At 36.9% G+C, this 72,089-nt stretch overlaps 2 protein-coding genes and 1 pseudogene across 2 annotated transcripts; all 3 read right to left on the bottom strand.

Annotated features, from left to right (window-relative positions):
* Positions 1–31,962: 31,962 nt before the first annotated feature.
* LOC141416355 (protein max pseudogene) lies at positions 31,963–32,561 on the bottom strand (annotated as a pseudogene).
* Positions 32,562–38,776: 6,215 nt separating this feature from the next.
* LOC141416139 (olfactory receptor 7A17-like) lies at positions 38,777–39,730 on the bottom strand. Its single transcript, XM_074053259.1, has one exon. It carries the CDS (start codon positions 39,728–39,730, stop codon positions 38,777–38,779), a length of 954 nt encoding a protein of 317 aa, XP_073909360.1.
* Positions 39,731–69,140: 29,410 nt separating this feature from the next.
* Positions 69,141–70,067, bottom strand: LOC141416354 (olfactory receptor 7A10-like). Its single transcript, XM_074053416.1, has one exon. It carries the CDS (start codon positions 70,065–70,067, stop codon positions 69,141–69,143), a length of 927 nt encoding a protein of 308 aa, XP_073909517.1.
* Between the last annotated feature and the right edge of the window lie 2,022 nt (positions 70,068–72,089).

The following is a 72,089-nucleotide window of genomic DNA, read 5'->3' as shown; positions in this document are numbered from 1 at the left end:
ATGTTTCACAATGTTAACAATAGCAAACTTATATTCTTATGTACTCTTCTGTGAATATTGAGTGTGTTGTCATTCTTTGGTGTTGAGTATTTCAGTATTGTACCTTAATGTATACTAGTACCTGATAATTATGGGCACTCCTATCCTTAAAATACAGAAGTTTCTAGGCTAATTCATACATACTAACACATACACAAATTCAGATGAGTTTAAAATTTGATTTGTTTCTTTATTAAAAATTAAATATGTTGATATTTAGTTTGATTTTGGGGTGAAAACCTAAACTTGTGATGAGTTTTCTACACACAAGATATGTAACCCAGTTTTTATGTAACTTTTTGCAATTTTATTTCATCCTAAATTCACAATTTTTCCTTTTCAAAACAAGTCCAAATGTGAAACAACACAAGCATGTGACACTATATGAAACTCAGGTGGTGCTAACTACAGTGGATACAGAGATCACAAAGATTGCAGTTCAAAGCCAGTGGGGGAAAATAGTAAGGCCCTATCACAAAAATACCTAATTACAACAGAAATGAGAGTACTAGAGTGGGGCCAAGTCTCACATTCAAATACAGAGACCCTTCTTGGATCTGTCCTAGGGCTTGACTGTTTGAATGACCCACAGTACAGACTCCAACAGAATCTCTGTTCCTTTACTACCTAATGGCAACAAAATTATACAAACCCAGAATCTCAGATCATACATTTATTTTCACTTTACACTACTCAGACGGAATCTGCATGTTGCTACTGGTCTTACTTACCTGTGACAAGTACCCCATGTACCAGTCAGCTGCACAGCCTTTCTAGAAATTATCCAAGACTTACATATCAACAGTATTATCCCAGAGTTTTTTCACAATGATTGAAGTTTACAACAAAAAGGATATGAAAATATTTCACAAATTTATTCACAGCTGTGGCCTTATGCATGTGCATAGCTCAAGGGAGAAGCAATCTTCCAATAGGAAATAGGCTTTCAATGCTAGAGAAATCCCATGTTATTGAACTCTATTGTCATCTAGTTGCAGCAGAGAAAATGTAAGTGCTTCCTAAATGCTCTATGAGCTTCTGAAGGCTGTCGTTTAATACTATACATTGATTTTCCTCATTATTCCAGAGCTGACCTGTATGCCCTGTCTTTAGTATTAGGGTGCCCAGCGTCCTCCCTATAATCTCTGTGAGTCTGACCATTCACACAGGTGGACAGCGGCTGTGACAAAGCCACCTGAACGTCCTCAACAGAGGAGACAGCTTCAGAAAATTCCCAGGGGATTGCTGACAGGGAGCTTCAGTTGAAGACCCGCCCAACATCATTCAAGCCCGCCCCTTTCCCACTGTGTCTGTGCCTGATTGGGCCGTCGTCATGCCGAGCCAACGATTGGACACGCCTTCCGGCCCGGATTGACATTAGATCGCACCAATCCATAGCTGCAGAGCTAAGAAAGGTTAAAATGACAAGTTCTATACTGCAGCTTGGGGAGAGAGAACCGAGTTCATCATAGAATAGTTGTCCTAACCCTGTAAGGAAGATGATAGCGGATTATGAATTATATCAAGAAGCTAGCACATGTTATGAGCTGAAATGTCCCCCACCCTCACCCTGATAAATGCACGTCAATTTTTTAGCGAACTGTTAACAGCTAAGTGAAACGTGTAGAAGGAGCAATTTCTGGGAGGGCAGTACAGCTGATTGGTACATGGGGTACATGGGCGAGGTTAGTAAAACACGTAAGTAGGAGTGGTAACAACATGCACATTCCTTCTGAATATTGTAAAAGTCAAATCTGAGATTCTGGATTTATGAAAGTTTGCCAGTGGGTAGTAAAGGGAGGCAGATAATGTTGGAGACTGTACTGTGGGTCATTCAGTTGGTCAAGCCCAGGGACAGATCTCAGAGGACTCCCCATATTTGAATGTGGCTCTGGGTCCCACTTTGGTATTTCTGTTTGGGTTAGGTATTTTCAAGATAGGTTCTTACTATAGGCACCCCCTGGCTTCAAACTGTAATCCTCCTGATCTCCACCTCCAGTGTAGCAAAGATTACAGGTGTGAGCCACCAGCTCCTGGCCCCTTCAAATACTCAATTACCCAGATAGGAGCCAAGGTCAATATGGTGAGCAGGCCTCTGAAAGGAGGAGCAACGTCAGTACTGTGATGTTTACTGTTTTATGAAAACAGCTTAAAGACAAGCACTAACGCCAGGATTGTGGCATGACCCACAATCCAGAGGGGTGGTCCTATTCTGTTATTGTTCTTATCAATAATTCATTTCTTCATCTCAGTGACTGTGGACAAAGACGTGAATGTAGAGAGAAAGATCCTGATGACCAATTCATGGAAAAAAGTTTGCATATCAGAATCATGGGAACTTCTCATGAAATGAATAAGATATCCTCTGCTGTTTCACTCCTCCTGCTCTGTACATTATTCACGGTATTTTAGGAGTCAGTTACCTTTAAGTGTGTGACGTTGAACCTCACCCAGGAGAAGTTTTAGTTGGCACGTTCATGGCTATTTCTTAAATACTAATAGATTCAATACTTTAAATAAATGCCCCCCACCCTTTGCCCTTGGAATGGAGATTTCAGTAGCCTTTCAGATCATCATACTGGTTTGACAGCTTTCTGTCCTGCCAATCTCAGACAACATACCTCAGGACCTCAATATTCAACCAACAAACAAATCTACAACAAAAGACCTATGGGTTCCATGTCTTGTGGGAACATTTCAGGAGTGCCATGAAGTCATGTTAATATGCCCCAGATAGAACTCCACTGAAAAATCACTGGATGTCCCTGTGGAGAGCTGGGGGTCTGACTTAAGTGGTGGAGTACTTGCCTAGCAAGTGTGAGCTGAAGTTCCATCCAAAGATATAAAAAACTGTGCAGCACCCATGTTTATTGCAGCACTATTAAGAATAGTCAAGCTATGGGAATAGCCAAGATGCCCCACTACCTAGCAATGGGATAACAAAATGTGGTATTAATACACAATGCAATTTCATTCAGCCATAAAGAAGAATGAAATTTTGTCATGAACAAATAAATAGATGGAGCTGGAGAACATCATCTTAAGTGAAGTTAGCTAGGCTCAGAAGGCCAAAAATTACATGTTCTAGCCTATGTGGATTATAAACTTGAAACAAATGCAGTAGTATTATTGGATTTGGGTTATACACTAAGGGGAGAAAGCGTATGGTAGTAATAGAGAAAGAGAAAGAAACCTATAACTTGAATGTGGTTGATGTGATCACTGTAGAGGAGGGAATATAGTACAGTAATCTAAAACTGGCAGAGGCCACTGTGGGATGGGGACTAGGAAGTTTTGAAGAGGTCTGGTAGAGATGAGCCAATATTCTAGGAATGTCTCTGTATAGCTATCTTTATCCAAAACTAACAAAAATAATCTGTCTTTCTTATTATTTCTTCTGTTTTCTCTTCAGGAAAATTGGATCCAAGACAGCAGACCATATTCTGCCCAGCGGTGGGCGAGAGGGAGTGGAGGTGGCCCAAAGAACATATACACATGTGAGTAAATGTAAATATCATAAACAATTAAAACACTGTGTAGAAATGAGTGTGAATGAGAACAACAAACTCAAGTCTTTGACCAAAGTTGATATGGTGCCAGGGGCCTACCATCAGCATACTCAGGAAGCTGAGGTATGAGGATTCCTAGTTTCAGGTAACTTAGCTACACGGTGTGTTTTCTGATACTTGGGCTGCATAGCAAGATCCTACCTGTTCAGGAGATAGGATTCAGGAAGATCAACAATGAAGGGCAACCCAGGAAATAGTTAAAGAAACCTCATCTTGACCCAACTCAAAACAGGGCTGGCTGTGTGCCTCAAGAGGTAGAGCACCCCTAGCAATCATGAGGACATGAGTTCAAACCCCAGTACCACACAAAAATTTTTTCAAAAAGATTTAATCAAGAGAATGTGGCACAAGTTCTAGAGCCCAGTCTTACTCTAGATCTTATATATCCAGGAAAATAAATAGTATTAGCAACACCTAACTGTCACATAGTATCACGTGCATATGTTGTTTCACATGTGGACATGTTTTGAAAAGGAAAAATTGTAAATTTAGGATTAAATAAAACTATACAAAAGCACATAAAATTGGTTTAATACCTCAGGTGTATACATTAAGGTCATTATAAGTTTTAGTTTTTTCCCCAAACAAAACTAAATGTCAACATACATAATTTTTAATAAAGAAACTAAAAGCAAATTCTAAACTTATCTGAATGTGTGTGTATATGTGTGTGTATGAAATTGGCCTACAAACTTCTCAATTTTAAAAATAGGAGTAACCTGCATTACCTGATACCAATGTACATTATTAAGTAATAATACTGAAATAACAAACACCAAGGAATCACAATATAAACAATATTCACAGAAGAACATATGTGAATATAAGTTTTTTATTGTTATCCATAGGAATTAAATGTGTTCTGACAATTCTCAGACATAATCCAGTTATCAATTTTGAACAAACAAAATATCTTTTTTAGAAAAAAAATAAAAACAGAGAACAGAAAGGCAAAACAGGTCAGGTCCTCTCTGTGGGGTTATTAGCAGTGGGAGGGGGAGAGGATATAAGAAATAGTGTAGAAGAATGAGTATGGTGGAAATATTCTATGCACATGTATGTACATATAAAAATGAGACATGTTGAAACTATTTTGGGAATGGGGGAAGGGTGGATAAAGGAGAATGATGTCCAGTCAGGTGTGCTGCTTATAAAGAGGCATGAAAGCTGCATCGAGAAAAAGCATGAGACCATAGCCATGAGGTTGACACTGTGACTGCGCTGTAATCTGTCCTCTGTGATGTGCACAGAGTCATAGTGAGGAGCTGTGGATGCCCTAAAAGTGGGAAATGGTGCAGGGGAGGAGAATTTGGACCTGTGCTCAGGCTCAGCTGGATCCCTCATGGAGTACCATGCTGCTGCTGTTGGATCCGCCATCCCCCTTAGTGGGGCTGGGTCTGCGACCTGGACCAGTGTTCTGTTCAACCCTGTGCAGAGACTCAAGCCCTAGCCAGGAGCTGCCTGCCACACTGTGTATCCCAGACTGTGAGGTGACAGTTTGAGGGTGGGGAGACCCCAAGTCCTGTGTGATGCAGAGTAGGAGCTGTGCTGTGTGGAGTAACCAGCCCCACCTTTGTCTTCCCTGGAACTGATTGTCTTCTGAAGATATCCACCACCCTGCTAGCCATTCTAGCTCTTCCTAGGCTGGTAATAAGTAATAAATTTTCATGATCCTTCTCCGTTTTCCCAAATTCAACATTCAAGTTTACTATTCACAGAATTATCATCTATATGGCCTTCATTCCATATATCACATGCATGCTGTATTTTGATGGGTTTTATGCACAGGAGTGGGGATGGAGCTCAGGGCATCACCCATGACAGAGAAGGGCAGTACTACTGTGCTACATGGTCCCTAGCCTCCCAACTCTGGAACACAGTACTTTAATGTAAGCTCCCCCTTGTAATGGATGGCCTTTTGGAAAAACTGGATCTCATTACATTAAGCCAAGTTAGCCTGGTTCAGATGGACAAAGATTGAGTGTTTCCTCTCATATGTTGCATCATAGTTTTATTCTATGTTACTATTTGAAAATGGGGCAAAAATTCTCACTGTCATGTCTTTCTACTGCATATAGTTACAATTATCTCAAAATAAAGATTTTCAATACAATTGTAAAAGAAAAAGTAAGTTTATCTAAGCAAGCTGTGTTTAAACAGTTCAAATTTCATCTTGTTTCCTTTTTCTTCAGCTCACCATTCCTTTTCATTTTATCTCACTTAATTGCCTGATGCCATTAAATTTTTTGTTGGTCATTTTTCATCACTGTGACAAATATGTGAGAGAAACAGTGTCAAGACTTACGGTTTTAGCTGATTTAGAAGAAGGTTGGATGGCTCCATTGTGTCTGGGCAGGGATGAGGTGGAACAGCACAGAGGATATGGTGAGGCAAAGTTGCTCAGCTCAGAACATCAGGAAAAGAAGAAAGAACAAGGTACACGTGAAAAAATGCATCTTTCTTGGGCACACTACCAGTGACATTGTATCACCAACTAGGCTTCCACCTTATAGTTTTTTCTATCTTCCAATAATGTCATCATATTAGAAATCTCCTGAGGGAAAATGCATTGATTAACTCAGAACCCTCAGGATCCAGTAAATTTCTCAAAGTCCACAAGATGACAACTAAATGCACAATACCTGACCCTGTGGGAGAATTTTCATACTGAAAACACAATAATATATCATGGCAAATATTATCATAACATACTTGGTTTTGTTAAAATCAGGTAAATAAAAATGATTGCTGTCTTGCTGATTATAGACTTTTTTGTATCATTCAGGACATGTTGTAACAAAGTAGGTATAGAGCAGCCTGTGAGGAAGTTTGCTTTCAGATCAATGTAAAAAGAGTTAAATACTGCAACAAACAGGATGGAGAGAACAAACACTGCCATCCAAACTTCCATCCTTATGAACCTGTCTGCTGTGGAGAGACTGAAGGATGCATGAGTACAGATGGAAATTTTACTAGATGTGTGATTTGTCACAGGTGAACATCTTACGCTCTTCCATATTCCTCAAACTGACCTCCTCCATGTTTTGTGATGTACTTGAAGTCCCAAAGCTCACCTGTTTTGGATATTCTCTGATATTCTTACTAGGTACATCGTGGTGTGACTATGGCTATCGTCCTAGTTAGTCACTAGGATTTTCTCTCTGGTATTTTCTTGGATTCTCAGATTCTTCACCCCATCCTGCAAATTTTATTTCGAGGCTTATACAAAGCCATTTTTAAGTGTAGATCTCCACTCTTGTCAGTCTCCTTGTTTGGCAGCACTAGGTTTGTTAAACAGCTATGCATTACTAAAACAAAATATGTCATATCATCAAAATATACATAGAGGAGATTTATTTTGGCTCATAGTATTTGTGATTACAGCCCATGATCACCTGGCTTCATGGCTTCGGGGTGAGGTAGCATATCATGAAGGACAGAGATGATGCACTAGAGAGAAGCTGTTAGTTCCTGGCCAGGAAGTGGAAAAGCATAAGGAAAATGCTTTGTGTCCTATGTCACCTTCAAGGGTATGTCCCAGTGACCAAGATCTTCCACAAGTCTCTACCTCTTGTAAGTTCTACCATGTCCTAGTACTGCCAAACTGGTTTCAAAGCCTTTAACAGCTGGGCCTGTGGGGGACATTTAAGATCCATACTGTAACAGTAACCTGGGTGTCATCCTCAGATCTGTAGCCATTCTGTCCTCTAGGACAAGCTGAAGGTCTCAAAGCTGTACATAATAGTCACCCCTGTGCTGAATCCCTTCATGTGTAATATGAAGAGCTGGGAAAGAAAGAGGCCCTGAGGAGACTCCTCAGCAAGTCAGTGCCTCTCAGTGATGTGACCATGGCAGGACAACTATGAGTAGAAATGTGCATGAAACCAAGCAGCAGATAGCCTGGCTGACTGTTTTAGATGCTTTCACTACTTCTGTTTACATATATGTTAAAGCAAGTCATAATTTGGCTTTTATTTAGCATTTTTCTTGCCCTAGCTATTCTTCCTAAAACTATGTATTGGATTGCACTTTTAATTTTTAGCCAGCTACTGTAAATTTGTAGACTACAATCCAAAATTTTTTCAGCTATCTACAACAGTGATTGGTTTTAAGATTTTCAAATAAATTACATCATACATATTTAACATATTTTTCAGAACTGATCCTAGTGGGCCTTCTTTGGAAATATTGCCTTGTTTAATTAACTCATATAGATGTGTTCTGGGATTACATAAATGATAAGTGAAAGCATTTCCATTTTTATTTGTTTCTCTATCTTTTGATCCAACCAATTGATTTTTTGACTCGTACATCATATAGGTCCCTAGAAATTCAGAGCTATATTTCATCCATGTGCACAATTCAGAATTGTATCATATCTGTGTCTGCAACTATAATCCCATTCTTATTCCAATATACAGATTCAAGTTCAGTTCACATCCATGAATGGGTGGATAAAGAAAATGGGGAATATATACCCATTGGAATATTATTAATTCATAAATAGCAATAATATCTTGTTATTGGATGCAAAATACATGTAACTGTATTTTTTGTGAAATGAGGTAGACATAGGAAAAATAGTACATGTCCTGCCTCCTATGTAGAAGTTAAAATAAGAATCTTGGAATGCCATTACCTGAATTTGGAAAAGATGGAAGGGAGGAGTAACAGAGTAATATTGACTAATGGATACCAAAATATAGAATAAAGGAAATGTTGTGGTGTTTCACAGGATAGTGGGGAACCAGCATTTCACATGATTTTATTATATATTTTATGAAGATGTAGAAGTGGGGAGCTCATCAAAATGCATTATATGTGCTCACCATCTCTAGCAATAAAGGAAATGCAAATTAAAACCACGCTAAGATTCCACCTCACCCCTGTTAGAATAGCCATCATCAGCAACACCACCAACAACAGGTGTTGGCGAGGATGCGGGGAAAAAGGAACCCTCTTACACTGTTGGTGGGAATGTAGACTAGTACAACCACTCTGGAAAAAAATCTGGAGGCTACTTAAAAAGCTGGACATCGATCTACCATTTGATCCAGCAATACCACTCTTGGGGATATACCCAAAAGACTGTTACTCCAGAGGCACCTGCACATCCATGTTTATTGCGGCACTATTCACAATAGCCAAGTTATGGAAACAGCCAAGATGCCCCAGCACTGACGAATGGATTAAGAAAATGTGCTATCTATACACAATGGAATTTTATGCAGCCATGAAGAAGAACGAAATGTTATCATTCGCTGGTAAATGGATGGAATTGAAGAACATCATTCTGAGTGAGGTTAGCCTGGCTCAACAAACCAAAAATCGTATGTTCTCCCTCATATGGGGACATTAGATCAAGGGCAAACACAACAAGGGGATTGGACTATGAGCACATGATGAAAGCGAGAGCACACAAGGGAGGGGTGAGGATAGGTAAGACACCTAAAAAACTAGCTAGCATTTGTTGCCCTTAACGCAGAGAAACCAAAGCAGATACCTTAAAGCTACTGAGGCCAATAGGAAAAGGGGAACAGGTACTAGAGAAAAGGTGAGATCAAAAAGAATTAACCTAGAAGGTAACACCCACGCACAGGAAATCAATGTGAGTCAATGCCCTGTATAGCTATCCTTATCTCAACCAGCAAATCCCCTTGTTCCTTCCTATTATTGCTTATACTCTCTCTACAACAAAATTAGAAATAAGGTCAAAATAGTTTCTGCTGGGTATTGAGGGTGGGGAGAGGGAGGGGGCGGAGTGGGTGGTAAGGGAGGGGGTGGGGGCAGTGGGGAGAAATGAACCAATCCTTATATGCACATATGAATAATAAAAGAAAAATGAAAAAAATGCATTATATGCAGTTACAGAAATATAGAAATTAAGCTGATTTGTACAATTAATATGTGCTATGAAAATATGAAATAACAAAAAAGAAAACCTGACAGATTTGAAAATAAATAACAAGGCTACATATTTAGGTGGACCTTGCCATTCAATTATTTTTTTTCACTCCAGTGGAAGTTCACATGATCAACTTTCTACAGGAAAATAACTCAGACAAACCCACAAAAATGCTCTAGGAGCCCAAAGAAGAAGATTTTTATTTTCATTTTTCTACATAGGTGAAGACTTGGTGGTCATGCAACACCTCTGACACTGAAAAGGATACTTGTACATGTCCTCGTCTTATCTTTGTACGTGATTTCATGCTCTTTCTTCTCTGAATCTGGTATTTTCCCAGGCCATCTGCTTCTCTTCAATCCTCATAATCAGAACATTCAAGATGGACAAACTCACCTTAATAATGAGAAATAAAATGAAAAAATCGTGTGTGTGGCTAAATCTGGCCTATGACCTATATTTTGTAAATAGTTTTATTGGTACACTGTCATGCAGATTCACCGTGTGTCTGTTGTCTCAGCTGATTTCAAGATACAAAGGAGCCTTTGGTGTCCATGAAGTTTCTAGAAATTATCCCCCATGTTTATTGAGAGAGGCCTGTCCCACCATCTGAGTCTCTTCTGTAAGATTATTCTGCTGCTGAAGAGGTATTTGGATGCTCCATGTCTTGAGGTGGAGTTAGGGTTTTAATTTGCTTTGACAAAAAATATATTGGGATTGGTAGTGTCCCTGAAGTGGCCTCTTGGGAAATTTCTTCCACTGTATGTTGGAATCCTGCCACAACCACATGACAAATCCAAGATAGACAGATGGAACTGCAGAAAATATGTGAAGAGCAGTGGAGAAACCACTGTTCCCTCAAAAGCCTCCCTAGAAGAGCCAACATCAGCTGAGTCCCCAATACTATAGGAAGCTTTGCCAATATCAGCAAAACCCATTGGGCTGACCATCAGCTGACTGCAGATGCAGAACTGGACCAGCTGAGCTCAAAGGTACATCCCATATATACTGACATTGATAATAAAGGCACTGAATTAAATGACTTTCTTTTAAGGTATTTGCTCTGCACCAATAACTAAACCTCACATCAATGAAATGTAATAAACCTGAGTGCAATTATGATAATACAGTACTTCTTACTTTTGCCATTTGCTTTTATATTTAAAGATAACAAGCACCATGACTCTTTTATTAAAGCTTATTTAATATGACTCTACTTAAAAGAATACCTGGAGATAAAATTTCATAAAAGAACATGGATGTTTATGCGAGAAAACTCATGACCCCGAATTGCAAGACTGAGAAGGATCTCAAGTTCCTTGAATGTCATGTCTTGATTATGAAAATTAAATGTATTGCTGAGCCTAAATGTGGTACATAATGGAGACTTTGATATTGTTTTCTTGCCACCCTTCCAGCTTTCATGGCAGCATTCATAAAAAAGATAATATTTTATTTAGAAACATGGAAGATTTCATACTTCCATTACATACAGTACTTTGAGCCATTGTGGCAGCCCCTCTAAAGTTATAGAGTATTTTCTGTGGGCTTGAGGTATGTAAATGGACTTCTAACTTATGTAGCTGTTTGCACTGCTTAGGAAAAGAATTAATGATGGCTAAAATATAAAGTTTCTGTGATATAATCAAGGAGTAAGTGTAAAATTATAGCAGGTGGTTATCAAACTATCAGAGATAGAAAACACTTTTGTATTGGTCTTAAAGAAATCATACATCCTTCAGGAGAAAGAGTGATTTGAATATGGCCGAATGTATACATTTATTCAAACATCCCATAACTATGTTTAGTTTTTATGTATTGGTGAAAAGAAAGAATATTATATAAAATATCATATGGTAGTAGTTGTGTAGATAAGATGTGCAGTTAAAAAGGAAATTAATGTAGGTGATATTCTTATGGGTTTCTCACAAGACATTTAAACAATAGGAAATTTGAACTGCGACTTCAGGAAAATGAGATTGGGTCCACAAGTATAACTGAAGAAGTTTGTGTATGGTAGGAAGAATTCACAATGAAAAGGCCTGTAGGTAGGTCATGTTTCACACATCAAAACTGAGAACAAAGCAATGGTAGTGACCAGAACGAGCCAGAGGGAAGTGAAGGAGAGTACTTTCCTGAGAATGTGGAGGAAGGTCTCCCTGCTGCTGGAGAAATTTAAATATTTTCAGGGTGCAGATAATCCTCCATTCCTGTGCTGTCCCTGGACTTTTTTTTAAAGCAGACTCATAAAGTATAATTGATATATGAATAACTGCACACACATAATGTTTAAAATCATTGATGTTTAGACACATGCAAGCCCCAGTGACACGATCACCACAATCAGTTTTATAAACACACCCAGCAGCTCATGTTCCTTTCTCGATATTGTGTTGTATTGTTTTTGTCTGGAATATTAACTCAACATGAGATTTATCCTCACAGTAAATTTTGAAGTGCACAATATTATATTGTTAGTGTTATCATTAGTCTTATGCTGAATAGCGTGTGTTTAGAAATTAATCAGTTTAAGCAACAGTAAGTTTGAACTCATGAATAAACCACATTGCATTTTGCCCTCCTCCACTCCACTGTCTCCAGTATTGCATCCCATGCATCTGTGAGTCTGCTTACCTTAGAAATCTCATGCATTCGATTTCAAAAGCATCGTATAGACCAGACCGATCCTTATTTATGTTATTTTTTGTTGTGCATTCAGACATCTGTATAATAAGAGTCACAATTTGGACTACTAGAGTCAAAAACTCTTGTAGAAAATAAAATTACAGATCATCATCCTTGATGGTTTGTATTGAAAATACTCAACAAAATACTAGCAAAATGAGTTAAACAGCATCTTGAAGAGATTATTCCACGTTAGGAATATGTGATTCCAGGAAATCTGACTCCAATAACAAAATCCCGTGCCTGTCATTGTAGTCTATGCTCTTTCTTAATATGATTCACCCTGTGGTGGCTATTCAATATGTGCATTTATTTCATTCTTCTCTACCATTGCCATCTTTTTTCAGTACCTACCAAATCTCAGTCTCTCCTGGATGGGGTTTTTGAGAAGTTCACTATGTGGAAGTTTGGATTCCCTCCTGGATGGTGGATGATGGAGACTGAAGGTCTGCCTTACAGGACAGTGGGAGAGATGAAGCATCGGTCCCTTAACTAGGCTTTGGACTTATGCTTAACCATCTTATGCTGTCCAACATAAGATAGTACCCTCTGAGGGACACCATCAGGAGGTATGTTTATTATAGCTCTCTATCAGCTATCTAACATTTCCTCTTGTTAATCCAACCTGTGAACATTTGATTTACTTATGAGATATTGGCCTGAGGAAATAGGAAAATTTTTCTGATCCTACCATGTTCCTAAGAAACAAGGTTAAAAATTAGGTGAATTCGGTATTTATTGTCTCTTGACCTCCTGACATCTAACATCCTCAGAGCTTCTGCACAATCCTTCCTTCCAATTCTCACCAAATTCCAAAGCACCTAACTTTTCTACATTCCTTGGAATTACAAAGCACCTACTTACAGAATGACCACAGCTCATTCTGTGAGCTGTGAAATAGGAATGTTTCAGGAAATTCTTATTCCCTCCTTTTCAAGGAAGAAAGCTGAGTTTATTTGTTATAAAACCATGGGACATTGTCACAGACTTTGGCTTTTTGATGCTTTTTATAAACCAAATGGAAGATTTGTAATTGGAATACAATTCAGTAATTGTCATTCATGTTCACATATATTGAATATTTGAGAAATACAAGTGACAAATTTAAATACTGTTATTCATCCTGGACTCAAATTTGAATCTGAGAAGTGTTGTCTGTTTTAATTTTTACATACATCCATTATATGCTATGAATCATATTAGTTATTCATTTTCAACTTCAAGAAGAGAGTGGGGTGAAGAGAAAGAGACATGTAGTTGGAATGTAAAGCAGGGAGAGAACTTGTTCAAGGTACAATGTCCACATGTATGAATTTAACACAATGAAATACATTTGTATGATTAATGTCTGGTAATTCCACAATAAAATAAAAATAAAAATAATTCATGCTTCTTTTTTAATTGTTTTTGTTTTGTAGAAAAACTGAAATGAGGCTGAGATGTTCAGTGATCTGCACATAGTTATTAAAGAGTTAGGATGAGTTTTTATGACCTCCTTCAGCATGTCCCCACTTCTCATTCGCAGAACAGAAATCGGTCTGGGAGAGGCTCAGTGATCCACCATTTATGAACAAAAAAGGAGAAGCTTTGTTCGGATCTACACTAGGATGTCCCCAGTTCTCATGCTCTAGGTCCGTGGTCTTCCACCAAGGGAACCAGGCACCCAGAAGAAACTTGACAATGTCTGCAGAGAACATGGTGGTACAAGTGGAGAGATGGTGGTGTTCTTAGTGGGCTGAAGCCAGCAATGCTCAATTTTGTAAGATGTACAGAGCTATTCTCCACAAATGTCACCATCGTGGACATTGAGAAGCACTACCAGACATAAGAACTTCTATTCAGTGTGAATTGGGTCACTTAGGGATCTTGGTCAAATATAGATTGTGATTTGCCATGTTTAGATGGCTCAGACACTATGCATTTGTCTCTGCTTCCCAAATGTTATTGAGGCTGTCGTTAGCAGTTAGGGACCCACTCTTTTTACTTTAATTGACAGATAAAATTCCATTTATTACTGATGTGCAGAATAATGTTATGAAGAATTTACTTTGTAGAATGAAAAAATTACCTGATTAACAGATTCATTAGCTTATGTGATTACATTTTGGGAGGAAAACCATATCAACTCATTATTTTACAGAATACAATTTGTTAGTAACTATACTCACTAGATTATACAGTAGATCTCTTGAAATTATGTAAAATTCCATTTAACTTTAATAACATTCTTTGATCATCTACCATTCCCTGGCCATGAGCATCTGAGTACCTGGTAACCATTCTTCTAACCTTATTGCTATGAAAGTAACTGTTTTATACTCCACATATAAGTGAGATCATGTGATATTTGTCTTTCTCTGTCTCCCTTATTCACTTTACACAATGACCTCCAGTGACATACACGCTAGACCTAATGAAAAAAATGCCTCAGTTTTATTGACAAATTTTATTTCTTTGTATGTATATCCACATTTTCCATCCATGATTCATGAGTGGATTCCACATGATTTCATAGCATGTCTGTTTTTAATAATGTGCAATGAACATGCAGGTGTGTCTTTGAGATATAAATTTCATGCACTTTGGATATATTCCAGAGGTTGGATTGTGAGGTCACATTATAGTTCTATGACTGAGTCCCAAGGCCATGGTCCACGATTAGGGTCAAGTGTAGGCTTTTTGAGGTTTTCCCATCTACATTTCTTCCACACAAATGAGTTTTTTTTCTTTTATTCGTATGTGCATACAATGTTTGTGTGATTTCTCCCCCGTTCCCCCCATCCCCTTCTTCACTGCCCACCATTCCCTCCCTCTCTCCCCACAACCCCCTCACAACAAGGCAGAATCAATTTTGCCCTTATCTCTAATTTTGAAGAGAGAGTATAAGCAATAATAGGAAGGACCAAGGGATTTTGCTAGTTGAGATAAGGATAGCTGTGATTCAGACATCTCAAGTTTACTTTTTCTTCTTTGGGTAACAGATAATATACTGCTAAAACAAGGTTAACAATTCAGCAGTAAATAAAGTATTCAAATGAGTAAACAAAAATTAGCACACTCCAACTAATGATGTATGGGAGCAAAACTCTAGTTTGTAGGGATATGATTTGGGATTCAACATGGGTTAAAAAGCGTAAGGTTTGGAAATGTAGTGTTATGGTGGTTAGCTACAGGGAAAAGAGAGCTGTGGGACCCGTGGTAGGTAAAGGAGATAGTACTATCAGAAAGCTCTATATATTTATAACAAGGAAATAGAGAATGGTTTGGAATTAAGTATAGAACAGAAAAGAAAAGAACAAATTACAAGAATAGAAACCAAAGCAAAAAAGAGAAGAAAAACTACATAAAAGAAAAAGGAAGAAACAGGTAAGTGAAAACAAATTGAAGAAGGGAAGAAGAATACAAGGAAACAACCCAACCCAAGTCCTCCCCCACCAAAAAAAAGAAACAACCCACCATCTCCCTCACTAAATTTGCCTCTGGTGGCAGACTCCTATATGGACACTGTGGCTTGGGATTTCCAGAAGTCTCTGGGGTATGGTTGCTGACGTTTCCTAAATTGCTCATCTCAAATCCTCACCTACTACAAAGAGATCAGATATCTCAGTACTCTGCTAGCAAAGTCTAGGTCCTTTGTTTTTAATTTTCAACAAGCATTTAGGCAAGGTGGATAATTCTCTGGCCAACTCCACTTATTGTCTCAGTTTGCTGCAAGTCAAAACCTCTCTGTGGCTACGTCTCAAGACGTACGGAAGATTAATTGCTCGTTGTGTTCAGGAACCCCCTAGGATCTTGACACCACCTGAACATCCTATCTCCAGATGGTACCTTGCCACAGCTCTCTGAGGTGTGGGGAATGACGGTTTGTCTTGTCTAAAACTGGCTTTTCACACAGGGAAAATACTGTCCTGTTGTCTATGCACTGGAGTTAGGGGTTGGGAGATGTGCAGTTAATGTCCCAAATCTAGATCTGCCAGTCTGGCACAGTTACTGCCTTGCACACATTGAGGTGGAGGCTCCAGCTTCCTCTCCACCAAGGGGACCTGGGGTTAGAGTCTGATCTGCATCTGCAACTTGTTTCTTGATTCAGTCTGTCATCTTTTTGATTTGCTGAATTTTTGTGCTCTTCTGTGGACTTCCCTTTTTTGGCATTTCCATAAGTAGTCTCTTGTTTGTTACCCAAACTCCAATTCTATGGGTAGGATGGAGACAGCTTCTGATCTGCAGTATGACCTCATGATGTTTTTTAATTTATTTCTGGAATTCATTCTTTTTATATACTGGATCTGATTTGGACAAAATATTTGAGGGAAATTTTGAGCAAACTATGTCCAAGATAGCATAAAATTATGTTGGAGAAAGAGAAAAGGAATTGTAAGGAAAAGGAAAGCAAAACTGTCAAAATCTGAATTCTGTAAAAAAACCTTGCTCTAATAGATTTAATTAATACTTTTATAATGTTTAAATTTATATGTTTAGTTTGAAAAAGGTTGGGCTAATACTCAGGAGTAAGAAATAATAAAGAATGATCTATGTGCCCTTTCTTCATCTTTCACAATAAAACACTGAGAAAAAACAACCCAGCAAGTTCTCATTCAGGATGATAACCACTTGTAAGAAGGAAATTAATTCAGAAGAACAATGAGACACCTGCCCAACCATGCCTATTATGGCAATTTTCTTGATTGCTGAGGTCTGTAATCCAGCTTAATGCCCATCACAGGAAGAATGGAAAAGAAAACATGGTGCATGTATGCAACGAAATATTACTGAATTATGAAGAAAAATGGAAGTCTATCATTTGTGTCAACCTGCAAGGTACAGAGGACATATTGTTATTTAAATAAGCCAGATTCAGAAAGACAAGGACCATGTGTTATTTATCATAACTTCATTTTATATGACTGTATTCAGCTGATGCACCTATACTGTATGAAAGTGATTAGTAGAAGTTGTGAGAAGTGGATGAGTAGAGGCTAAATGTGGAGAGCCCAGATTTCATCAGTGCAATGTGTGTGCATGGGGAAAATACACAAATTAATGTGTAAAATGAGAATATATTCATCAAAAATAAAATCATTTATAGAACTGACCACATGTCAAGGTTTACTAAGGTTAATATTTTATATCCATTTCAACCTGCCTCCTACCAGAGTGACTTAAACATAAGAGCCAGAAATGTATTCATCATACATATTTATTATCTCAGAACTACCATATGATCTTGTTGTACCACTCTTTGGCACATGATTAAAGGAATGCAAGTCAGCACAAAATAGCAATGAGTTACACCCATGTTTATTACAGCTCTTCTCAAAATAGTCATGTTATGGAATCACCAAGGATACTGGTGGTATCCACCAAGGATGACTCAATAAACAAAATGTGATAAACACACAAATGCACATAGACAAGCAAACACAGACACACATACATAGACAAACACACACACACACACACACACACACACGGGGTGGTCACATGAAACTGTAGATCATCATGTTAAGTAAAGTAAGACAGGATCAGAAAGGCAAGCATTGCATATTTTCTCTGGTATTCAAGAGCTACATCTAACGAAAAAATTGACATGAAAATAACAATGGGAGTTTTGGAAGGGGAAGCCACTGGAAAGTGAGAGTTGTAAAAAATAATCAAAGTACATTGTAAGTATTCAAGAAAAGGTCACATTGAAACCCAATAAAAAATGCAAGAGAAATAAAAAAGAGGGCATAGGAGCATGAAGATAAGACAGAAATGGAGGGAATGGCCAGGATCAATGGATATCATATGCATGCATGGGAATATCTTGATGAAACCTTCATCATTGTTCAATTCATGTGAGCTAGCATAAATGTGGAAAGTATTATCTCAAGTATTAAAATATCTGCCTGGAAAAGAACGTGGAACAGGTACCTCAAGGGAGCTATTTCTCTCATGACTATGTTAGTGTCTGTATAAACTGAGCCAAACTAGAACAGTACTCCTAATATGAAATTATAACCCAAGCACCTGCCATAATACATCCTAATATGCTGATATGCACATATTGGGAAGGACAGGTAAGGCAGTGATATTACAGGAATGATACACCAATAAGTGGAAATGGTGGCCTCAGAAGTTTCCACTATAAAATTAGATACAGAACCTTAGAGACCAAATGAAGATTTCCCCATAATTATATAATTTATGATTTTTAAAGTAACATAAAAATATTTAGTGACATCTACATAATTGAGATGAATTTGTTGCTACAATTAAGTTCTCATGACTTGACAAAATCATTTTAAGATGGAGAGTGGGAAAAAAATGAGACTATTGGAGGGGATGAGCCAAACTAGACAGAATATATGTTTATGTGGAAATGTAACAACAGCACCCCAATAACCCATAGTAATAAAAATGATTTTTTAAATGTAAGAATACACTTTTTAAAATTCATTTATTCACATGTGCTTACATTGTTTGGGTCATTTCTCTCCCCTGATCTCCACCCCCACCCTCTCCCCTCCTCCCCTCTAGCTTCCAGAACTAAACTCTCCCAAAATCAATGAACCAATAAAGAAATGGTCACCTGAACTAAGGAGAACTTTCTCAAAAGAAGAAATTCAAATGGCCAAAAAAAAAAAAACACATGAAAAAATGCTCCCCATCTCTAGCCATAAAAGAAAGAAGATGCTCTCCTTAGGAACTGTGGAGGAAGGCACTATCTAAAGTTTTTACTTCATTCTGTGTAAACATAAAGTGACTCAGGTATGCTTCTCACACTGGACACAGCTCTGGGTAACTAATAAAATTAAGTGAAACCACTATTACGATATTTTCCCAGCTTCCATCTTGAGTTCTCACCATGCCCTGAGCTCAGGCAACACATGTATTATCACACTCATTTCTCACACCCCATCCTGCCGGTTATTTATACCCACTGTCCAGAAAGGAAATCTCTACACATGTGCTGAAGGTGATATTCGTGGAAATGTGCCTACAAATAATTTAGGTGATCTTTAGATGAATTTAAAATCATCAGAAGATGATTGATTTTGTTGAAACATAAAAAGTCACAAAAGTCAAAACTTTAGTAATCAGTACAAACAGATACAAACTAAGATGGCTGCAGGTATGAAGCCAATTTAGTAATAACCATGATGCATCAAAAGTCTCCAAATGTAAAACACAGTGGGGGAATGAGCATGCAATGTGACTGATAGATAATATTTCTCATATAAAATTTCACATGCCCTCTATAAAATGTATCCATACATATATAAAGGAACTAAAGTCAAGTAGCAAATTCAAGGAAAAAACATTCAAATTTCTTTTTAAAATCAAAACTTAAAAACACTCATATACCACTTAAGTAAAAACTTTATTATTATCAGTTGCAAGAGAAAGATAAAGGATAACAAGTCCCAAAATACTGGTTCAGGCTGAGTAGTAAGGAAGAAACTAGTATATAAATCTTTTTAGTATCCCCTTTGATCTGTCAGGGAAAACTTATTTTGTTCATGGAAAAACCAGAATAAAAACAGACACTGGGGTGTGTGTATCCCTAACCATTGTTGTAATGAAATGTTTGTAAGGAAACTGCTCCTCGCATCTTTTTCAATGAACATGGAAACAAACTAAATTATTATATTTTTCATTTATTCCTCTTTTTTATTTATGTTCTGGGTGGGGTTACATTTTGGCATTAACAAAAGTTCTTCCAATATATCAAATATATCATACTTGAATTCACCCCCTCCACCTTTCTCCTTTATACCCACTTCCCCCATTCCTGGAACATTTTCAACATGTATCATTTTTCCACTTACATATATGTGTACACAGTATTTGCACTGCTTCACCCTCCCACACATTTTCCCCTTCTCCTCACTCCTCCCAACTGATACCAACCTCCCCACCCCAGGTAGAACCTATTCAAAACATATTAAAAGCTGAAGGCAATATGCACTCACTTCATTGTGCCTCTCTACACCTTCTACTCAATTTTCTTTCCCTCTAAATGAACAGTCCTTGGACATATTCTAACATTATGAGAAATATCTTACAACACTTATTCATTCAGGCCTTAAGTGTGCTCCCATTCCCATCACATCATTGTCAACAGTGATCTATACATTGCGTCCATCTACAACCCACTTCTCTTTTTAACATATTAAATAGGGTTTCAGTCAATTAACCAAGAAAACAGTGATCTCTCACCTCTGGGCTCAACTGGGTGGATTCCTAGATGACATATGTAAATTTCTTTAGTTTCCTTTTTGGTGATCATCTCCCACATGACCTACCAGGGTCTCAGACTCACCTGGATGGGGGTCTCTGAGTAGAAGTTCTCCTTGTGGAAATGTGGAATTCTCCCTGGATAGTGGATGATTGAGACTGAAGCTCTGCCTCAGACAAAGCAACAGGAGGGGGTGAAGCATGGTCCTCTAGCCAGGTTCAGGAGTCTTAGGACTTCAGCAGAACAACTGTGTCATGCTCTGGCCATTCCTGCATACTGAATATAATACAGAAATGTATTTCTAGCTTCCTGTACTCATTAGGTAATTTTCATCCCATAATTCCAACCCCTGAGCCACTCCCTGATTTCCCTGGGGGACTGTTGTCTGAGAAAAAAGGAAAATTTCCTGAATTCTACATACTCAAAAGATCACATGAGGAATTATGCAAATGCAGTATATTTACATCTTCTCCCTGAAATTTCTGCTTTACAGAAATCTTACTTTCTTAGCACTTTTGCCTAGTTGATAGTTTGCTTTTGGTCCAGTGTCTGATTTACCAGGATTTACTACATTCCTTGGGAAGTTCAATGACCTTTGAATTCACAGGATTTTAATTTTTTAATAGATTTCCAGAATACAAACATGAATTCATTTTTTACATTTGACAGTTTTTATTAGGATAAAATATGTTAGAGTAATTTTAAATAAAAGCATACTTTATTAAAATCTAAAATTACGTTGGAGAAAATGAAAATGATCTGAGTTGAAGAGGACAAGGGAAAATGCCAAAATCTGTGTGCTTAAAAAACCTAAGAGAAAGGGTGGACAAATGGGACTTCATAAAATTAAAAAGCTTCTGCACAACAAAAGAAATGGTCTTTAAACTGAAGAGACCACCCACAGAGTGGGAGAAAATATTCGCCAGCTATACCTCAGACAAGGGTCTGATAACCAAAATATACAGGGAACTTAAGAAACTAAACTCTCCCAAAATCAATGAACCAATTAAAAAATGGGCAACTGAACTTAATAAAACTTTCTGAAAAGAAGAAATTGAAATGGCAAAAAAACACATGAAAAAATGCTCACCATCTCTAGCCATAAAGGAAATACAAATCAAAACCACGCTAAGATTCCAACTCACCCCTGTTAGAATAGCCATCATCAAAAACACCACCACCAAAAGGTGTTGGCAAGGATGTGGGGAAAAAGGAACCCTAATCCACTCCTGGTAGGAATGCAAGCTGGTACAACCACTCTGGAAAAAAAGTTTGGAGACTTCTTAAAAATCTAACCATAGACCTGCCATATGATCCAGCAATCCCACTCCTGGGGATATACCCAAAGGAATGCAACTTAGGTTACTCCAGAGGAACCTGCACACCTATGTTTATTGCAGCACTATTCACAATAGCCAAGTTATGGAAACAACCAAGATGCCCTGCTATTGATGAATGGATCAAGAAAATTTGGTATTTATACAGAATGGAATTTTACTCAACCATGAAGAATGAAATCTTAACATTTGTAGGTAAATGGATGGAACTAGAGAATATCATTCTGAGCGAGGTCAGTCAAGGTCGGAAGACCAAAAATCATATGTTCTCCCTCATATGTGGACTATAGATCTAGGGCAAATGCAGCAATGTGGTTGGACTGGGACCACATGACAAGGGGAGAGAACATATGGGTGATGTAGAAATAGATAGAAAACCCAAAGCATGAAAGCTTTCGATGTCCCTACTCCAGAGGAGCTACTTCAGAAACCTTAAAGCAACAGAGGTTATCATGAGATGGAGTCAGAAATCAGGGTAAAGAAACCAGGGTAACACAAAAGCAATATTAGGAATATTTCTGGATAGCTATCCTTAACTCAAAAACACTTTGTCTTCCTTATTATGCTTCTCTCTTTTCTTTTATAAGACTAGTGATAAAGACAGAACAGAACCTGCCTGGAGCTGTTGGGGGAAGGAGGGAAAAGGTGGGAAAGAGGCAGGGGGGAGAAATGACCCAAACAATGTATGCACATGTGAATAAATAAATAAAAAATAACAAAATAAAGACTGTTGGTTTAAGTTAAAAAAAAGACCTTGGCCTGATAACTTTCAGTGATTATATTTGAAGCAGTTAATTGCACATCTTTATTTTGAGGTAAATGTAGATTAATGTTCAGGAGTAAGAAGGGGCACTGAATGATCAATCTGACCTTTATTCAATGAAAGTTGATTGAATTAAAAGTTGTGGAAGACCAAGGTCACACCTAGGATGTTAATACAGTTATCAAGGAAATATATACTGAATACCAGTGAGACCCCCCCACCTGGTCCTGTTATTGTGATAATTTTCACAGTAGGTGATGTCTGTAATCCACCTGGGTGCCCATCACAGGATGAACGGACAAAGGAAACATAATGCAGGCACACAATGAAAAATTACTGCATTACTGAACTGAGAATGGAAGCCTGTCATGTCTGGGCACATGGAAGGGACTGGAGGACATATTGCCATTTAAAGTCAGCCAGATTCAGACAGATAAGGCCCTCATGTTTTTTTTCATATGTTCATGCTTTATGAATGTATTCAGCTGACACATCTATACTGTATGAGAGTTGTTAATAGAAGTAGGGTAGTGGGTCAGTTGAGGGTGAAAGAAGAGAGACTGGATTTCTTCAGTGCATGATGTATGCATGTGAGGAAGTAACACATTGCACAGATTATTATGTAATAATTACATTTTTATTGCACAGATTATTACGTAATAAGTATATTTCCACCAAAAATAAAATAAAATACAGAATACATCCACAGCTCAAGATACCAATACTGCGGTTTTATATCCATATCAACCTGTTTCTTTCCACAGTGATCTACCCCTCATAGCCAATGACACATTTATCATAAATACTTAAATTCACCATAAATATTTATGATCTCAAAGCTATCATATATTCCTATTTTATCACTTCTGGGTATATAACTAAAGGAAAACAAGTCAGAACACAAGAGAAGTAATTTGCACCCATGTTGATTGTAGCACAAAACACACACACACACACATAGAAATCCCACAAACACACATACGGGAGTCTCATTGATAAATGGAAACACGTACACTACTTAAAGGAAGTGGATGAAACTGAAGATCATCATGTTAAGTGAAATAAGCCAGGCTCAGAAAGGCAAACATTGAATATTTTCTGATATGCAATAGCAACATCTAAAGGAAAAATTTACATAAAAGTAACAGTGGTAGTGTTAGAGGGGGAAGTCAGTGGAAAGTGGGAGTATTTGAGGGGGTAGCCAGTGGAAAATATGATTGAAGGACATTTTTTGCATGTATGAAACCCATAGAAAATTGCAGGAAACATAAAAGTGAGGAGTAGGAGTATGGAGGAAAGAAAGAAATGGAAGGATGGCTATGATCAGTGTACATGATATCATGTACATAATGACACCCCCACCACTGTTCAATTCATATTTGGTAGCAAATTTGCAAAATATTGTCTCAAGTATTAAAAAATAGTGCCTGGGAATGAACATACAGCAGATAGCTCAAGGGTGCTATTTTGCTCATGACTAGGTTAAAATATGTGGAAATTGAACTAAAATAGAAACAGGATCCTTAATATGAGAATATAACCTAATAACCTGCCAAAACACACTCTAAAGTGCTAGCACTTACATTATTGGGAAGGAATGTTAAGGAAATGATATGGCAGGAATATTATACCCAAGCTGAAAACCCATGGTCTCAGACTTGTTTCACTTTAGAATTATATACAGGGCCTTAGTAGTCAAAAGAAGATTTTCACATAGTACTGCAATTTACATTTACTTTAATAAAGGAAAAAATTTTAGTGACATTTTTATAATTGTGCACATTTATGTAAGTATTTAGTGACATTTATGTATTTGTGATGAAATTACTGATAAAAATATGTCCTTGTGGATAAGTATCAATTTGTAAGCATTTTAGATCCAAAGATTGAAAAAGTTTGGAAATATTTGATGCAATAAATATATAGATTTGGGTGTCATAGAAAGAAAAAGTGTAATATAAAAATTTCTGTAAATGAATTATATAGAAAACGTGAAATCAGAAAAAGAAAAACTGTAAGCCTACTATAGAAAAAAGGATTTCTACTTCCCCCTTCTTATCAAAGAACCCCAATTGTGAATCTTTGATTCTCATTACCATAGACACTTCTTCAGACTCAGGACAATAGTATTACTTACTAAATAGTCTTATAAATGAACTTTTAATATCTTTGTTTCTCAGACTGTAGATGAAGGGGTAAAACATCAAGGGGAGCATACTGTACACCACGGAGGCTCCTGCTATTCAGTGTTAGTTTTAAGTCACAGCAGAATTGTGGTATGCTCCTATGCTTCTACAGTAAAACAAGAAGAGATCTGAGAGGTGAGACACACAAGTTGAAAATGATTCTTACTTCCCTGAGATGATGAGATTGCATGGATGGAGAAAACTATCTTGAAATAAGAATAAAGGATACCAGCAATAGAACAACAAGCCAACAGCACAGCTGCTGAATAAATCACCTCATCATTAAGAAAGGTGTCAAAACAGGCATGGGGAACACCTGATTAGCTTCACAGAAAAAGTTTGGGATAGCCAACTCTTTACAGAAGGTCATCCCCAAAACCACTAAACTATGAAAGATGGAATGTTGGACATGCATCATCCAGGACACCAGAACTAGTAACACACACAGCCAAGGGATCTTGAAAACAGTGTAGTGTGGTGGATGCCAGACAGCCATAAAATGTTCATAGGCCATCTAACTCCCCCAAAATATGAAAAGTCTATTTCGGTAATGCAGACTTTGTACGTTATGGTTATGCTCTCTGTCTGTATTTTCATCAGACTCTTTGGGACAGTAGCAGAGGCTAAACAGATGCCCACAAAGGACAGGTTGCAGAGGAAGAAGTACATGGGTGTGTGCAGGTAGGGGATCTGAGGTGGTGGCCATGATATATATGCTCTATAGTCATATTGCAAGCATTGTGAAATGAATGATTAATGTGGGAAATTATCATACATTAACAAAATCTAGTGAGGGAGATATTAGACCACTAAATGAAGGCAAATGGAGGAAGGTAAGGAAATGATAATTTGGGTACCCAAGATAACAGAATGCTGACTGACAGACTACCTGTCCCTGAGTTCCCACAAATCTCAAAGATAACTTTTGTTTTTTGGCTACCATCATAGTTGGTCTGGATTTTGCTAAATAATATATTGTCAATACATGACAATTCAGACGTGCAATGACAAACCTCTAAATAAGCATTTGGAATTGAAATCCACTCAAGGAGCATCAGTGCCATCATGAACTCGCTGTTTCCCTAGAGGGTGTTCTCTTTTTGTGGGGGTGGGGGTGGGGGTGGGGAAACCATAGTAGCTTCCATTTCACAAAGACCACAGAAAGTGCTAAAAATTGACACACAGTGCTGTGAGACTTCCAGGAGCTGGGAGTTTCTCAGATTGATGAGAAAAGGAAAAAATGAATGTTGGCTATTAGAGGTAACTCTGACTGTTGATCTGAGGTTCCCTCTAACACATTGAGAGTTGCCATCAAACCATACAGGGAAGGCAGGAACCTAGAGAAAGTCTGTGCCTTAAGGGACACAGATACGCAAGGTGGTGGAGAGGTACCACTCAGAGGAGAAACTTGAGAAGTAAAGACTGAAACTTGAGAACCAGAAATTGGAGGACAGTGTTCAATATACTCACTGGAGCACAGAAAAAACCCACTTTTCTCAACAAGGAAGAAATTCAGATTTTAAAACAATAATTTTTCCTTTTGGTCAAAGGGCCAATTTTTCTATCCCTCTTCTATTCCAGTTTTTTTTCTCCTTACTGTTCCAATCTTCCTCACCTTTGTCCTTTTCCCTCTTCTCTTCCTTCTTCTCCTTTCTTCATTTCTTCATTTCTTCCTTACAAACCACTCAACTAGTGGTTTATTCTATCACCTCCTTACATTACTCCAATCTATCCTATCCTTCTGCAATTCTTGTCCATAGAACACTCCTACACAACTGAATCACAACTCTATATACATTAGGATCTTATTAACCTGCAGTCCCCACATCTCACATCTCTTCTCTCCAACTCCTGATCCTTCTTCGTTATCTCCTCTCCCACTTCCGTAGTTTTCACTGCCTTTTTAAATCTCTGCGTAAACAAGTTTTATTTTTCCAACAACTGTCTATTTACAGATAATGCTGATACAAGCTTTATATGATTTGCTACTGAATTTGTAAATTTGTTTTTCCTAAGTTATACCTCCAGGTCGGTGGACAGAAATAACCAAATAACCTATCCAATAACTAGTACTGCCAGGACACAGAAATTAATTGAAAGGAAATACATCAGGGGACTAAAACCCCCAAGCAACTAATCAATAACAGATGATTAAAACTCAAAAGGGAGACTTAAGAAATGCAAAAGGCAGGAGAATATGACTCCTCAAAAGTTCAATAGCCACACGACAAAGTATCTAAAAAGTATCATCTAGAAAGAGATGAAACCTCAGTTCCCAAGTTCAAAATAATGATGACAAGAATGTATAAGGAGGTTAAAGATGACATGCAAAAACAAGTCAATGAAATTCATAAGAATATGCATAAACATCTTATGAAGGCATAGCTTAAATAAATGACCTCAAACGGTATAAAAACATCTGAATGAAATCAAGGAATAAACAAAAAATGAAATAAAGAAGACAATACAAGATATGAAAGGAGGTTTAATAAAGATATAGAAAATCTGTAATAAAAATCAAATGGCCAGATGGGGATACTATAACTAAAAAGCTCCTTAAGTGAAATATAAATAAATTTGGAAGTTGCTCCTACAGACTGGAACAAGTGGAAAACAGAATTTTAGGTAATGAAGGCAAAGTAGATGTAATAGAATAAACATGAATATATCAAGAAAAGAATGAAAAAATGTGAAAGAAATATGGAAGAACTCTGTGACTCCGTTGATAGATCAAACCTATAAATCATGTGCATTGAAGAAGGAGAACGGGGCAAGTCAAAGGAATATTAAACGTATTCAACAAAAATTAGCAGAAAACACCTAAAATCTTGAGAAAGAGATGGCCACTAAGTTACATGAGACCTCTAGGACACCAAACAGACATGAACAAAATACCAACTCTCCACAACCTTATAATTAAAACATTAAGCATAGAGATCAAGAAAGGTATATTGAAGGCCTCAAAGGAAAAACATCAAATTACCTACAAAGGAAAGCCCAACAGAATACAGCTTTTTAAACAGAAACCTTAAGAGCAAAAATGGATGGAATGTGGTATTTCAAGCACTGAAAGAAAATTATTTCAAACTAGTTACTCTACCCAGCAAATTTATCATTCATAAGTAAAGGAGGACTTACATCCTTCAGTGATAAACAGACAATAAAGCAATTTATCATCCCTGAACCCGCATTGCTGAAGGTACTGGAAGGAATCTCACAAACAGAAGATGAAGATACATACTGTCATGAAAGGATGGTAATAAATAAATATTAGGAGATGAACACATAGTGGAAAGGAGAGTAAGAAAGAACCAGTGGCACAGACAAGAGCAAATGTGGTGGGAGTTATTACATATTACTCAATATTAAGACTTAATGTTACTGTACTCAACTTCTCCATTAAAGAGAAAGATTGGTGAGCTGGTTGAAAGTGGAAGACCTGATGATTTGTTGTTCACAAGAAACCCATTTCACTGATGAAAACAAACATTTTCTTATGGTAGAAAAATATTTTCCAAGCACATGTACCTCAAAAACCAGGAGGTGTAGCTATACTGATATAAAGTAGATTTCATACCTAAAATATTCAGAAAAGACAAGGCCACTGCATACTGAAAAAAGAAGAAATATATCAAAAGGAAATAATAACTGTTAAGTTAAATGCACTCCATATTGGTAGACCCAACTTCATTAAATAAACTCTACTGTACTTAAAAGTAGGGAATGACCCTAACACAATGATAGCAGCAGATTTCAATACTTCATTTTCAACAATAGATAAATCATCCAGACAAAAAGTAAACAAAGAAAATTCAGAAATAAATTATAGCATAGACCAAATGGACCACACAGACATCTACAGAGTACTTCATCTGGCAACTGCACAGACACATTCTTCTCAGCAGCCACGAAACTTTCACCAAAATAGATTTTATATCATGACACAATGGAAGTTGTAACAAATATTAAAAAACTGAAACAATTAATTGTATACATCTGATCACAGCAGAATAAAACTAGAACTCAATGACAAAAGAAACAGGAAAAAATATTCAAACACATGTTTACTGACCAACACATTGCTGCATCACCAGTGAGTGAGAGGAAAAATAAAGGTGGACAGAAGAAAGTTCTTTAAATCTAGTGAAAATGAAATACAACCTACTAGAAGATATGGAACACAGCAAACACAGTGCTAAGAGGAAAGTTTATGGTTATGAGTATGTACATTGGCTAAACAGAGAGACCTCAAATAAATGATGTAATTGCTGCATCTCAACATCCTAGAAAACAAGAATAAACTAACCCCATAATTAATACAAGGAGAGAGAGAACAATAATAAAGGCCCAAATTAATGAAACAGGGACAAAATCAATGAAACAAAAAGTTGGTTCTTCAAAAGGTAACTAAAATTAATAAACCCTTAGTAAATCTGACTACAAGCAGGAGAGAACACCCAAGTTAATAAAATTAGAGATGAAAAGTGGGCTATTGCAACAAATATCAATGAAAATACTTCAAAAATCTATACTTGAGTAAATTGGAAAATCTAAATAAATCTAGATACACATGACCATCGTAAATTGGACCAAGAGGACATAAACCACGTAAATAGATTTACAGCAAACAATGAAATTAAAGCAGCAATAAGAGTCTCCCATAAATAAAAGCCCAAGACCAAATGGATTGACTGCTCAATTCACCCAGAATTTTGGAGAAGAACTAATACCAAACCTCCTGAACCTTTTCCATGAAACAAAAAGGGAAAAAACATTGCCACACTCATTCTATGAAGCTAATGTTACACTCATCCAAAAACTGGACAAGGACACCACAAACAAAGAAAACTGTAAGCCAATCTCCTTAATGAACTTAGGTGCAAAATTTCTCAGTTAAATCCAAGGCCAACCAAATTCAGCAATATTTCAGAAAAATCATGTGAACATTGGTTTCATTCCAGGGATGCAGAGTGGCTCAACATAAAAAAGCAATGAATTTATCACAGTATATAAACGGAAGAAAGAACATAAATCACATGATCATCTCAAAAGACCAAAAAAATCCTTTGACGAGATTCAATATTCTTATATGATGAAGTCTATGATGAAACTAGGAATAGAAGGAATGTACCTCAACATAATAAAAACTATATATGATAAGCTTATAGTCAACATCATACTAAATGGGGAAAATAGAAACGATTTCTTCTAAGGTCAGGTACAAGACAAGGGTGTCCACTCTATGCACTTATTTAACATAATGTTGGAATTCCTAGCCAAAAAAATTACATAGGAGGAATCAATAAAATGAATAAGAATAGTAAAGAAAGAAATCAAACTATCCCTATTATACTAAAAAGACCCAAAAACCTTCACCCAAAAAACTCCTAGACATCATAGACACCTTCAGGACCGGTACAGAATATAAAAATCAGTACATAAAAATCAGTAGCTTGCTATATACCAAAATGAAGAGACAGAAAAATTTAGGAAACAATTTTATTTATAATAACCACAAAAAAAAAGAACTTAGAAATAAGCTGAACAAAGGAACTGAAAGACCTCTACAATAAAAATAGTAGATCTCTAAAGAAAGAAACTTAAGAAGATATTAGAAAATGAAAGATCTCCCATGCTCAAGGATGCACAGAATTAGGTGTGGATACCAAGGGAGGAAGAAAAGAACAGAATGATGGAAAGTGAATAATGTTGAAATACATAACAAGTTTGCAGGAACAGGATATGATGAAACGCACTGAAAGCTGTTGCATTATACAGAAGAAGTGGAAAAGGATATGGAAAAGTAAAGTACAATATATTTGTAGGTAAAATGCCAAGGCAAAACTCTAATGAACAATGAACAAACACTTAGTGAAGGACTAGAATGTAAAACAGGTCATGTTAGGTGAAGGGAACTAGTGGGAGGGGGGTGGTAAATGAAGAGGTTAAGAATGGTGAATGTGGTTCATGTATTCTCTACACATATGTGAATATGGAACATTGAAACCCGTTAGTCTTTTTTTTTTGACAAAATAAGTTTTTATTTATAGTCTTATAGTAAAGGGGGAAGCCTTAACTTGCAAGACAATTCTTCGGCAGTATGTACAACATACTTTTTATTTCCATGCAATGGAATCAAACACGGACTGAGACTACACAGAATACACTAGAAATCAGCAAATGCAGGGAACAGAGTAGGAAAAAGACAAAGAAATGCGGCCTAATGACACAAAGCCCTTCACTGGGATCTGTTGACCACAGCCAGAACCAGGGCTGGATCACACAATGGAGACAGGTTCCAGGACAGGGGAGGACGTGGGGAGAATAAGGAAAGGGCCACATGGGGGTGCAGGTTTAGTACCAGGTAAATTGCTCTTGGTATTTACATACAAAATCAGATGGATCTATTTCTTAGAAATACACATGAAAAGAAAGGAAGATTTGATCATTACTTTATGAATCTGTCGCTTTGCAGTATCGACATCATCAGAAATAGGCACAATTCACTCAGATTCAAATTTCAGTAGCAGGAAATAAATATCAAAACATCATCACTGGCCCTCAATACAAAACCTCTACCCAGCCCAAGGCTCCCTCCCTGTCCCACCCCCCAAATATCCACCCCTACCACTCCCTGGTAGCTGCTGCTTCACTGCTGCTGTCTCCTATACATACCACAAGTGTCATGTGGTCCTCCACAAGGCAGGTGATGAAGATTTAATCAGATGGTTGGGAGAAGTGAGTGAATCATGCCAAGGACTCTGCAAATCTGTCCCCACTTTCCTTCTACACCACAAACTTCTTCAAGGATCTTGTCTTCAAACAGAAGTGATAAATACCTTTCCAGAAAAAAATCCTCACAAAGGAGAGGGGGTGATTCTGATCATCCCAACCTGGTCATTTTCTCAAAGTAGAGCAGTTCACAGATTCACAAAGTCTATCAATTAGAAGTGAGGGGACCAAGACAGGTCTGGCAGGGCAGGCATCATCCAGGCATGGGCCCAGTGTGGCTGGAGGAGCTGGTGGAGTGGGCAGGACACCATGTGCTCAGGTCCGGCCATCTGTCCGTCTGTCCTCCACAGAAAAAGCTGCCAAGTTGGGGTATTTTGGTTTAAAAATTCCTGGAAGGGACAGGGAATCCCTGAAGGGAATACATTTTTTTAAAAAAAGTGGTATGGGGAAAGAGAACGAGAACTATTGTCCAAGAGCTTCTATGTAAAAATAAAAATTAAAAAAAAAGAAAGAAAAAATGAGTCTCTTAAATGGTTCTGGGGCTTCTAACGATGAACTGAGAGGAGGATGAGAGACGGAGGAGACAAGGCAGTTTTTATTGCTGGCTGCCCCACACGGCTTAGCTGGCCTCCATCCGGAGTTTCTCCCTGCTTTGGGGCTCTTCAGGCTCTGACTCTGAGCTGGAGTCTGAGCCCCATCGAAGGCAGAGATGGTGCTGGCCTTGGCGTTGGTGTAGAGGCTGTTGTCTGAGGAGGGGTAGTTGGTCTGCAGTTGGGCACTCGACCTTGCCTTCTCCAGTGCACGGACTTGCTGCTCCAGAAGAGCGTTCTGCCGCTTGAGGTCATCAGTATCTTGCTGGTGCGTGTTGTTTTTCCTTCGCATATACTGGACATACTCTGTGGCTTTGTCTAGGATTTGGGCCCGGGATGCCTTCTCTCCTTGAAGTGACGGGATCGAGTCCCGCAAACTGTGAAAGCTGTCTTTGATGTGGTCCCTACATTTTCGTTCCAGTGTATTATGATGAGCCGGTTTGTCAGCGTCGCTCTCCACCTCGATGTCATCGTTATCGCTCATCTATGGCCCAGGGAGCGGCCACTGCAGCGGCGGCGGGGAGGGGGAGGGGCGAAGGGGAGGGGGAAGTCACCAACAGCAAGTGCCTGCACACACACTCACTCACTCACTCGCTCACTCACTCTCTCACTCGCTCACTCACTCACTCACTCACACACAACACAGAGGAGAACCACCTCCTCACTCTGTCAGTCATTTTATAAAAGGTAGTGGAGCAAGAGGGAGAATGATGGAGGGGCTGAACCAAAGTATGGAACATGTCAGGCATATAGAGAAATGCCACAATTTAAACCTTCTGTATAACTACCATACACTAATGAAAATGTTTAAAAATAAGAGAAAGAAGTCATTCTACTTCTACTTTTCCATTTTTAAGACAGTGTCTTGCTAGGTAACCCAAGCTGGACTTGAACTCATGGTCTATCCTGCCACAGCCTCTGGGATTACAGACGTGTGCTGTGACACCATCCATTGTAACATATGTTGAAATACACAATATCATATTGTTAGCTCCCTGAACTACATTGTACGACCAGGTTTCTAAAAATTAATCACTTTATTTAACTTTAAATTTATTAAGAAATAGCCCTACTTTTTGTCTTCTTCTACACCACAACACCAACATTCTTTCCATTCCACTTATTTATGAGTCTCACTATTCACATACAGGTGATTTTACATGCATCCTGTATGTCAAAGTGGATCTTTCCTTCTTCAGTTTTGTGGGTTAGCCTTTTGCTGTCTGGATTACAAGATTCACAATTTGGTTAGACAACGACTCTTCAAGCAGAGAAAATTATAGGATAAAGTCTTTGAAGAACACAGAAACAACCATCTTGAAGAAAATACTAGCAAGATGTACTCAATAAGTTCAAAGCTTTATTACCAGTTTAGACCTGTGATCTCAGGCTTCTGTGCTCTGAGGATGGATCTGTAAGATGCTGTGCCTGTCAGGATGCTCTGAGTTCATGTGATTGCTATGGGGCTGCTGTCATAAGCATGCATTTATTTGTTGTCTTCTACATTGATAATGTGAGATTCAATTGAGCAGGGAACTTAAGGACTTTGCTCAGTATGTGTTTTCAAAAGATTAAAAAATTAGAGCTATACTAATCAAGAAAATAAGACTGTGCAACAGAAAACTATTAGATAAGTAAATGGCTGCAAAGCAACTGCATTCAGTGATTTGAATGAAAACCTCAAAGAATATCTCAATGAAAAATATCTAAAACAAGAATGTAAGTGAATAATGAAAGATGAATCTCTAATTAAAATTTAACTGACAAAAGCATGGAAATAGAATTTGAAAAAATATACTCTTTTTGAAACAGTGGAAGAAGCACTATCTAAAGTTGTAATTTCACCCTGTATAAACTTAAAATGACTCCAATGTGCTTGTAACCCTGTACACAGATCCAGGGAAAAATAATGAAATTAGTTGAAACCATAATTACAGAATTTCCCAGCTCCCTTCCTGATTTCTCACCACGCCCCAAGCTAAGGCAGCACATGCATTACCATACTCATTTCTCACACTGACCCTGTCATGTCAGTTATTTATACCATTGTCCAGAAATAGAATCTCCAACCAGGTGATAAAGTTCTCATATGTGGAAAGATGCTTACAAAAGATGTAGGTGATCTTGAGACGAATTTAAAAATATGTTGTATAAGCTGTCAGAAGATGACTGCTTTTGCAAAATTGGAACCAATCACAAAAGTAAAACTCTACTAATCAGGAAAACAGAAGTGAAATAAGATAACTAAAGGTATAGAAGGAAAAATTTTAATACTAGTGATGCAGAAAAACTCCAAATTTTAATTACAGCAGCAGGATGAATATGCAGTATGATTTATGGATACATTTTGAATTTTTTTATTATTAATATAGTTGTACAGGGGATACACTGTGACATTTACATAAGCTTTTTCCATGTATCTGAACTAGGTTCCCTCCTACATCTTTCCCCCTTCTCAGAACAAATTCAATAGTTTGCATTGTTCTCTTTTCATGTATCAATACAAAATACACCCAGCGTATTTGTCTTCCTTTCCCCTTTCCATAATTCTGCCCTTCCACTTCCCATGGGTCCCCATCCCTGGGCAGGACCTGTTTTACCTTCCTGTCCTAATTTCTTTAAAATACATTTTAGTTACTTAATATTAGTTATTCAGGGGGATTCATTGTGACATTACCATATATACATATATTATAAACTGAATTGGTTCATTCCCTGCATTATTCTCCTGTCTACCTAGTCCCCTTCTATGTGAGTTCAACAGGATGCAATACCCCATATTCATACTTATATCAAAAGTGAATCAACCATATTCACCCTCTTTACTTTCCTCACTTACTCTACACTTCCCACTAGTGCCCTTCTCTTAGCAATATCTGTTTTAAGCTCCTGCCTGTCATTGTTTAGGTGTTTGCTTGTTGCTCAGTGGGATTTTTGCCTTAACCATAAAATTCATAAAATTAGCCAGGCACATGGTTCATGCCATAATTCTAGCTAATTGGGAGGCTGAAACTGGAATGATTGCAGTCCGGGTTGGCCTAGGGTAATTTAAGACCCTATCTCCAAAATAATCACAGCAAAAAGGAATGGAGATGTGACTTAAGCAGTAGAGCACCTGCAAAGCAAGAGAAAAGCCCTAAGTTTGACCTCAGCACTGCCCCCCAAATTCATAAAATTTCTCACAATCCTTACTGAAATATAACCATATATATATAAGAAAAATAGGAAATAACATAAACTTCCAATTCGGGTGTTGAAAAAAGTTAACACTCAGACATTAAAGAAGCAAAGATCTTATTTTTTATGTGAATGTCCACCATGAAAGAAGACACTGTGGGGTGTATGTTTCACACACTGTTTTGTAATAGAGTATCCACCAGGTCTTTCAGTCATTATGTGAACAGATTAAAACAACCTATATGTTAAAAATTAAAGAAAACATTTCCTCAGTTCATTACAAATCCCACCACACCTGATATCAATTTCCTACTTGCTAATTGAAACAAATTTGGACAAGTTCTAATTTTTACAAGAAATACTTTACACCAATTCTTTATTCAGTCTCCAACTGGGCTTCCATTCTCATCACACAATTGTCAACACTAATCTATGAATTGCAGAATCTAAAATCTATTTCTTTTTTTAACTTATTTAATATTATGCAAGTTAAGTAAGCCAACAAACGTAGTGATGTCATGACACTGGGCATGGCTGTCTTCATTCTCTGGTGACATTTACTAAATTCATCATCTCTATTTGCTGAATATCTCTGAGATAACCTACCTGGGTCTCAGACTCACCTGGATTGGAGTCTTTGAGAAGGGGATACTTGTGTGGAAGTCTAGATTTCTTCCTGGATGATGAATAATGTAGACTAAACCTCTACCCAAGATTAGACAGCAGGAGGGAGTGAAGCATTGATTCCCCAGTCAGATTCAGGACTCTTAGGACTTCAAAAATGAACTGACTCCTGTTCTGGACAAGCCTGCTCACTGCGAGACAACACCAGAGCAGGGATGCATTTCTAGTTCCCTGTGCTCATTAATTACATTTTCTCTCATGACTCTAAGTCCTGAGACAGTTCCTGACTTCCCCAAAGAACATTGGTCTGAGAAGGAAATTATTTCCTGCTCATTCTATATTCCCAGGGATTAGGATAGGAAATAAGTGAACACAGTCTTTATTACATTTTCTTTCTGAAATGTCTGCTTCACAGAAATCAAATTTTCTTAACACTTTTGCCCAGTTTTTAGTTCTCATTTTCTCCAGATTCTGAGGTGCCAGAGTGTGTTAATTCATTGAGCTCCAGAGTACTGACGTGTCTTTGGGATCACAGCAGCTGGTATCTGATAAGGTTTCTTATTCTATATTTCACAGTACAGGGAAATTTGTTAATTTGTTTCAGAATCAATGGAAGTGACCACAACCCTTGAAATCACTGTGCTTTTTCATTTTTTAAAAGAATTTCTAGAATATCAGCACGAATTGATACTTTTTATTTACATGTTTTTGTTAAAATAAGATATGTTAGGGTAATTTTAAGCAAAATATATTTTATGAAAACATAAATTATGTTGGAAATGGGAAAAGGAACTGGATGTTGAAGAAAGGAAAAATCTCAAACTTTGAAGCTGTTCCAAACAACATGGTGTGATGTCTTTAAATTATCATATTTGAACTTTTACTGGTACATTTTTATTTTGTGATTAATGTATATTAGTATATATGAGGAAGAAATGATACATAAAGGCTCTGGTGTTGCTCAAGCAGTATAGCACTTGCCTAGCAAGTGTGAAGCCCCGAGCCAAAACTCCAGTAACACCAAAAATGTTAATTAAGAATGACACCAAATAGTCTATGTGCCCTTTATTCATCTTCCACAATGAAAACATTACGGAAAAAATACACAGAAAGCTCACACACAGGATGTAACATGGGTAACAAGGAAATGAATTCAGAGGATCAATAACATAGCTGCCCAGCTATGATCATTGTGGCAATTCTCAGAACAGCTGAGGTGTGTAATGCACCTGAATACCTATCACAGGATTAATGTATGAAGCAACACTTTGCATGTACACAATGAAATATTGCTGAAATATGAAGAAGAATGGAAGCCTGTCATGTGTGTCAATATAGACAGAACTGGAGGGCATATTGCCATTTGAAATCACTAGATACAGAAAGTCAAGGGCCACATCTTCTTTTTCATATGTCCATGTTTTAAAATCCACCTGAATGTACAACAGTGCTTAGTAGAAGTTGGGAAGGGGTGGGTAGAGGGTAACTAAAGAGAGCTGGATTTCTTCAGTGCATGCTATGTGCACATGTAGAATATTGTACTGCAACTATTAATATGTAGAACAAATACATGTTTATCAAAAACATATAGAGAACAGCTCCACACATTCATGGATTACTAAAGCTGCTCTTTTACAGCCACAGCCATCTGTGCCCTCCATACTGCTAATCCTTAAGAACCACTGATATATTCACACATGCAATATGGATATTATCTGAATGTACCACATGATTCTGCTATGCAATCCTTAGCATAAAACAAAGAGAAAGTCTTCATACATTAGAGATATTTTACAAAGCCATGTTTATGACAGCTCTATTTACATTAGCCAAGTTATGAAATCAGTGCTGTGACCACCAACCAATAAATGGATAAAGAAATTGTTAATTTTTAAAAGTACATAATCAAAAATGACTTTAGATCCTTTGCAGGAAATGGGTGAAACTGGCGATCATTACTTTAAGTAAAATAAGCCAGATTCATAAGGACAAACCACATATTCTATCTCATACATGGAAGACAGGTCTAAGAAAAATGACATAAGCATGAACAGGGCACTGCTATGGAATGAGAGAAATGAGAGTTGGGTGGAAGTCAATTTGAAGTACATCATGTATATGCAAGAAAAGTCACAAGGAAACATTGTAAGGATGTTTAAATGTTGCAAGGAAAAAAAGAGTGGGAAGTAATCAAGAAAATGTAGAACAGGGAATAATCATGATCAAAGTATATGAGATGCATGTCTAGAAATATCTCAGTGAAACTTCCCAAATTTTATAATTAATCTGTGCTAATAAAAATGTGGGAACTGCTATCTCAAGTGTTAAAATATCTGCTTGGGAAAGAAAGTTGAATAGAGACACACTGGAATAATTGTATTCATGGAAACTAAGTCAAAATGGAAACAGGGTCCTTAATATGAGAATATAACCTAATCACCTGCCATACACACTCTCAGATGCTGACACCAACCTTATCAGGAAGGGAAATTAAGGCAGTGATGTGGCAGGAATGATAAACCCACAGGTGAAAAGTTGTGATTTCAGACTTTTTCCACTAAAAAATTATATTCAAGGCCAAGTTGCCAAATGAAAAGTTCAGCATAGTAATAAAATTTGTGAATATTTTAATAAAAGAAAAAATATCTAGTGACATCTATGTCTTTAAGATGAAAATACCCCCCCCAAATTTTTATGGATAAGTAGGAATTACAAACACTTCTGATTCAATGATTGAAAAAGTGTGGCGATAATTGAAAATGATAAAATGTAGAGTATTGGATGTGATAGAACAAGTAAAAATAAAACAGATTTTGTAATTGCACTGTATAGAAAATCTGAAATCAGATATAAGGAAACCCCAAGAATAAAATGGAATAATTTCTTCTTCCCACATTTGATCAAAGAACCCCAGGACTACCCTGAACTTTGAGTCCTGAAACCATGAGTTATTTTTTCAGTGTTGTTACAAGGGACATTTTTATTATTTCTACCTGAAAATATCTTTTCAGAGCAATCTTGATGTCTCTGTTCCTCAGACTGTAGATGAAGGGGTTCAGCATGGGGGTGACCACACTGTACACCACTGAGGCTCCTGCTGTTGATTGTGTGTTTTGAGTCACAGGAGAGCTGAGGTACACACCTAAGCTTGCACTATAAAATAAGGAGACCACTGAGAGGTGAGATGCACAGGTGAAAAATACCTTGTACTTACCCTGAGCTGACGAGATTGCACGGATGGAGGAAAAGATCTTGAAGTAAGAGCACAGGATGCAGGCAAGGGGGCAGCAAGACAGTAGCACAGCAGCCAAATAAATCATCACATCATTAAGAAAGGTGTCAGAACAGGCATGGTTGACGACTTGATTAAGTTCACAGAAAAAGTGTGGGATTTCCACGTCTGTACAGAAGGTCAGCCGCAACACCATTAAGCTTTGTAAGAAGGAGTGTAGGACATTCACCATCCAAGACACCAGAACCAGCAACACACAGTGCTGAGGGTTCATGATGACTGTGTATTGCAGGGGTTGACAAATGGCAACAAAACGGTCATAGGCCATCACAGTCAACAGAAAGATGTCCAAAACTGAAAAGAGCAGGAAAAAGTTCATTTGTGTGATGCATCCTGCATAAGTGATGATCTTACTCTGTGTCTGCATATTCAGCAACAACTTTGGAACAGTTGTGGATGTTAAACAGATGTCCACAAAGCACAGGCGGCAAAGAAAGAAATACATGGGTGTGTGCAGGTGGGAATCTGATATCATGGCCAGGATGATGAGCAGGTTCCCTAACACAGTGACCAAGTACATGGACAAGAACAGTCCAAAGAGGATGGGCTGCAACAGGGGGTCTTCTGAAATTCCCAGAAGGAGAAATTCTGAAATTCTTGAGTAGTTCATTGGACACAGTGGCTGAAGTTACTAACAAAATGAGAAGAAAATACTATGACACAATTATATATAATAATAACCTGACAGAAATACTTTCTTATGGTTCTGTAGTCATGTTGTAAGTACCGTGAAGGAAATAAAGAATGTGGGCAAGTATGGTATATTCATAAAATCGAATGAGGGAACTATAAGATCAGTGAATAAAGCTAAGTAAAAGTAGATAAGTAAATGATCATTTGGGAATCCAAGTTCACAGAGTTCTGACATACTCAAGATGACTGACTTCTCACAAACCTGAAAGTTAACTTTATGTTTGGAGAAGTGAGGGTAATTGTTCTGGTTATTTTGCTAAATAATAGGCAAAGAAAATGTGCAATGACCCACCTCCAAATAAGCATTTGAAATTGCAAATCCACTCCAAGCACACAGATGTAATTAGGAACACACTACACTAGTGGGTGTTCCTTTTCCTTTACTTCTGGATCAGAGACTCTTCCATTCCATAAACATCCCAAAGTGAGAAAAAATGAGTCAGAGCTGTGAGACTTCCAGGAGCAGAGGGAGTCCTGGGCTGTGGAGAAGGAAAATCACTGACTGCTGGCCTTTGACCATAAGCCACCACCCTCAATCCCCCACTGCTCACCTGACATAATAGGACATAATAGGACAGATGGTTCCAAGCCATTTAGGAGAGGCAGTGACAGAGAGAAAGCCTCTGTCTAAAGGGAAGTTGACTTGCACCGTCTGGGAGAAGTGTCACCTGTAGGGAATGCATGATAACTGCAGACTGCAATCTGAGGAGTATATATTGGGGGAAAGTGTCCGAAGTACTCATTTAGCATAGAGGAAACACACTCTTCTCAAAGGAAGAAATTCAGACTTTAAATTTTTTCCTTTTATCAAAGTTTCAGTTTGTATGTCCTTTTATTTCAAGTTTTCCTCCTTACTTTTTCTGATCTTCCCCCTTTCCCCTTCCCTTTTCTTTTTTCCTTCCATCTTCTCCTCCCCTGGAATTTCTCAATCTTTTCCTTACAAGCCACTCAACTAGTCATTTATTTTGCCACCTACATATATTACTCCAATCCATTCTGCCCTTCTGCAACTCCTGACAATATCATCCTCCTTCACAACAACTGAACTACACCTCTGCACATACTGGGATCTTAATAACTTGTAGTCCCTACACATAGTACCTTTGTGCCTTTCCCCATCCTCCTTCTTCATTATCTCCTTTTTCACTGCAATTATTTTTACTGTCAAAATTTTAATCTCATAAACAATACACCTTCATTTATAGGTAAAATCATAAGGGTTTTATTTTTCATGTAACTAAAAGGTTTGGTATTGAATTCATGAATTTCTTATTGCTAAGTAACACCCCTAGGTCAGTGAAAAATATGACACAACAACATATCCAATTCTGACATAGCACTGAAATTAATTCAAGGGAAGCACTTCAAGTGAATAAAACCACCAACCAAGTAATCAGTAACAGAGGAAGATAACTCAAAACAGAAGCATTAGAAACAGAAAAAGGCAGGTGTCATAGCTTCTCAAACTGTCAAAAGACACACAACAAAGGACCTGATTAATAATTAAAAGTATGGAAACTCAGTGTCTGAGCTCAAAAGAATGATGAGAAGAATGACTAAGAAGGTTAAAGAGGACATGCAAAAACAATTCAGTGAAATCCAAGAGAATATGGATAAACAGCATGATAAGTCACAGAAAAACCCAGTGAGCTCAGAGGATACAAACAAACATCAGAATGAAATCAAGGGAGACACATAAAAACAGATAAATGAAATAAGGAATACAATAAAACCTAAAGGGGGAGTTTAATAAAGACTTTTAAAACCTGTAATAAAAACTAGATTAAAATCCTGTGAATAAAAACATTTTGAAAGCCACTCTGGCAGACAGGAACAAGTGGAAGACAGAATTTCAGAACTTGAAAACAAGTAATAGAAAAATCAGATGAATGCATAGAGAAAAGACTGAAGAAATACAAAGGGAATATGCAGAACTTTGTGTCCCCATTAAATGAAGGAGCAGAGGTGTAAGCCAAAGGCATAGGAAACATTCAATTAACAAATAGCAGGAAATCCCCAAATATTGAGAAAGAGACACCTATCCATAGAAAATCTCCATGACCTGTTATATTTTAAACATTAGTACAAAGAACAAGGAAAAATATTGAGAACTGCAAGGTAGAAATGTCAAATCACAAATAATGGTAAGCTCATCATAATAATAGGATATTTATTAAAAGAAACTTAAAATCAAGAAGTGCTTGAGATAAGGTAATTCACACTGAAAGGAAAACAATTCATATGTAGATTACTGTATCCACCAAAGCTATCATTCACAAGTGAAAGAGAAACAAAAACCTTCCATGATAAAAAGAAATTAAAGCAATTTATGACCACTATACCAGCACTCCAAAAGGTACTCAAAGAAATCATACACACAGAAAATAAAGATAAACATAGTGATGAAAGGATGGTAATAAATAAATCTCACCAGCTGAACAGATAACGAGTGTAAGGCATGAAAGAATCAAAAGCAACAAAATGGCAAAAATCATCACATTCCTCTTAACATTAACACTGAATGTTAATTGTCTCAATCCATCCATCAAATGACAGATTGGTATGCTGGATTAAAGAGGAAAACCTTATGATAATTTGTTTATATAAAACCCACCTCACTGGTGGAAACAAATATTGGCATGGAGGAAAGTGTGGGAAAAGATTTTCTAAGCAAATAAACCTCTAAAACAGATTGGAGTAGCTATAGTTATATGTGATAAAGGAGACTGGATACCTAAAACAGTCTGAAGAAACAGAAAAGGTCGTTACATACTAATAAAAAGGAAAAGTTATTTCATCAAGAGGAAATAACTATTATTAACTTGTAAGTGCCAAATATTGGCACACCCAGCCCAATTAAGGAAACATTAATGCACTTAGAAACACAGATAGGCCACAATACAATGTAGTGATGCATTTCAATACTCCCCTCTGAAAAATATATAGGTCATCCAGACCAAAAAAATTCAACAAAGAAACTGAAAATTCTGCTCAGTGGCACATAGAACTTTCTCCAAACTATAGCGTATTTTAGGACACAAAGCAAATCTTACCTAATATAACAAAATTGAAATAACCTAATGCATACTGTCTGAACACAATGGAATAAAACTAGAACTCGACAACAAAAGAAACAGCAGAAAATCCTTAAACACCTGGTGACTGAATAATACATTGTGACACTACCAGTAAGTCATAGAAGAACTAATGGAGGAAATCAAAAAGTTCCAGGAATGTAATGAAAATGAAACACAAGTTACCAGAACCTATAGGACACAGTAAAGGCAGTGCTAAGGGGAAAGTTTATAAGTATAGGTGATAATATTAAAAAAAGAGAGAGTTCTCAAATAAATAATCTAATGCTGTATCTCAAACTGCTAGGAATACAAAAATAAGTTAAACCCAAATTTAACAGAAGGATAATGATAAATGATAAATGTAAGGGCCAAAATCAATGAAATAGAGCCAAAAAAATATATACAAAGAATCGATTTGGTTATTTGAAAAGACAAAAAAGATTAATAAGCCCTTAGGGAATCAGACTAAAATAAGGAGGGAAAACCCCAAATAATATAAGTAAAGAAGAAAAAGGGGATGTAACAACAAATACAAGTGAAATACAGAGGATTACTAGGGAAAACTTTAAAAACCTATATTCAAATAAATTGGGAATTCTAGAACATAGATATATTTCTGGATGTATATGACAAACCAAAATTGTACCAAGAGGATATAAACTACCTAACCAGAAGTGTACCAAATGATGAAATTGAAGCAGCAATGGTATCCCAAAATTGAAAAACCCAAGACCTGATGGGTATATTGCTGAATTCTAGACAATAATTAATGCAGAAATAATATCAACATTCTTCAAACTTTTCTATAAAATAGGGAAGAAACACCACTTTATTTCTTGTATGAAGGATTAAACTTATCCCAAAACTGGACAAGGACACAACAAAAAAGAGAATTGTAAACCAATCTATGTTAGTGAAGATAGATTCAGAAATTCTCAAAAAATACTGCCACACCAAGTTCAACAACACGTCAAAAAGATCATACATCATAATCATCTTGGTTTCATTCTAGTGAAGCAGGGGTGGTTCAACATATCCAAATCAATAAACTTAATACAGCATATTAACAGAAACAAGGAAAAAAGACCACATAGCCATCTCAATACATGCAGAATAATCTTTGACAAAGTTAAACATATTGAATTTTGGCACCAGTGTCTGAGAACAGCTCTATAACATGCGGTGCCTGTCAGGACAAGCCATCCTTTAGCTTCATGTGATTATCTGTGGGGTCACTCCACCAGACATGCATTTATTTCATTGCATTTTACTTTTCATCATAATGTAAGATCCAGTTGAGCATAGGTATTAAGAGTTTTTCCTCATTTTTTGTTTTCTAAAAGATTAAAAATTAGAACTAGAGAAAAAAATAAAGTAAGTGTTTGTGCAACAGAGAGAATGATCACATAAATAAATGGTTGCAAAGCAACAGCACTAAATTAATTGAATAAAAGTCTAAAAATTCTCAATGAAAAGATCTAAATTAACAAAGGTTCATTCAAAGTAAGGTGAGTCTCTAATTCAAAATTTAATTGATGAATGCCTGGAGATAGAATTTAAGAAATATTTTAGAGTAAGTAGAAGAAGCACTATCTAAGTTATAATTTCACCTTCTGTAAATGCACAACGACTAAAATGTGCTTCCACCACTGGACACAGCTCCAGATAACAGTAATGAAATTAAGTGAAAGCATGATTACAGTATTTTGCCATTCCCCTTCTGAGTTCTCACCATGCCCTCAGCTCAGGTAGCACATGCGTTATCACACTCACTTCTCAGGTTGGCTGGGCTAAAAGAATATGAGAACCATATTTCCAAAAAAACCAGAAGTGTGACTCTGCAGTTGGCCCTTAGGGTGAAGGATTGTCCAGAAAAAAAACATGGTGGCTCCTTTTGAAGCCTTAAGAATCCTAAGTCTGGCTAGGGGAGCAATGCTTCACTCCTTCCTGCTGTCTTGTCTGGGAAAGAGCTTCAGTCTCCATCCAACATTCATAAGGAAATGCAGTTTTCCTCACAGAGAACCTTAGCTACAAAAAACTAGAACAAAATTCTATTCTTTCCTCCTCTTTGGAGGTGCTGAGAATTGAATTTAGGCCTCATGCTTGCTAGGCAAGTGCTATACCACTTGAGTCACACCATTAGTCCTTTAGATTTCTTTAGTCGGTTTTTCAGAGAGGGTCTTACTCTTTTGCCCAATAAACTATGATTCATGTATCCCCACCTCCTAAGTAGCTGGTATTATAGGTATGGGCCATCATGCCCAGCTACTACTATGAAATTCCATTCCTGCTTTTTCTTTTTCTTTCCTTTTTTGACAGATAAATTCCTAACCATTTTCCTATTGATCTGTCACCTGATATAGATGGTCATGATTTGCCTTGAATGCTTTCACTCTTACTCTTCCTTCACTCATTTGCTATTTTGCTTTCATGGTATGACTTTCAAAATGTGAATCTGTCAAGTAACTTATCACTTTTTTAAATGTTACTGGAGTTGAACTCAGGTCTTTGTACTTGCTAGGCAGGCTCTCTACCACTTCAGCCATGCCCCCAGCCCTTTTTGCTTTAGTTATTATTTTTGAGAGAGGATATTGATTTTTTCATAGGCCAGTCTCCTATTCACACTTCATCTATAGCTGAGATACAAGCAGTAACCACCATGCCCAGTTATTGGTTGAGATAGGTTCTTGTTAACTTTTTGCCTAAGCCAGCCTCCAGCTTCTATCATCCTATCTCTGCCTCATGAGAAGATAAGAGTATAGGTATGAGACACTGTGCCTGGTTTTATCACTTTTTACTGGCCTCATGTTTTATAACCTGTCAAGTGGTTTGTGTTCAGATTTTGCTTTAACAGTTTTTTGTTATTGTTGTTTTTGGTGGTGGTACTGGGTTGTAAAATCTGGGCTTCTCACTTTTAAGGCAGATGCTCTACCACTTGAGCCCCTCTGGCAGTCCTTTCTCTGTGTGTGTGTTGAGTATTTTCAAGATGGGGATCTCACAAATGACTTGCCTGGGCTGGGTTTGAACCATGATCTCCTGATCTCTGCCTACTGAGTAGCTGGGATTACAGTTGTGATCCACTGGCAACTGACTGGTTTTGTTTTTGTGTGTGTACGCTGGCATTTGAACCCAGAGTCTTGAGCTTTCTAGGAAAGCACACTATTACTCAAGCCACTACCTCAGCCCATTTTTTCTTTTATCAGTTATTTGGAGACAGGGTCTTTTCTGTGGACTAGACTGGCTTCCAACAGTGATCCTCCCATCTATGACCTCCCATAGGAGGCATCACTAACTTTTTGCCCTGGCTCTCCTGAAACCACCATCCTCCTGATTTTCACCTCCCAAGTAGATGGGATTATGAACATGAGGCACTGTGTTTGGCAGTTGTATTCAGCTTTGTTCTTGTTGTTGTTGTTTTGTTTTTGGTGTGACTGCAGTTTGAACTGAAGGTGCTCTTCCTCTTGAGCTGCCCCTGCAGTCCATTTTACTCTGGTTATTTTGGAGATGAACTCTCCTAAACTGTTTCCCAGTCTGGTCTCAAGCCTTGATCCTCCCAATCGCAGCTTCCCAAGTATCTAAGATTATTGGCTGGTGTCTGGCTTCTATTCAGTTTTGTGTGGTTCTCAGCAATTCTTTGAATTTAGGAGGAAAACATAGGCGTACTTATGAATGTTCATTAATTTATAAGTAATTTACTAACAACATGGAATTTAAATCATTAGAATTAATTGGGCTAAGTATTTAAATACAACATCAGCAGATTATGAGTTATGTGAATATGTAACTGCATATTCACCCTACCCCCATGGACCATGGTATTAGTGTTTAAACTCAGGTTCTTGTAAGAAATCTATTTTCTAACTGTGTTTGATGTAGTTAATTACTTACTGCATGAACTTCCTTCTTAGTACTGTCTCTGATGTATCGTACATGTTTTGGCAGATGGTTTTGATTTTCATTTCTTTCAGTAAATTAAAGTTGTCTTTTGATTTATTTCTTACCCATTCAAAATGCTGTTTAATTTCTATGTATCTGTACCATTTCCAGTGTACCTGGTATTGTTCTAGTTTTATTCCATTGGATCAGAGAAAGCACATGCTATAATTTCAATGTTTTTAAATTTGTTGAAAATTATTTTTTATCATAATGTTTGGATTATCATTGATAATCTGTGCTGATTAAAAGATTGTTCATTCTCTTAGCTGTTCAATATCTTATATAAATGAAGGTTAGGTCCATTTGGTCTAAAGTAAGGTTTTACTGCAGCATTTTTTTTTGTTTGAGTGATTTGTCCATTGAGGATCATGGTCATTGAAATTCCCTTGTATTACTGTATTAGAATCTCCCTGTACTTTGTAGATCTAATAACATATATAATTGGGTGCTCTCAACATTGGGTGGTATTTGCTTAGTGAAGGCCCAAATGTATTAAATGCTTAAACATTCGTGTTATTTTTGTCATTTAAAAAGTATCATGTGGGTTAGTTTAAAATAACCTGTCTTTTGGCTTAGAAATTTACTCTTCTGCCTGATTAATTCTGTTGAGTATTTCAGTTTTTTGGAAAAACATTTCTCCTTTTTTGGTGGGATTGGGATTTGAACTGACAGTTTCACACTTGCAGGCACTCTACCAGTTGAACCATGCCTCCCGTCCATTTTGCTCTGGTTATTTTGGAGATGGAGCATCTCAAAATTTCCCCAGGCTGACCTTGAACTACACTCCACCTGATCTCATATTCTAAAATATCTAGGTTTATAGCTGTGAGTGACTGGAACTTGACTCTTTTTTAAATCTTCTATTTGAGTTCTTCACCTCCAGATTTCTGATTGGTTATTTTTATGATTTCTATCTCTTTGTCTCCAGCTCATTTCAGTAATTCTTTGACTACTATCCTGTATATATTCTATAGCTTATTTCGTTTATTCCTGTAGGAAATCACAGTGGATGTGCATAGATATCATTCTGCTCATAGGAAAAAATCCAAAATGGGTACCAGTGTGGAAATAAACATCTTCCTTTTTCAATGTTGAACCATGTTCACTGTTTAGAAGGCTATATAATTCATCACTGAGTGCGTATAATGACAAACTTCTGTCAAATTTAAAAATTTTATTTAAAAATTTTCCTCCATTCAAACATCTACATTTTTTCCTCTGGCTGTGATAATTTATAAATCTATTCCCTTTCCAGGTGGAGGCCCCTCCCCCACCCCATGTTGCCATGGCAGACCTTGTGTCTTGTGTTGTTGTGCTTCAGAACCCAAGTCGGTGATGCTATAGCCATGCAAAATTGTGCCCAACTCAAATAAATTCAAAATCCCTTTGTATGATATTCTCAAAAACAGTAAACATCACAGTATACTCACAATAAATATGGGTAGTCTTACATCCCACATATCCAGATCCAAAAATCATAGTTCCATATTACATTTTTGAAAACTCAGTCATGGCAAAAATGACCAAAACCGTTTCCATGACTTTATGGGGAATCATTATGGTTACACCTAGTAATGCAGGACTTTATCTATGACTCCTCAGTGCTTATGGCCACACCTACGCAGCTCCTGAGCAATGTTTAAGATGTATGAAGAGAAGGTGTAGCACAATTTTGACTGAGTAACATTTGCAGAATCATCTTCCCTAAGACTTCAAATTGACAGCTATTCTCATACTAATACCTCCAAAGGGTTTTATGTAATCACGACTGGAAGCTCAAAAGACTCGTTCACTCTCTTAGCCATGAACTCACTAGCAGGCTCTGTTGGGTGGTATTAATGTGCTGTATTACACTTATTGATTTGCATATGTTGAACCACCCCTGCATCCCTGGGATGAAGCCAACTTGGTCATGGTGAATGATCTTTCTGATATGTACTTGGACTCCATTTGCCATTAGTTTGTTGAGGCTATTTCATCAATGTTCATTATGGAGATTCACCTGTAGTTCTCCTTTTTGGATGTGTCCTTATCTGCTGTTGAGATGAATGTTATATTGACTTCACAGAATGAATTAGATGGTGTTATTTCCCTTTCTATTTCATGGAACATTTAAGGAAAGGAGTGTTGGTACTTGTTCTTCTTTAAAGTTCTGGTAGGATTCAGCAGAGATTCTGTCAGGTCCTGGACTTTTCTTTTCTGGAGACCTTTATTGCTGCTTCAATTTCATTACATGTTATAGATTTGTTTATGTGTTTAATATCCTCTTGGTTCAGTTTTTGATCATAAATATCTAGAAAGTTGCCCATTTCTTCAAGATTTTCTAATTTATTTGAATATATGTTCTCAAAGTAGTCCTTGATGATTCCCTGGATAGCCTTGGTGTTTGTTGTTAACTCCCACTTTTCATTTTAAATTTTACTAATTTCACACTTGTCTCCCCTCATTTTAGTGAGATTTGCCAGGGGCTTGGCAATCTTGTTTATGTTGTAGAGGAACCATCTTTTTGTTTCATTGATTCTTTGCATGTTTTTTTGGGGGGGGTCTCTATTTTGTTGATTTGGGCCCTTATGTTTATTATTTTTCTCCTTCTGCTTTCTTGGGTTTAGCTTGTCCTGGTTTTTCTAGGAGTTTGAGATACAGCATTAGGTAGTTTATTTGAGATCTTTTGTGCTTTTACTATATAGTTATAAACTTTCCTCTGAGGACTGCCTCTGCTGTGTCCCATAGTTTCTGACAGGTTGTGTGTTCATTTTCTTTAAATTCCAGAAGCCTTTTGATTTCCTCCTTTATTTCAGCTTTGACCCACTGATCATTGAGCAGTGTGTTGTTCAGCCTTCATTTGTTTGTGTATTTTCTGCTGCTGCTTTTGCTGAGCTCTAGTTTTATTGGATTGAGATCAGAGTATGCAGGGTATTGTTTCAATTTTCTTATATTTACTGATGCTTGTTTTGTACCTGAAGATATGTTCTATTTTGTAGAAAGTTCCATGGGCTGCTGAGAATAATGTGTATTGTGCTGTGACAGAGTAAATATTCTGCAGACCTCAATTAAATCCATTGGTCTATTGTGGCTTTTAGTTCTAGGGTTTGTTGATTTTTCATCTGATTGACTTATCTGTTGGTGATAGAGGGTTATTAAACTTTCCCACTACCACTGTGTTGAAATCTATATGTGCTCTGAAGTACTTAAGTGCATGTCTGATGAAACTGGGTGCACTGACATTAAGTGCATGTAGGTTGATAATTGTTATTTCCTTTTGATGTATTGCCCGTTTTGTTTTTTTTTAGTATGAAGTGACCTTATCTCCTTTGACTTATGTAAGTTTGAAATCTACTTTGTCTGATATAAGTATTGCTATCCCTGCTGTTTTGGTGGGCCATTGGCTTGGTAAATCTTCTTCTAGCCTTTCACACTAAGCCAGTGTTTATTTCTGTCAATAAGATGGGTCTCTTGCAAACAATAGATTGTCAGATTTTCCTTTTTAACACCATTTGCCAAATGGTACTTTTGTTGGGGTAGTTGAGTCTGTTAACATTTAGTGTGAATGTTAGTAGGTAGGTTGTGATTCCTTCCACTTAGCTGTGTTTGTTCTTTAAGGATTGGTTGGGTGCAGTTGAATCAGTGCTACACTCTGATTGCTTTTCTTTTCTTCATCTGTGGTTGATACTTCCTGTCCTCTCATGGTTTTTTTTGCTTTCTTCTTCTGTGAGCAGAATTTCTTGTAGAATCTTCTGTAGTGGTGGCTCGGGGGTCATATACTGTTTTAGTTTCTGTTTATCAGTTAAGATTTTTATTGCTCCTTCAACTTTGAGTGATAGTTTTGCTGGGTAGAGTGTCCAAGGGTTGAAGTTATTTTCATTCAGTGCATGAAATACCTCACTCTAAGCCATTCTTGCTTTTAAGGTTTCCATTGAGAAATCTGATGTTATTTTGATGAGTTTGCCTTTACATGTTATTGGTTTTTTTCTCTCTTGCAGCCTTCAATATTCTTTCCCTGTTCGCTAAGCTTGTTGTTTTAATAATATATTTTGGGGAGGTTTTATTTTGGGCAAGTCTGTGTAGTATCCTGGAGGCTTCCTGTACCTGAACGAGCAAAATTTTCTCATTTGGGAAATTTTCTGTTATTATATTATTGAATATGTTACATATCCCTTTGACTTGCAACTCTTTTCCTTCTTCAGTGCCCATGATTCTCAGGTTTGGTCTTTTGATAGAATCACTGAGGTAAATGCATAAACCTTTCACAGCTCTTGAGTTTTTTTATTGAGGCTTCTACTGTTTTTTCTTTAATTTCTATTTTATCCTTGAGCTCTAAGATTCTGTCTTCCAGTTGTTCTAGTCTACTGGAATGGACTTCCACTTTGTTTGACTCTAGGGTTTTTTAATTCCACAATTTCTGCTTGATTCTTTCTTCTGAGGTTTTCCATACCCTTGTTCAACTCTTCTTTTATATTTTGTGTTGTCCTCTTTAATTCATGCAGCTCTTTTTTATAGTGTCCTTTGTTTCATTTTCATTTTTGTTGAGCTCTTCTCTGAGTTCTTTTGTTTCTGTGCCATTTCATGTTATTTATTTTTGGTGTTTTGAAATTTCTTGAGTGCATCTTGTACGTTCTAACCATGTCTAATATCTTCTTGATGAATTCCTCAGATCTATTTTCCCAGATTTCTTGTTTGAGATTTTTTTTCTTTTTTTCGTGAGCATAATTGAGTTCCTTAGTTACATTCATCATTGTTTTGTTGAGGTCACGAACTAGGTATCCATTTTCTTCATTTCCCTTTAAATCCTGTATCGAATTTTTTTTTTGAGGAGAGTGTTTTCCATCCCTTCTTCTTCTCATAGCTCCACTTGTCGCTGTGTCACTATATAGCTGGTAGGCTAGTTGGTGGATTTGATTCCCTGATTTCTTTACCTGATTTAATTTTTGATTTGTGGCTGACTTAGTCATTAGCTATGTTGATGTGCTGTATCTGACCCTTGTCTGGAGGTGTAATTTAGCAATAACAAGCTCACAGTTTCAATGCCAGACCAGTTGTTAATGTACTCTATAGAAAACCCCTTGGTGATAATATCTAAAAATTTTTGGAGTTGGGGTGGGTAATGATTATTAGGCTAGATATAGATTTGGAGGAATTGGTAAAGATGGTACAACAAACATGCAGGGCAGGAAAAGGAGAGGGTGAGTGGGTTAAGAGGTATGGGAGCTCCTGGGTTTTGTGGCCCTTATGTGTGTTTGGGTGCAGTTCTGCTGCTGTAATGGAGGGTGTTTGTGTCAGTGGTTTCAGGGGGCTGGGGTTATGCATATTTGGTACAGTAGTCTAGTCCGCAGGTGGTGAGTGTCTAGGAGGGAGGGGTGGTGTGCTGACAGGTTGGGGGAGAATGGGAGGGGGAGGGGTAGATGAGGAAAGAGTGGATGTGAAGGGGCAGAAAGAGTAATTTGGAGGGAGATAGATGGATTGTAATACAGGAGAAGGAGGCAGAGTGACGATGGTGAACATAGGGTTAAGAGAATAGTGATGATGGAGTTAATATTACAGGAATTAAGTAAGAGAAAGAAGGAAAGAATGAAAGATAAAAGAAACACAAGTTAAAAAGCACCAGGTTCAGGAGCCATAGAAAGTTCATGCTATTAAAAAAAGTTCCAGAGTTATTCCTTAGGTGTCCAATCCTGGTATTGGTGTTCAAGTGGAAGCTCTGTTGTGGTCTCACCAGATGATTTCCTTGTGAGTGGTATTTGGACTTTCTGTCCATAAGGTTATTTGGAGTTGTGAGGTGAGGTAAGACTGCCAGCTAATGCAGGGTGGTCAGAGTTGTTCTCAACAGGCAGCAGTGCTGTTGTTCTTCACCTGCAGCTCTATTTGGTCAGCTCCTCTCCCAGCAAGATGGGGCAGTTTAGTTTTGAATGGTGTCCTCTGTCCCAGAGATAAGCTCAGGAATCAACCTCCTGCGCTGCTTTGGGAGGTTAGTTTCTTACTCCACTCCCTCTCACAGCCTTTATGCCTCTCTGGATCTCTGCTGAGTGCTGGCGGCTACTCTAGGTGGTTGGCTTGTCAGCCCATGCCTACTCTGTGCCTTTCTACTTTATGGTACATCACTGAGATTTCCTTGCCACACCCCAGGCAGTTCAGCAGTGAGAGATCAGCTCTTTGCCCCACCCCAGTTTTCCAGTGTGGGTTCAGAGTTCCATCCCCACCTCTACTGTTGGTGATAGATTTCAGTTCATAGTTTTTCAGTTTTCCTACAGGCCAGGGCTTACTTTTCCCAGGTTATTCACTGGATTATTTTCCTGGAGTGCGGTGAGGAGGTGGGTAGGAAAGCCATGTGTGATGCATGATGCTTACCTGTTTCTTTTGCAGTTTCATGCAGGCCATTTTGTTGCAAGCTGGCTGAGAGAAATGGTGCTGTTGTTTTCAGTGCAGTGCAGCATAGGGAGGCTTTCCAAGGGTTAGGGGTTCAGGATGTCTTAGGGTTTCATTCCAATTGACGCTCTGTCCTCTGCTTATTGGGGAAGAAAGAAAAGAATAAAAAAAATAAAAAGGAGAAGCAGCTGGGAGCTTTTTTCCCAGGGCCAGAGGCCAGACATGCCTTGCTGGCTGTGCTGGGCATGACTTTTGTGGCTGATAGGTACAATTAATGGCTGATAGAAGGGTCACTCTTTGAGTTTTACCTTCACCTAATGTGATAGCAGTTCACTTTTTGACTAGGAGCAATCAGATTTGCCCCAGTATGGCTCCAGCTACTCAAGGAGGTTTCTGGAGTCAAATAGCTTTGGAGATCTGATTCCCTACCTTAGCCACCACTTTTGTTCTCAGCCTTGAAAATGGTTTAATGAGTTATTTCCTACAAGCTGTGCTCAGGCTGAGCCTCCCAAACTGTCTTTTCTTTATATAGTTTTGTGCTGGAATGAGTGATGAACCACGTTGCTCTCCCCAGCTATGCAGGGCTGGAGATTTCACTGAGTTTATTAGGCCAAAAGCCTTCCCTGGGGTTGGGGAGCAGTCAGATTCCATAAGCTGAGCAGGTATGTGTGTAGCCCTCGGGACTAAAAGCGGTTAGCACACCTAAAGATTTTCAGGGTCCTCTTTCTGGTATCAGAGTCCTACCCAGGGTGCTGGTTGGTAATCATTCCCTTTCTCTGTAGTTTACAGAGGCTCCTAAAAGACTCACATGTCAATTTTTAGCACTTTTGGTGGTCCTCTTGGACTGCAAGCTACTCTTGTTCAATTCTGAAAGCAAGAGAAAAAAAGAAGAAACCTCAGGTGGCGGTAGTGTCACAGAATGGACTGAGTTCCAGGTGGTACTCACACACCTGGGGCAGATTTGTGCTTTAAAAGGCTTATTTAGAGGTTGGTCATGGTAGATATGTTCTGTCTATATGGTTTCAATCCCTTGAAAATAATTCAGACCAATCACCCTTGCAGCCACCAAACTATGAAATCTTTCAGGTTTGTGGGACCTTAGTGAGGCTCTCAGAAATCTGCATCTTTATTATAACATGTTTCATGGTTGAAATATTTGAGGAGATGAAGATGGGGAGAGAGAAGAAAGGAGAATGATAGAAATTGAATAATTCTGAAATACATTGCAGTCCTGTAGGAAGAAGATATAACAAAATATAATGGACATTGTTTAATAATATGGGGCAGAGGGAAAAGAGTAAGGAAGAGTAATAGTGGCAGTGAGACTGATTATATTATAAAATATTCACTGGAGACAAACCATGGAACAAAAGCCTTTGAATAATGAATACACACTTAAATAAGTAAGGATAGGAATGTAAGACAGGTACTGTTAAGTGTAGGGTTCTTGTGGAAGGGGGTGAATGGGGAAGTAAAGGAGAGTGAATATGGTCAATGTATTTTATATACACTTGTGAAGATAGAGAATTGGAACCCTCATAATCATATTAAGTAGGAGGGGTGTGGATGAGGGAGAATAATGGTGTGATAAACCTAACTAAGGTGCATTGTAAGTATATATGCAAATGTCATAATGAAGTCCCCTTTATAACTAACATACTCTAATAAAAAATTTTAAAAGAAATTATGCAATGATATTTTGAATACTGTCCCCCAGCAAAGAAGAAAATCAAGAAAAACAGATAAATTTCCTCACACATGTGAGCCAAGGAAATTGAGCCAAGAGCAAAAAACAGATCTATAATGAGTAATGAGATTGAAACAGTAAAAAAGAAACTCCCAAGAAAGAAAAGCCCAATCCCAGATGGATTCACTACAGAATTCTACCAGACCTTGAAAGGAAAACGAACACTAATGCTCCTCAAAGTATTTTCTAAACCATAAAAGGTAAAGGAATACTACTGAACTCATTCTACAAAGCCAGTATTACCCTAATACCAAAACTAGGTACAGACACATAAAAAAATAAAGTTATAGGCCAATGTCAGTTTTAAACACAGACACAAAAATCCTCAGTGAGATACTTGGAAACTGAGTCCAGCACATTAAAAAGTCATACAGCATGATCAAGTAGGTTTCATTCCAGGGATGCAAGAATGATAAAACATTCACAAATCAATAAATGAACTATAACACATAAACAGAATGAAGGAAATAAGAGAAATTGACCTAGGTAAGGAAGAAGTCACATTAGCCCTATTTGAAGATTATGTGCTCTTGCACCTAAAAACTCTACCAAAAACTCTTGTATCTCATAAATATGTTCAGCAAAGTAACAGGGCAAAATCAATATAAAAATGATTAGCATTACAAAGCAAGAACAATGAATAGAAAATGAAATTCAAAACAATAACATCCACAATAGCATCAAAACATTTAAAATAAGTAAATATAAATTTAATGAAGGAAGTGAAAGACCTAGACAATGAAAAGTATAAAACTATGATAGAAGACCTTATAAGATGGAAGGCCATCCCATGCTCTTATATCAGCAGAATCAATATGAAAATGGCTATACCAGATTCAAAATAATCTATATGTTCAATGAAATCCCCATGAAAATTTCAGTATTCTTCACAGAGATAGAAAAATCCATCCTAAAATTCATAGGGAAGCTGAAAAGACCTTGAATAGTCAAGGCAATTCTGAGCAAAAAGAGCAACATGAGGTATCACAGTACTTGACTTCAAACTATATTAGAAAGCCATAGTAATAAAAACAGCATGATAGTGGCAGAAAACCAATGGAGTAGAATAATAGACCCTGAAAATAGCCCACCTATAGAAGATTGAAGCTAGATTGCTTTCTGTCATCTTGTACTAGTATAGATTCTAAGAGAATCAGAGATCTTAATATAATTTCTGAAACTGTGAAAGTACTATAGAAAAGAATAGGGAAAACACTGGAACATATAGTCATAGGTAGTAACTTCCTATACCAGAAAATAAGAGAATGTATTGACAAATGGGACTACATCAAATAAAAAAGCTTCTGCACAGCAATGGAAATACTGATTAGATGGAAGAGACAGCTTATAGAATGGGAGAACATCTTCACCAACCATACATGTGACAATGGATTTATAACCAGAATATGCAGGGAACTCAAAAAACAACCCCACAAAGAATCACCAACCCAATAAATAAATGGCAAATTAACTGAACAGACAATTCTCAGAAGATGTACAGATGGCAAATAATTATGTGAAGAAATGCCCAACATCCTTGGTCATAAAGGAAATGAAATCAAAACAACACGGAGATTTCACCTCACCCCAGTTAGAATGGATCAGCAACACAATAATAAATGCTCTTGAGGATGCAGCATGAAAGGAACCCTTACATTCTGTTGGTAGGAATGCAAATTAGTGCAATCACATTGGAAAGCAGTATGGCGGTTCCTCAAAAAACACAAAATACACCTACTGTTGCATATCCAGTGATATGCAATTCCTGGGCATATTCTTGAAGGAATGCAAGCCAGGACACAGTAGTGACATTTGCACATCCATACTTACTGCAACACTGTTTACAATAGTCAAAAAATGGAAATTGCCCAAATGCCCTGTATCTGATGAATGGATTAACAATATGAGGTGTCTTTACACAATGGAGTATTATTCAGCCATAAAGAAAAATTAAGTTATGTTGTTTTCAAGAAAAAGAATGTAAATAGGTCTTATTGTTAAATGTAGAAAGCCAGACTTCAAAGGCCAAAGGTTTCATATTTCCACTGATACATGGAAGGTATACCTAAATAAATACACAAATAAATACATATATGATCTTATATACACGTATATTATATCTATTTCTAGAGAAAATGTTTTTATTTTTTAAATTTTTTACATTAAGTATTTAAAATTTATTTTTTCCCTTCTCTCCTCCTTGACACCCTCCCAACCCCACTTAAAGCAATTGCAAGAGATTTTGTTGTTCTATTTTGTATAATTATATGAAGTCCATGAAACTTACTTCCTCACCTTAATGTCCTGCTTTCACCCTTCCACACTTCCCAGTACCCCCTCCCCACATCGTACCTATTTTACAGTCCTGTATTTCACTAATAATTTTTATGTCAGTGTTCAAAGAGGTTTCTTGATGTTCCTACACTGAAATATGAAAATACATACTATCTATGTAGGAAGATGGTATATCAAAATGCACTAAAAGCAGCTGAATAATAAAGGAGCAGCATAATAGAAAGAGGAAGTAATACAAGGTTTATCTGGTTAAAGTACATTACGTGCATGAGTGAAATACCATGACAACCCCCCCAGTATATTCTAAAATGAATGACAGACTGTACTTGTCAAGGGGTAGGTATCAGGAGGACTGGGAGGTTAAAATGAGTGGGTGATGAGGGGGAATATGGTCAATGAACTTCGTATGCATGTGTGAAAATGGAACAATGAAATATGTTTAAATTGTTCTAATGGGAGGGATATGAGGGAGAATGAAGGGGTGAATCTAATTATGATACATTGTAAGCATGTATGTAAATGTCACATTGAATCTCACCTATGCAACTAATATATGTTAATAAAATTGTTTTAAAACTAAAAATACTACAAAAATGTGGGAAGTGATTGAACTGTGGATTATACTGCCTTATTATGTATCAGGGTATGGAAATCTTGTACTGTCTGGTGGGGGTTGACTTGGGAACCTTGTGTATCCTATGCATGTGCTTTATCCCTGTGATATACTCTCAGACCTTCAGATACTTTCATTCGCTTCTAGTACAGTGATTATCTTTACCTGAGAATTTGAGAATTTTATCTGTATCTTTAAATGTATCAATATGACCTTGTTTATATTTTCATGATGTTCTTTTTTATGTAGAGTTGTACAAATGAATCTTTTCAATTTTACTCTTTCTTAGTGATCAATCTTATTAAAGTTACACCAAATTTATTTTTAGAATACAATTTTGTTTTTTGTAACTTCTGCATTTTATTTTGTTTTCCTGTCATATTTCATTTCATTTCTGTTTTTTTTTAAATACGTGATATATGTCACCCAGTCAGACCTCAAACTGGTTATTTAGTCCATATAGTCCTTGAATTCATAATCCTCCTGCTTCCTCCAGGGTTCAGAATACATACGTGTGCACCCATCACCACAATTGTCTTAGTTCTCTTTCCTTCTCTCTCTTTCTCTCTCTTGTTCCTTTCCTTCCTTCCTTCCTTCCTTCCTTCCTTCCTTCCTTCCTACCTTCCTCCCTTCCTTCTTTCCTTCCTTCTTTCTCTGTCCAATGAGCTGTAAATTTTTTACTTGATATGCAGAATTTCAGACATGTGTCATAGAAATAAACATAAGAAATACCATAGTCATATAAACTATGGGATTTTACAGTACTGTCTAAAAGGAAGGCTATTGGAGTGGCTCAGATGGTAGAGCACCTGCCTAACAGGTGTGAGGCCATGAGTTCAAAGCCCTGAACTGCCAGAAACATTTTTGTACTAAAAAGATATTTAATTCCATCCCAAAAATTGCATTCATAACATTTTCACATCAGACTGAGGATAATAAGTATATTAATCACATCTTTATTTTACAGTATGTGTGGAGAATTTTGTTTCTCAAAAACTATAAGCAATAAGGAATGACATCAATGTGTGCAGTGTTCATCCTATGTACGAGGAGCATTACTTTGAATTTACCATAATTCCCATGTGTATAAAGAATATTTATGTAGACTAACTGCATTCTTTACCATATTGGGGGCCTCAATAAATTTCTAAACAAATCCTCACTTAGCAGAGATTGTGGCATATAACATTTATTAATTCAAATATGAACATTACCAAAGTGATAATTATAAAGTCTATAAATGTGCAATATTGGTTTTTTGTCCCTTTTCTATACCATATTCTACCACTCATTCCCACATTCTATGTGTTTCAGTCTGACTGAATATTTTAAGTTTTACTATCATATGTATTGGTTATGTAAATTTTTGTCACTTCTATTCCAACAAGTGTTTATTCCACTCTTTTCCCGTGATAAAATAATAGTGCTCATATCTCTGTGCAGATCTCTTTACCACCCACACAAAACAGTAGAAAATACAGCTTACTTCTCCCATATATCTATGAATACATCCAATGCAACTCTACAGCACTGCTTTGTATTCATGTTAGTATATCATGCCTCTCCTGGTCACCTGTGGAGAGATAGTGGAGAGCCAAGAATAAAACCACTCAGAAAGCATTATATGAATGCTACCCAGCACACATAAAAATACTTCTTAAGCCAAATATAACATTTCTGAGCCCTTGCTCTGTGTCAAGAAAAGTGCTGGGCACTGGGAAAGTAAAATTTTTCAAGAGCCATGTTTTCATTTTGATATAAATGTAGTGTTGAAGATAAAAACAGGTCCTTCATAATACTTTGTGTTTAATTCTATGATAGAAATGAAGCTTGTGTCCCTAAGTCTAGGGATGAAGAATTTACACCATCAGGTCAATGGACATGGTGCTGGAGTGAGGGTTCTGCTGAGTGGAAGGAAGCATCACCAGAGGACTTGTACTTCAGTAGGTTTGGGAAGACAGAGGAAAGGCTAATTGTCATGTTTTTAATTTTGAGATCCTGGCTTTCATATTGGATTTTTTGAAAGTTATTAGCATATATTAATTGTACAAATGGGTTTTAGTGTGGTATTTCTATTCATCTATATAATATACTTTGATCAAATTCATCTCTTCAGTTATTCTTATCATTTTCTTATATTCCTTTTTAAAAACATTTTCCATCATTCTGGTTTCATACATAATAGTGATTGAAAATACCTTAACGTTTTGAAACTAACCAAACAGATAAAATACTCTATCTCCCATTTTATTTTTGTTTGCTTCCTTACTCTCACTTTTTCCACCTCCATCCTTTATCCATGATCTTCTCCTGTCATTTATGCCATTAACTTTCTTTCTCCTTCCCGTCAGTGCATCCTTATTTCTCTTATCCATTCATCTATGCATCTATTCTTTTTATCACATCATTTAAGAAAAAATATTGGATACATAAACTTAAAATTCCAACTAGTTTGGGACTATCAAAAATACTAGTGATCAGTTTTTAAATAATTAGATGCAAATTACTAAAGTCAAATATTCTTCCAGTAGTCTCATAAAAGAGAATTGCAAAACTGTCAGTCTGAGTTTTATTCAGTAAGAATATTTAACACTATTAAAGAAATTCCTAAAATTAATAAGGAAGGAAAAATAACTCAAGGAAGGACAAGAGATATATTATGCATATATTGGTAAACATAATAAACACTATGAAGTATGTAGAAGTTAAAGAAGATGCTTTTATATGCTAGATTAGATAGTATGACTTCATAAAGTAAAATGCACATGTTTTATGCCTGATAAATTATACCTCCTGATAAAAACAATTGTAATAGAAAGTAGTAAACATATATATATATATATATATATATATATATATATATATATATATATATATATAAAACAGGTATCATATTAGCAAAATAAAGAGAGGAAGAAATTTGAGGAATGGAGTATTATTCATTGAAACAAAAGAAATGGCTGCCAGTATCAGATCCTATCCTTTAAAATTTTAAGAGACTCTGTTACCACAAAAATAAGAACCTAAGAATCTAGTTTGTTTGACACAATATTGTTTTCCATATGGTGCTAACATTCTTACTCATCTACCAACTTGAGCTACTTCACCAGTATTTCCAAACAACATTTGAAAGTACCTGTCTTACTGAAATAATAGACAGAAATCTCCTGAGCACCTGCCATGTTCTTCAGCAGTGCAAACACCTTTCCTGCTCTTATGCCTCACCACATGCTACCTCGGTCTGTACCACATATGTATGTCTTTCGAGTCCTCATCTGGCTGAGGGAGTGACACTTGGCTCTTTCCTGCAGACTTGTCTCATCACACAGCCTGAGCATTAATCATCTGGAAAAAAATTTCAACTTCAGTCTGGAGACTTTCCATTGGGGAAATCCATCCAGGTGAGAAAGAGATGCCAGCAAGTTCAACAGGAGAGCTTCTGAGATAAGGAAGTTAACAAGAGTTACCTCAAGCCATCTGGGAGTCAATACATCTTAGCCCAGAGCTGAGAGATTGCTGTGGCTGTTTGCTTGCTGGGTTAATTAATTCACTGCTGTGTTTATTTACCATGCTAGAAAGGGAAGTGAACATTAAGCTCAGCAATATGTGAAATGTGCCTATATACTGAGATGTAGTTCTTACTCATTCAACAAACAGTAAGTCAATATACGATACATGCCACAAAATTTCAGGGTTTTTTCATTATGGTTTCTTATATCTAGGTTGCTATAAAATTAATGATGGATGTCAATAGCATTGAATTATTAGTGTTATGAGTTGTTTCTCTTAATTTTTGGTGCTCCATTAAATTTTTTGTACAGTTTATTTTGAATCCACTCAATTTAATCTGGCTTTATCCTCTGACATTCAGTTTTTTGTTCTTTTTTTTTTTTTCATTTTTCTTTTATTATTCATATGTGCATACAAGGCTTGGTTTATTTCTCCCCCCTGCCCCCACCCCCTCCCTTACCACCCACTCCACCCCCTCCCGCTCCCCCCCTCAATACCCAGCAGAAACTATTTTGCCCTTATCTCTAATTTTGTTGTAGAGAGAGTATAAGCAATAATAGGAAGGAACAAGGGGTTTTGCTGGTTGAGGTAAGGATAGCTATACAGGGCATTGACTCACATTGATTTCCTGTGCGTGGGTGTTACCTTCTAGGTTAATTCCTTTTAATCTAACCTTTTCTCTAGTTCCTGGTCCCCTTTTCCTATTGGCCTCAGTTTCTTTAAGGTATCTGTTTTTTGTTCTTTATTTTTTATTTTTTGTTTGGGAGGGACTTGTGGGCAAAAACTTTAATACGTGGTGTAGAACAAGTAAGAGATAGGTAAATGCACTCCAAGTGCTTCCTGTGTGTGTGTGGTAGACACCTCTCTACAGGAGAAGGCTAGGAGAATTTACCTTCTGCTTTACTCCAGGTAAGTATGTTCTTTATGTTCAGTACCTGGTAAAAGTCATTCATTTTGCTGTTTCACTCTTGATGCTATCACCAAAACATGGACACATTGGTTCAAGGTGGTCATACTAATTAAAGGGTTTTGTGACATGCATGGCATGTCTGTTTCTTGTAACTTTTATGGCCACTGTTTTTATCCAACGACTTTCTTTAACAGGAATTTTTGCATTCTTTGTGCATTACTCATTTGGAAGAAGTGGGAGAAACTCTTGTATATGCTACTTAATGGGAAAATGAGAAGTGCTGAGAAGATGAGTGCATGTGCTTTCTTTCTTTGGTCCAATGTTTAATCTTAATATCCTAGCAATTTTGCAGTTTTGTCTCCTGCTTCTAGATCACTTTGATTTTCATGCCCTTTGTTTTGGCTTTCTTTTTAATTCTCTTGCCACCAGTCTCTGTGCTAGCTGGCCTCAATAGGTGTTTTTGAGTTGTCATGATATGACTCATTTGCTTTTACTAATAGTTTCATAATATTTTTGAATAAGCATACATTAATAATATGTATGCTTCATTTTGAAAATCCCATACATGTGTACAGTGTACTTTTAAGTAGTCTCATCTATTTTATTCCTTTTACCTCCTTTTTCAAACTGTTTTGTGGTTTTCATTATAGTGTCTTCATATAGCGAGTGCATGAAACAAAGTAATAAGTTTTATATATATATATATATCCATATATATTTCATTTACTTTGCCCAATATCCATTCTTTTCCCTCATCATTACTGTTGATTTCCCCTCCAGGCCATCCCCCATTCACATGCATGTCACATGCTTATCATCATTATCATCATAGGCCCAGGTTCAACAAATGTGTAAGAGCATATATTTGGACTTTTGAGCTTGGATTATCTTAATCATTCACTTGGCTTATTCCTTCAGATGATGTAATTTAACCTTTCTTTTTGGCTGAATAATATTACATCTTATATATAATATTTTCTTTATTTTATTGGTTGTTGACCACCTCAGCTGATTCCACTTTAGCTATTGTTAATGATAAACATGGATATACAAGTAAGTATCTCTGTTATGTTTTGCTTTACAGTCTTTGGATATATGCTTAGATATGGTGGAGTCATAAGATAAGTCTATTTTTAGTTTCTTCAACGAACCCCCATACTAATTTTCACAGTGTTTGTAGTTGTTTATATCCTCATCAACAGTGTACAAGGGTTCCTTTTTCCTTGCATCCTCACCAGCATTTGTTTGTTTTCTTGCCAATCTGATGGGATGAGATGGATTCTTAGTGTAGTTTTGATTTGCATCCATTTATGGCTAAAGTTGAACACTTCTTCATGTATTTATTTAATAATTAGCCTCTTTTCAGAAATGTTTGTTCAATTCATTTGCCCATTTATTAAATGAATTATTTGTTCTTTTGTTGTTTACTTTTCTGACATCTTTGTGTGTTCTGGATTTTAGGCCTTTATCTGTTGAATAATTGTTGAAATACTTCTACATTCTTTTGATGTACAGAAACTTTTTAACTTGATGAAGTCAAATAAGTCTTCTCCTTATTTCCTGGGGAATTGGAATCCATTCATAAATAATTACCTATGTGTATATCACCAACCAGGTTTTTCCCTCTGCTAACCTGCATTGCTTCCAAATTCAAATTAACATTTTTGACCCATTTGGAGTTGAGTTTTGTACAGGGTGAGAGATGGGGTCTAGTTTCAGTCTTCTGTAGGTAAATGAACAGTTTTCCCAGCATCATTTGTTGAAGAGGCTGTCTTGCATATATTAGGTTAATTTGTAAAAAATAATATGGTGTAGCTCTGGGTTTTTCCCCATGTCTTGTAATTTTCATTGTAGGGGAATTTCACTTCGTTGGTTGAGTTTATTCATAGATGTTGTGCTTTATTTGCATTTCTTAGTAATACAATGTACCCTGCAGACAATAAAATCATCATCTTGAAGGACTTCTCACATTCTAAGATCAAAACAATCAATTTATTAATTCAAATTTGAACTTCTCTGTGGACTTCACTTGAATGTGTACTGATAATGACTTCTTTCAGGGATTATGGTAGGTACTGTGGACACCAAGCTGAATAACATAACAAAATCCTGTTGGTTGAGAGTAAAATTGTTGCTGAATTACAGAGCACACTGTACCACGGCAATGTAATGTTTTCAGGAAGAGCCATTAAAATAGTAATAATTGATGGCATGATAAACCCACATGTCCAAAACTGAAGGGTCTGGATTTCCTCTACTGTAAAATTACTGAAATAGCCACTTAAGTAGTTTTTTCTATGTAGTGTGGCTTTTCTACATAGGTGGAATATAACACAATATTGTGTACAGTAACAAAAAAAGAAGATAATTTGTTATGATCTGTCATTTTAAGAATTATTCTTAAGCAACCCATGTTATCCCATGATAAAAGGGAAATTCACCATCTTTCCAACACATGAGTGATAAATACTTTGAGGTAGTACCAAAGTTATTAAGGGAAACACTGCTTAGATGTCACAGAGTGAGCAGAAAGCTTATAAGATGAAATAATAATTGTATAGATAAGGTGAAATAAAAAAAAACTCTAGAAAAGAAAGGAACTGAAATATTCTAAGTTCTAGCTCTGCAACTACATGGCTTATGATAAATAGCATATTTTAAGGCTCACTACAATGGTCACTTTTATTGTTTCTTTTTCAAAAACCTTTTCAGAGCTCTCTTGATGTCCTGTTCCTCAGATTGCAGATGAAGGGGTTGAGCAAGTGGTTGACCATGGTGTGCATCAGGGAGGCTGTGACACTTATATGTGAGCTTTTGTCACAGCAGAATTGAGTTACACTCTCAGGAGTTCACATTAAAATAAGGAGACTACTGAGAATTGAGACAAATAGGTGGAAAATGGTGTGCACTTATGAGTTGATAAGGTTGCACGGATGGACTAAGAGTAAAAGATGCTGGCAAGTGATTCCCATACATCAGTCAGATTAATAAATTCTTCACCATATTATTAAGAAAATGTCAGAGTGGGCAAGGTGAACCAGCTGGTTATGTTTACAAAACAGTGTGGAATTTCCATCTCTGTGCAGAAGGACAGCTGCAATGCCATAAGACTCTGTAATAAGGAATTCAAGGCACTAGTGACCCAGGACACCAGCACCAGCAATTCAGAGAGCTGGGGCTTCATGTGACTGTTTAATGCAGGAGTGACAGATGGCTACAGCATTCTCATAGTTTAATACAGCCAGGAGGAAGTTGTTAAGCCCCACAAATAATGGGAAAAAATATCTGGATGACTCAACCTTCATAAATTATGACCTTGCTCCTACTCTTTGTCTGGATGTTCACCACACCTTTGGGACAGTTTTCGAGGTGAAACAAATGTCCACCAAGGTAAAGCTGGAGTGGAAGAAATATTTTGGCATGTGCAGGGGTACATTTGAGATCATGGCCAGAATGATGATCAATTTCCCAACAACTGTTATCAGGTATGTATAGAGAAAGAGCCCATGACGGAGGGTCTTTAGTTTTGCTTTGAATATCCTGGAAGGAATTCTAAAATCCTTGTATTATTTTGTGGTTACATGTGCTTTAACTGACCATGGGGAAAGAGAAATAATGTGGCTAATTTTTGTATTTAGTGTCCTTTAGGATATTCCCTGTGTCATGACTCATTGGGAGCTCCTGTGCCTCTCTCACTATTGTTTATCATTTTGTTTTACCGAAGAACTCTTGCATGCACTTAGGAATGCCATTGAAAATTAAAACTCCCAGCCATTCAATCATGGGTAAAGGAAAGAAAATTTGTAACTTATGAAAAACTAAGATACACAATAAGATTTTAAATATCTATCCAAAACATGATTAATATTCTAGGAGATATTTTGACAACTACTCTATGTATACATTTATGAAAGCATCACATAATATTATCAAGTTATAGAAAGTTAATAACTGCTCCACAGACATCAAGGGTTGGTCAAAGCAGAGAATATGGAGGTTTTTTTTTAATGAGTCCATGCAAGGGATGTAAATAGATGTCATTTGAAAGGACATAATAGAAGAAGAAGGTTTTCACTCGGTTATCTGTACAGGGTGTGTCTGGCAGGAAGAAGGAGTGGTGCAAAGGTCCTGAGGGTGTTGCTTGTTTCATATGTCACAGTTCAGAACAAAACCACAGTGGTAATCAGAATGAGGAAGAGGGAGACTTGGGGAAGATTCTGTCTGAGGGTTTTGAGGAAAGAAATAGGGCCCTGAAGATGCTGAAGTAATAAGTATTTTTTTAATTACAGAGGTGCCGTGTGGTCCTTTGTATTTTTTTGTTGAGGTGGCTTTTTTGATGTGTAGTTTTAAGGGGAAAAACTGCATATGTGCAAGATACACAATCGATGAGTTAAACATACCAGGTTGTTCCATAACCACACTTGATGTTACATATGAAAACACCATTTCTGAGTTTCCAAATGCAGTATTTTGGTTTCAGTGATGCCCTGTGCTTCAAATAGGATGGAAACTTATTTAGGATTTAGGTGTCTGTGTTATAAGAGTATGATTTAGTTAAAGATGCTCCAAGGGAAAACTACAGGCCAATGTCCTTGATGAACATCTATACAAAATCCACAACACAATATCATGTTAAATTATTTCAAATTTGGTATAAATTTGCTTAGGGACTCTGGCTCTGAGAACAGCTCTCACTGTAAGAGTCCATGTAAGATTCTGCCTCAGCCATGACCATGTGTTCAATTTTTTACAGGATTTAACCCTGGGGACATTATAGCATCCATGCATTTATTCCATTCTAGTGTACATTTTCTAGTCCAATTTCAGATTGGGTTGAGTTGAAATATCACATGTATTGCTCTTTTTGTTTGTGTTCATACCAAGGTGGGCACTTGTATAGAAAAATAAAAGATTTGTATACACTAAAAACAGTGATGAGATAAATAAGTGGACTCAAACAATACTCAATGAATATGAATGAAAGTCTGAAATAAATTTTGAATAAATAGATCTGAAGCAATCACCTAATAATCTCTACATGAGTCTCTAATTCAGAATTTAAATAACAAAATCTGGAAATAAAGTGACAAATATATACAACTCAGGAGCAATGGAAGAAACAGTACCTAAACAAATATTTTCATCCTTTGTACTCATAAATGAATTCAAATTTGCTTTCCACATTGGACACACTTCAAGGCATTGACAACAAAATGAAGTAACAACTGTGATTAAAATATTCCATTAGATTCCTTTATGAGGTCTTATCCCACAAGAGCTACATGCGTCACATGTTCTATTTCCCCTGTTCCTCACAGTAACACACTGATTATAGCTACTTACTATTATATATAAGAGCAAACTTTTATAAACACGATGAAGCTTGTGTGGATAAAAACACATTTTGGAGCCAGACATAGAGACATATGCCAATAATCCCTGATCTTGGGAAGCTGAGGAAGGAAGATTCTGATTTAAAAGCCAGAGAAATTTCACATAAAAGCAGTCATGAAAAGGTGTAGATGATGTTTAGTTGACTGTAAAGATTATATTGCACAGGATGGCAGATGATTGCTATTCATAAAATTGTCCCTTCAAAAGACAAAGCTGTAGTATTAAGAAATAAAATATATGGTGTCTAAAGGTAAAAAGACAATTTATTTGTACCAGTTATGCAGATAAGCTCCCCAAATATAAAAAGTGGCAGGTGACCATGGTAAGATTTGCTGCATCTAGAGTAGCCCTACTGCTGTTGTCACTAGCAATAATATAGTGAGGCTGCCAGTCCAAAATTGGTAGGCCATTCTTTGTATATTTGAAACATAAATTGTATTTATTTGTGGTGTGCAGCATAAAGCTATGAAGTATATATACTTTACGGAATGGCTAAATGTTGCTAATTAACATGTGCCTCACATGGTTATCATTTAGGCATATTCTCTATCGTGAACATTTCTGTACTTTCTTTGTAGAAACTATCTTTGAGGTATCTATAGCCATGTCATTTTATTTCATTTTCTGACTTGTTTATCATAAGATTTTCCTTTTGTTTTCTCCAAACAATGAATGTCATTATTTCAAAGATCTCTATTTATGTAGCTTTCCCTTGGAGTCATTTGCTAATCAGAATTTGCTTGTGAGGACACTAGGTAGTGTGGACTCCAAGCTAAGTAAGAAATCAGAGTACTGTTAATGCAGTGAGCCAATGAGCAATTATAATATACAAAGATGTGTTAAAACCTACATCATTGGAAAGAGACATTTATGTAGTGATGCATGAAGGGATAATTGTCCCAAGAGTGCTTTCTGCAATAGATGGTGTACAACACATGGCTATAGTTTGTTTATACTAAGAACAAAATCCAGTGTTTAGTTTGTTCACACAGGTGGTGTCCACAACATGATTACCTTTTACAATAAAAATAGAACTAATTTGGTCTGTTGTACAAGATTTGAGAAGTTATTGTTAAAAAAATTCGTGTTGTACATTTTACTCTTTTGTATAGCTGCCACCTATTTTGTTCCATTATAATGGCATGCTACTAAGTCTTTGTTCCTTTCTAGAAAAAAGAATTTCATGTTGCTCCAATGGTTAAATAGGAGGTTTAATTTTTCTAATCCAATTTTTAAAATAGCTGTTTTGAAAAATAAAATTGCAAGCCATTCTTAATATGAGAGAGGAGAGAGAGAAAAAACAACACAGGTGGTTGACCTTTCTTTACCCTTACTTTTATTATAGAGAAGTTGATGTCAATAAAGTAGAAACAGCAGAAGATAAATTTTGGCAATTTCAACTTCCACAATCTGATTAAATATTGCACTTTCTCACTGTGAGGTTTGATTAAATGCATTATTTGAGCCACAGGATAATTGGAAATTTTATACTTTCTTAAAGAGTGTTTTCAGAGCTCTCTTGATGTCCTTATTCCTTAGACTATAGATGAAGGGGTTAAGCATGGGGGTGACCACAGTATACATCACTGAAGCTGTTGAACTTGAGTGTGAATTTTGGTTCCCAGCAGCACTGAGGTACACTCCTAAAAGTGTAGAGTAAAATAAGGAGACAACTAAAAGGTGAGACACACAGGTGGAAAATGCTTTATATTTGCCCTGAGTTGATGAGATTTTATGTACAGATGAAACTATCTTAGAGTAAGAATAAAGGATGCCAGTGAGAGGGCCAACACCCAACAATCCAGCTGCAATATTCATCATGATATTATTAAGAAGTGTGTCAGAACAGGCAAGGTGGGCCAACTGGTTAGGTTCACAGAAATAGTGTGGGATTTCCACCTGTGTACAGAAGGAAAGGCACAGTACCATTAAGCTCTGTAAAAATGAATTCAGGGCGCTTGTGATCCAGGACGCCAACACCAGCAACACACATAGCTTGGGCTTCATGCTGACCTGGTAATGCAGTGGGTGACAGATAGCCACAAACCTATCATAGGCCATCACAGACAGGAGGAAGTTATCCAAAACTACAAATAATGCAAAAAAATAAATCTGGATAATGCAGCCTTCATAAGTTATTGCCTTGTTGTGTGTCTCAATGTTCACCAGCATCTTTGGGACAGTGGTTGAAGTGAAGCAAATGTCTACAAATGACAGGTTGGAGAGGAAGAAATACATGGGTGTGTGCAGGTGGAAATCCACAATTGTAGCCAGAATAATGACCACATTCCCAAGCACAGTGACCAGGTACATGAAAAGGAAAATCCCATACATAAGAAACTGTAGTTCCAGGTCTTCTGAAAATCCCAGAAGAAGAAGTTTTGAAATGTGTGTATAATTTCTTGATTCCATTGAGACTACCAGAAAGAGAAAGGGAACACAATTACTTTCCATATTAGCTGTTCATTTAGTTGCTTCCTTGTGCCATCTCTGATTAAGGATTCCTGAGCCTCTATCTGTTGTTTCCTAAATATGTTGAGTATTCCACAGATTTTACACACAAGTCTTTCATGTACTTTAGAAATATAAATTCCAGCCATGTTTCTAGCACGGTCTGGACAATGACTGCAGTGTGCTGACACATCAAAGTCCCTACATTCCACTTGTGAAAATAATATAAACAGATAAGGAAATTATCAAACAATATGACCTTGAAGACGATGTGGAATGTGTTTGCTTTAAAGATATAATGCATGCTGAGGATATAGGCTTGAACATTAGAGTATGTATACATTGTATACATTGACATTGCATCCCACAAATATCTCCAGTTTTATGTATGTTTAAAAACACAGAAAATTATTATATGAAAATCAGATGGGACTAATTGCTATGAACCAAAGAATGCAGGTAAGATGGAGAGGGGATGAATATACTTTTTATGTGGTTTAGGCAAGACAGATAAAAAAGATGATATATGAACCAAAACTTCAAAGAAGAACTATTTTAAACAACAAGGTTACCCCAGACATTTCTGTCTGGCAGGAAGAAGTAGCAGCGCAATGGCCATGAAGATGGGACCCTTTCCACATATCAGATTTCAGAAGAAAGCAATGGTGCTGACCAGAATAAGTAAGAGAGAGGTGGCCTCCCTGTTACTACAGAAAATTAAAGCTTGTCAGATGCAGAGAGTCCTCCATTCTGATGTTATTACTGTACTTTATTTTAAGCCACCTCTTGAATAATAGGTATACAGAACTCACCTATGTAATTGTAAAACCTTTGGAGTTATTCCTTTACAATCCCTGGTCACACCATCATCACAGTTAATATTACAAATATCCATTGCCACTCAGAGTGTCCTCATATCCATTTTGTCTTATTGATGATTCTGGTGGATGGAAACACCTTATATAAGATCCATCCATATAGAAAATTTTGCAGTGCTAGTGCAAGGTACTCTGTTGTATGGGAGAATTAATCAACTCATACAAAATAACTTCATATCCATCAAAGAAAATTCCACATTTCCCCTCCCTTTCTCTTCTGATGTTACCATGCTATTCATGCATATGTGAATCTCACTAACTCAGATATTTAATGTACATTGAATCTGGCAGTATTTTGATTTCAAAGGCATCAGAGTGGATCCTTCCTTATTTCCTTCTTTGTGTAGCAATCAGGCATCTGTATTATAACTATCATGATTTGCTTAGACAAGGATTCTACAAGAAAAAAAATGTTGTAAGTCTACATCCTGGAGGAAAAATATGGAAAAATCTTGTATAGAACAATGAAAAATTGTAAACAGTATCATGTTAAAATGGATTATTTCCACTTTGGAATATATGAACTCAAGAACTCTGGCTACAAGAACTGCAAATCCTGCAAATACATGATTGCAATATATTGGTTTCCTTCAAATGACTCATCCTTGTGGTATTTATACCAGGTATGAATACATTTTATTAGTTTCTGCCTTGGCAATTGTGATGTTATATCATAATATCTTACTTACTTCATTCTGTTTTGAGTTTTCTCAATGATGAAAACAATGTACAAAATGTAGAAAAAGTTAACAAATTAAGAGTTCAAATAAAAAGAAAAATGAAGTAAATAAGTGAAATTATAACAACTGTTCTTAAGAGAATTGAATGAAAATCTAAAATAAAATTCTCAATGAAAATATCTTAAATGGCAATAAATCATAAAAATATTTTTGATACCATGGAAGAAATACTCTAAGGTTATGTTATTCTATGATAATATGTGTTACAATTGTGCTTTTCACACAAGATCCAATAGCAATAATAATGAAATTAAGTACTAAGCATTATTAATACATCCTACTAGCTCCTTTGTGAGTTCCTGCCATTCATATGAGCCCATGTGGTACATGCATCATCTCACTCATTCTTCACAGTGAGATCATGA

This window comes from Castor canadensis, chromosome 14 (assembly GCF_047511655.1).
Source record: "Castor canadensis chromosome 14, mCasCan1.hap1v2, whole genome shotgun sequence".
NCBI lineage: Eukaryota > Metazoa > Chordata > Mammalia > Rodentia > Castoridae > Castor > Castor canadensis.
This window is presented reverse-complemented; position numbering and strand designations above follow the sequence as displayed.

Coding starts and splice junctions, on each gene's coding strand:
- LOC141416139 (XM_074053259.1), bottom strand. CDS start 39,730: ATGAACTACTCAAGAATTTCAGAATTTCTCCTTCTGGGAATTTCAGAA.
- LOC141416354 (XM_074053416.1), bottom strand. CDS start 70,067: ATGGAATCAAGAAATTATACACACATTTCAAAACTTCTTCTTCTGGGA.